Raw genomic sequence first — 72,089 nt, forward strand, 5'->3', positions numbered from 1 at the left:
AAAGGCATAATGAGCTAGTATGCATCGCGTACTAGCTCATTATGTATTACTTACCTTAGAACGAAGCCCCGACACGGACCCCCGGACATCGCTGCGGGTGCTGCCATGATCCCTCGGCGTCTCTTCCGGGTTTGGCGGCTCTGGCGCTGTGATTGGCCAGAGCCGCGATTACGTCACTCCCGCCCATGCGCACGGGAGTGATTTTCCGGCAAGCAAAACTGAAGGTCCCCACGGACCTTCAGAGCGCATGCGCCGCTCACGTGAGCGGCTGCATGCACTGCAAATATCTCCTAAACCGTGTCGGTTTAGGAGATATTAATTGTAGCTACAGGTAAGCCTTATTATAGGCTTACCTGTAGGAAAAAGTGTCAAAAAGCGGGATACTACCGCTTTAAGGGATTGGAGGACCTAAATTATGAGGAGCGATTACAAGCGCTTCATTTTTTCTCTGTCATGCCTCCAGCATAAGAAAATAATTAATGCTATTGGAACTTGTAATACCAATATTGTCCACAAGATGCCACTGTGACAATACAGTTGTTGGACAGTACTTTATGGTATTTCTTGCTCTCTATTATTGAGTATCAGTTCCACCCCTCTCTGAGAAAATCTCCATTTTAGACCTACCTCATGGACAAGCAGACAACATCTGAGGTTGCTGTGGGAAGATTCCTGAACCCTTCTTGGAAGCATCGCTGGTATGCTCAGAACTGTTAGTTATATACTCAGTGCATATATTGTTTATGTTTGTACACTGATTGTATGCTTTATCTGTTTATTTACAGTTTCATCTATTCTCAATCCTATTTGCATATCCATCTGACTTGTAACCTGTTTCATGTGACCACCATTCTTTCAATGGAATAAAGCCTTAAGTTACTAAAGGACTGGTTATTATAGGATTGAAGGTTTAGCTGTATGTTGAGCTGCACACGCCTGGGGCATACGTGTAGTGAGAACAGAACAGTGAAACAGCGGCTATCCAGCAAGTGGGATTTAGGACAGCGAATATACAGAGGCCTGCTACCCTGCCAGCGCAGTCATATGCAATACAGCAGTCTCTACACAGTCAAGCATTCCTGCAAGCAACATGTCACATAGCCAGACATCTTCACTCAAGACAAGGTCCCAAGTTTCCGGCTCCTCTAGATCTTCCTCCTCAAGCAATGCACTTGCCATAGCACGTGCGAAAGCTGAAGTCGCCAAGGCCCGAGCAGCCTTTGCTGAGCAAGAAATGCAGATTAAAAAGGAGAAAGTGAAGTTAAAGAAAGAGACTGAGGAAGCCCTCCTAAAAACGCAGAAAGAGGCATGAATTACATGAATTGCTATTTTACATGTTGTACTGTGTTTGAGGTTGTACAGTAATAAATAGTTTTTATTACCCATGTCTCCCAGCGTTCTGGTCTCCACCTCATTCAAAGTCTCATGCTTTCCTTTTTTCATGTAACCAGGGATGGGGGCACTATATTCGGTGCTCCATTTAAAGTCCCACTTTTTGCCCTCCGTTAGTTATACTGATTGTATGCTTTGTCTGTTTATTTACAGTTTCACCTATTCACAATCCTATTTGCATATCCATCTGACTTGTAACCTGTTTCATGTGACCATATTACTAAGGAGTGTAAGAAAAGGGCCACATGCAGTGTTTGCAAAGGACGCCATCCTACCCCACTATATGAAGAACGTCCAAAGAAGGATGAATTGTCAATACCTAAAGATGCTGAGGAAGAAAAGAAAGTATCAGTATTCTCTTGCAGAGTAAAGGAAGGAGAAAGCAACGGCACATCAATGGTTGTACCAGTGTGCATTTCAAATCCTAAAAGGAGGAATAAGAAGGTATATGCCTATGCACTATTGGATGCCCAAAGCGATGTTACCTTCATTGATAAAGAAATCTGCAAGAAATTACAAGTGGCTACAGAACCAGTGAAGCTCAAACTCACCACAATGACGGGGAGAGATACATTAGTGAACAGTCAAAGAGTCAAAGGATTGAGAGTTAGAGGACTTCATTCAAACCTCACATTAAATCTACCTCCAGCCTATACGAAAGACGATATACCTCTAGATCGAGATCGCATACCTACCTGTGAAACAGCCAATAAATGGGAACACCTATCTGTCATATCACATGAAATGTCCCCGCTGAAGGAGTTTGGTGTTGGACTGTTGATAGGTTACGATTGTCCCGAAGCTTTGGTAACACGAGAGGTAATCACAGGAGGAAAGGGTGAACCCTACGCTGTTTGAACTGATCTAGGATGGGGTGTTGTTGGAGGAAAACAGCAGATTGCAAACTCAAGACAGGTGACAGGATTGTGTCATCGAATATCCGTCCAAGAGTTACCAACTGTAAGTTCAGCAAAAGTAATCAAGATCCTTAAGTCTGACTTTGCAGACATAAGTTCTGAAGAAAAGAGTGTATCTCAAGAAGACATAAAGTTCGTACACACTCTAGAAGAAAGTATTCAGCAGAATCAACAAGGTTATCTTGAAATGCCCTTACCCTTCAGAGAACGACCTTGTCTGCCAAATAACAGAAATCTTGCCTTAGCAAGATTGAAATGCCTGAAGAAAAAGATGGGAAGAGATACCAAATTCAAGCAAGATTATTTTAAATTCATGGAAGGCATCCTTGAAGAAGGACATGCAGAGAAGGTGAATAACCAACCTAAAGAAGGAGAAGTGTGGTACATCCCACATCAAGGTGTTTACCACCCAAAGAAACCGGATAAAATTAGAGTAGTATTTGATTGCTCAGCAAAGTATGATGGTGTTGCATTGAACGGCTATCTACTAAAAGGACCAGATCTTACAAACACTCTGCCTGGAGTACTCTGTAGATTCATAAAGTATCCCGTAGCGGTCATGTGTGACATTGAAAAGATGTTCCACCAGTTTCATGTGAAGAATGAAGATAGAGACTTCCTGAGGTTTCTATGGTGGGAGGACGGAGATACAGATACAGAGCCAGCAGAATACAGAATGAAAGTACACTTGTTTGGAGCAGCATCGTCTCCAGGTTGCGTCAATTATGGTATGAAGTACCTGGCCAACAAAAATGAAGAGGATTGCCCATCAGCAGCAAATTTTCTAAAGAAAAACTTCTATGTAAATGATGGTCTTATAAGTCTAGAGTCCACAGAATCTGCAATCAAACTAGTGAAGGAAAGCCAAGAGTTATGCGCAAGAGGAAATCTGCGCCTTCATAAATTCATCTCAAACAACAGAGAGGTACTGGAATCCATCAGTGACTCTGAACGTGAATCAACAATGAAGGATGTAGATCTCAATTATGATCATCTTCCAGTTCAGAATGTACTTGGATTGGGATGGAATGTAGAGAATGATGAGTTCTTCTTTGAAGTATTCTTTGAAGAGAAAGTTGCAACTAGACGTACCATTCTTTCCGCAGTGGCTTCTATATATGATCCATTGGGATTCTTGGCCCCAGTGATCCTCAAAGCAAAAGAAATACTACAAGAATTATGCAGAGTGAAGTTAGGATGGGATGAACCCATACCTGAAGATTTGAGGCCAAGGTGGGAGGCTTGGATAAGTGACTTGCAGAATTTGAGAGTACAAGAAAATAGAACTTCGTCACTTTTCAGACGCCAGTAGTTATGGTTATGGTCAGTGCTCCTACATCAGAGTGATAGGAGAAGGAAAACTACACTGTGCCCTGGTTATGGGAAAGACCAGAGTCGCACCTACCAGTATTCAGACAATACCAAGACTTGAACTGACAGCAGCTGTTGTTTCAGCATCAGTAAGCAAGTTTCTGAGAGAAGAATTAGAGTTAAAAATAGATGAATACTTTTGGACAGACTCACGAGTTGTCCTAGGATACATAAATAACGAAGCTTGAAGATTCCATGTCTTTGTCGCCAACAGAGTTAAGAAAATTCGGGAAATAACAAATCCGGAACATTGGCATCACATTGATACAAAGCATAACCCAGCAGATCATGCTTCAAGAGGCCTGAATGTAACAGAATTGAGAAATTCAAATTGGTTCACCGGTCCAGAGTTCCTTTGGGAAAAGGAAATCATACCCAGTGAAGGTTACACAGAATTGTCTATGGGTGATCCAGAAGTAAAAGTTGTACAAACATTGAGCACTGCTGCCAAGTGTTAAGATGACATACTTGAAAGACTATCCAGATGTTCAAAATGGAATACAGTCATAAACGTAGTAGCTCGAATTCAACGTTTTGGCAAAGGGAATCAGAAGGAAGGAATCATTGAATGTAGAGGAAAGAATGAAAGCTGAAGAAACAGTCATAAGACTCATTCAACAGAGATTCTATAGTGAAGAGTTGAAGAGACTCACTCAAGAACCTAAAAGGCTTCCCAACAACCACCCATTGTACAAGCTTAATCTTGTTCTACAGGATGGTATACTGAAGGTGGGAGGGAGACTGGAAAATGCATCGTTACCCAGCAGAGTGAAGCATCCAGCAATTCTACCCAAAAATTCTGCCTTCACAAGATTGATCATTGATCACTACCACAACAAATCTTTGCATCAAGGAAGAAGCTTTACCCAGAACTGTTTGAGAGAAGGTGGTTACTGGATAGTGAAAGGAAGCAAAGTTATTGCAAAGTATATAAGTAAATGCATAACTTGTAGAAAGGCACGTAGACCTACCGAAGAACAAAGAATGGCAGATCTACCGACAGATGGTGTAAACCAGTCACCACCATTTCTTTATAGTGGAATGGATTGTTTCGGCCCATTCATTACCAAGCAAAACCGCAAGGAGTACACGAGATATGGACTAATATTTACATGTCTAAGCTCCACAGCAATTCATCTGGAAATGTTAGAAGATATGTCAACTGACGCATTCATCAATGCCTTGAGATGTTTCATAGCCATTAGAGGTACTGTCAGAGAGCTTAGATCTGACCAAGGATCTAATTTTGTTGGAGCAAAAAATGAATTGAAGAAAGCTCTAAAAGAGATTGACAAAGAAAAAGTAACTGAGTATTTGTCACAGAATCAATGTGACTTTCATATGAATGCTCCACATGCAAGCCACACAGGAGGAGTTTGGGAAAGACAAATCAGAACTGTAAGAAATGTATTAAGTTCAATGTTGAAAAAGAACTCCGGAAGAATGGATGATGCTTCACTTAGGACCCTATTCTATGAAGTAATGTCTATTGTTAAGTCGTCCACTTACAGTTGAAAACATCAATGATCCAACAAGTTTGGAACCTTTAACTCCCAACCATCTACTTCACCTTAAGTCTGATTACATACAACCACCACCTGGCAAGTTCACCAAAGAGGATTTATACGCTAAAAAGAGATGGCGAAGAGTTCAATATCTATCAGAACAGTTTTGGAATAGATGGAGGAAAGAGTACTTAGCCAATCTTACGCTAAGAAGTAAATGGCAAACACCCAGAAGAAATGTCCAAGTTGGTGACATAGTATTAGTGAAAGAAGAAGATTTACCTAGAAGTCAATGGAAATTGGCTAAAGTTCTAGAAGTCCAAAAGGATAAAGACAGACTAGTAAGAAGAGCGTTGTTACAAATAGGAGACTCAAAACTTGACAAAAAGGGAAAACGTCTCACTACTCCACTCACGTTGGAACGTCCTATATAGCAGTTAGTTGTTCTACTTGAAAGTGATAAAAGACACTTGGAAGTTGAGAACCTGATAGAAAATTCCCCTAATTCATGTTCAAATCCTACTATAGAGAACATAGAATTATAGGTAATTTTGGTGGGAGTGTAGCTGGCCAGCTAAAACCTGTCCTAGGTTGGTAATATGACTTACATGTATATACAGCTAGACGTGCTAATAACCTCAATACAGTGCATATGTTTATATGTGAGAGACAAAAGCAGTTATTTACTGTGATTTATGTATGGATGTCATATAACAGTTGTATATTGTGTTCCCAGAAGCAAAAGGAAAAATCTGCCTGTAAGATTCATTGTATGCCTGTAAGGTAAGCTCAGACACAGCAGAATTGAAACCAGAAAGCACAGAGTTAAACTTTATTACCCATAAGGAGTTTGTGGCCAATCACAGCCAATCTCACACTCAGCAAGAGTCTTGGCCAATCACAGCCAGCCTTACATCCATTTTTTCTCTGAAGCCTCATGCTCTCAGCCAACCTTCTCATTCCACTACAGAGAGAGCAGAATAGACACACAGATCCACAGAGCAGTTTTATGGAAGCAAAGTGGCCAAAAATAAGTAATTAACAGTTCTATACGTTCCTATTGTTAGTAATGTGATTAGAGGTGTATACTGAACTAGTTATGTGTTCACTTGTAGTTCCACCAAACTCGTCATAGCAAACTATCAAACAAATTATCAAACTCAACTATCAAACTTCAAAGGTTATATCGAATTCAAACATCGAACTTAAATCAAACAATCCATACGTCCTAGCAAACTTCAAACATTACAGCAAACAGCAATAGAGAGAGAAATATATCCACCATTTGTTATACTTTATTCAGCACATGTTTACATGGACTGTCTGCTGCGGAAGTGTCAGTGTTATGAAGAAAAGTTGAAGTTAATAAAGAAGATATCTGAAGCGTTTGGTGTGCTCTTTAACCTCCTTAGCGGTGATCCCGAGCGTGACTCGGGGTTGGTTTTTCATATCAGGAGCGGTAACCCCGAGTCACGCTCGGGGTGGATTGCAGAGAGCGCAGCGGTGTTCTCTTACCTTATCCTGGCGATCCAGCGATGATCTCTCATTGCTGAGATCGCCAGCCGAGAGTCCCGCCGCTCCTCCGTCCTCCGTCGGTCTGATCACTTCCTAGTTCTGTTCCCTGCAGCAGCAATGCTGCATGGGAGCGGAACTAGGGAGGAAAAAAAAAAAACGTTGCACAAAACACAAAAAATTTATTTATATTGTGTGTGTGTATATATATATATATAATATATAATGCATGAATTATAATCTAATCAATATAATTTTATTATATATATTATATATTAAATAATAATATAATATTATTGATTCGATTATAATTCATGCGTTTGTGTTTCAAATTTATCACATCTGGGATGTCTACTAGAGTCTTATTTTGGTCAGGTTTAAGTCAGTAATTACTAAGAATTGTAGGCCTATAATACATAACGCCAAATTTCCATGAAAAGAATTGTACCGCTTTTGGTATGTAATTCCTGACATAATCATACAGCCAGGGAGGTTAAACCTATTGCTTTCCATAGAACGGTATTAGAGGAATTTATAGAGTAACAGACAGTCTGGTTAGACTGAAGTCAGAGAGATCCAATTCTTCTAATGCCACAGCACATAAGGCACTTCATACTGCTGCGCCTGCCACAAACTACACATCCCATGAGGCATTGTAAAACTCTGACATTCACAGACATGACTAGGCATGATGGGAATTGTAGTTCCTGAACAACTGCAGGGCCACAGTTTGGGAATCCTTGGTATAGAGTATATGTATCATCTGGTATAGATCCCTTTGCTGCTCCATTCCTATGTTTGAGGCCAGCAGGAAAGTTTGTCATTAAAAGTCTCCCCTTAGCCTGACCACACCTGATGAATCACTTTGAGGTATTTATTGCTATTATTATTAATAGTAATGAATTCTTTTTTTTTTTTTTTCCATTTCATTATTTTTTTCCCTTCATGTCATGGGATAGGGCCATGCATGTCTCTACTATGTGAATATGTAGTATGTTGTATATATTGATTCTGGTTTGTTTATGTATATTAGATGTGTTGAATCAGACACAGAGAAAGAAGAACTGAAGAAGCGATCTGTACCTCGAAACATGTAGGCAAACTCCATGTGGTATACTTCTCATCACGTCTGATTATCTTCAATACATACTTGTTTTTATATCTTTGGAGGCTTTGTATATGCCCCTTTTGATAAATCTTTTATATATTTTTCTATATATGAATAAACAATTTTGGTAATTTTCTATAAATTTGCATGGTTGTGAAGTAAATTGATATACCCAGAGTCCACCGTTCAACGCCCATCTATACCCCCTATTTCCCCCTCCCTTTCTTTTTTTGTCATCTTTACTGGACACTGCTGGAGGCACTAAGATCTGTACCAGTAACTGCTGGGGGCCCAGAGATCTATACTGGTCCCTGCTGGGGACAATGAGATCTATACTGATCACTGCTGGGAACAGTAAGTGCTGTACTGGTCATTGCTGGGGACACAGATTTTTACTGGTCACCTCTGAGGGCACCAAGATCTGTACAGGTCACTGCTTGAGGCACTAAGATCTTTTCTGGTCACTGCTGAAGGATCTAAGATCTGTAGTGGTCACTGCTGGGGGCACTGAGACCTGTAGTGGTCACTGCTGGGGGCACTGAGATCTTTACTGGTCACTGATGGGGGCACTGAGGTCTGTACTGGTCATTGCTGGGGACACAGGTTTTTACTGGTCACTGCTGAAGGATCTAAGATCTGTACTGGTCACTGCATAGGGCCCAGAGATCTGTACTGTTTACTGCTGGAGGTACTGAGATCTTTACTGGCCACTGATGGGGGCACTGAGGTCTGTAGTGGTCATTGCTGGGGACACAGGTTTTTACTGGTCACTTTTGGGAAAACAGAGATCTGTACTGGTCACTGTTTGAGATACTGAGATCTGTACTGGTAAGTGCTGAGGACACTGGTATCTGTACTGGTCATTGCTGGGGGCACTGAGATATATTCTGGTCACTGCTGGGGGCACTGAGATCTATAATGGTCCCCACTGGGCATGTGATTTCCTTGGTGACCAGTCATATAACTTCCTTTGTTGTATTATATACAGTCCGGCTAAGGTGTTCATTGTCTCAACAGTTCCTCGCTATAATCAAGTTCACTGCAGGGGACACTGAGATCTGTACTGGTCACTGCTGGGGGCCCAAAGATCTATACTGGTCCTTGTTGTGGACCATGAGATCTATACTGGTCACTGCTGGGAACACTAAGTGCTGTACTGGTCATTGCTTTGTCCTTTTGTAATTGCTGGGTTGGTGCTCCCTGGGTATTGGGCTGTTTAAGCACCACCATACTGTATACAATATGACCTATATCCTGTTTTTCTAGAGCAGTACAGATCTTAGTGCCTCCAGCAGTGACCAGTACAGATCTTAGTGCCTCCAGCAGTGACCAGTACAGATCTTAGTGTCCCTAGAAGTGACCAATATAGATCTCAATGCCCTCAGAAGTTACCAGTAAAAATCTCTGTCTGCAGCAAAGACCAGTACAGCACTTAGTTTTCCCAGCAGTGATCAGTATAGATCTCATTGTTCCCAGCACGGACCAGTATAGATCTCTGGGCCCCCAGCAGTGACCAGTACAGATCTCTGGGCCCCCATCAGTGGCCAGTACAGATCTCAGTGTCCCCCGCAGTGGCCAGTACAGATCTCAGTGTCCCCCGCAGTGACTCGTACAGATCTGTATCCCCCGCAGTGACCAATACAGGTCTTAGTGTCCCCCGCAGTGACCAATACAGGTCTCCGTGTCCCCCGCAGTGACCAGTACAGGTCTCAGTGTCCCCCGCAGTGACCAATACAGGTCTCAGTGTCCCCCGCAGTGACCAGTACAGGTCTTGGTTTCCCCCGCAGTGACCAGTACAGGTCTTGGTTTCCCCCGCAGTGACCAGTACAGGTCTTGGTTTCCCCCGCAGTGACCAGTACAGGTCTCGGTGTCCCCCGCAGTGACCAGTACAGGTCTTGGTTTCCCCCGCAGTGACCAGTACAGGCCTCAGTGTCCCCTGCAGTGACCAGTACAGGTCTCGGTGTCCCCCGCAGTGACCAGTACAGGTCTCGGTGTCCCCCGCAGTGACCAGTACAGGTCTCAGTGTTGACCTGAAGGGATCATGCTCTGCTCACTTATTCTATATGCACTATTTTACTACTGCCCCAACCAATCATAATACTCAGTGTTGTCTGATTTATGGCTCTTTGCTTCAGACAAAAAAACGACTAAAACTGTTCCATTACCCTCACTGATGGATCCATAGAAGATGCCATCTTACCAGCAGTTCAGGGGGGCAGGGCCTCTGATCATGGGGCTCCTTGATTGGTTCATTCTGACCTGTTATTCAAGTAACCAATCCCATCACTCCATATTTGAGTGTTCTCCCATCTCAGATGGCTGAAATCTGCACACAGCTCATGGATTTAGATTCCGGGTTTTGCTTCCCATCATCTATGTATTCATTATGGAGATCCAGTGGGACCTGTCTATAGATCTCCCGCTTCTACCGCTGCGCTTCTCACTGGGTTTTCTCCACTTTATAAATGTTTTACACAGGGTCACAAACTCAGGAGGAGGATCTATAAAATCTGATTGATGAGGCCCAGCTAAAACTGGAGAGAACCTGCGATGTCACCCCGACTCCGGCCTCCCATTAGGAATAATAGGAAAGAATCCAGGTTTAGGGTGGAGTAAATGAAAGACCTTTGCAGGAAAACTTTATTTGCAGCAAAGAAATCACAAACTATAAACTTCAACCTTTTATAATTTTACCCCGTAAGCCGTTCTATAACCATATAATAGGTGTGAGATGCAGCTATTGCGATAGAAGAGATTTTTCAGTGGTGTTGCTCCCATCGCCCTCTGGTGGTCAGACTCTACTTAGGGCCAATCTTGCAGCAGCGGGCCGTTGTCCACTCTACATTGGCGCACTGACAGCGACAGCTATTTCCAGCCTGGACGCTCCATGAGTCACAGTGATTTGAGCAGAAACACCCCGTGGGGATGTAATCTGTATAAAAGGAGAAGAGGCAATGATGAAATATCTGATTATAACATTCTACAATCATACATATATACACAGCAATTTGCAGAAGATTGGAGCCCCCGAGGTGTACCCCAAAAATACCCTCACATAGAGGCTTTGGGTGAATGTCCAGCACTCTGCCCTGTCAATTCTTAGCCTGCCCCCACTCTGTTCTGCTGGGGGGGGGTGTAGCACCCTCCTAGATAGATGCTAGTTAGGGAGGATAGGTTTGCTCTGCCTGCTTAACAGGGGAGTAGCAGGTAAACCATAGTCTGCTCCTTCTGCCTATCAGGGGAGCCTGATCAGTAGTTAGGCCTGTCACATGTGTCCATGTGTGATTCATTTAGGCTGAAGGAGTGTCCCCACTGTTTCCAATAGGGGAGCCTGTTGGACAGTGGAGGAAACCCCGCCAGTGACACACAGGCTTTTGTAACTATCCCAGTGGGTTGGCACAACAGTGGTGCATCCTGGGATAGGTCATAAAAGCCAGGGGCACATGTGGCAGGGTGTCTTTGGGCTGGAAGCCAGGTCCTAGGAGGAGGGTGACGCCTGTCTCTCCTCCTGTCAGCAAGGAAAGTGGTTACAGGCAGCCGGCCTAGTGAGTGTGATGCTGAGCCAGGACGTCCAGGAGGCTGATGTAGGAAGCTGAAGGCAGAGCAACCCAGGGAAACACACTGTCCATGAGTACCAGGAAGCCTGCCAGGGGTCTGCCAGGAAGGGGACCACTCCAGGGGAGAGTCAGTGGACAAGGGCCAGCATGCATGGAGAGTGAGAAAGGAGGTGCCAGGTTAGGACCCTGAAGAGGAATTATTTCAGGAACATATCTGCAAATTCAGGAACATATAATCTATCTTCACTTCTGTGGCAAGGTGTAGCAGTGGCCTTGCCGCACACGCTACAGCTAGTTGTCCTCAAGATCGTGCATAGTTAATAGTTGGAGTATCCCACTCATCCCTTCTCCCATCCCAATTAAAATAAAACACCAACCAACCTTCAATGACTGATTCTTGTCTGAACTTAAATCCATAAAGTACTAAGTAATCACCACCAATTGTTAATAGAAACCCAGGGGAACCCGTTTCAGCAGCTCCTACGGGGGGCAGTGCTACACGGGTGACAACGATCCTTCTTCACCTATTTGGTCTGAGATCTCCAGGACCTCATGGGTGGTCTGGAGTGAAGGATACGTCTCTCTCACACTGACACTGAGCTCTATTCGAGGTCTTGTGGTCATTTACCTTCAGGACAGACAGCGTTTAGTCCTCGCACGCTGAGGCCGGTGCAGACAAGTTTACTGTTCGCCTGGATTTCAGAAGCTGGAAGAGAAGACAGAGATATGAGGAACCTACAAATGTAAATGAGCAGATAAATACCAAATACTACTACAGCTAGGTGGCAGCTATGCCATGATGGAATAAGACATTACTCAGAGACAGTTGACCTAACATTTCCCTCTAGTGCCAAAGACTACATAACTTCCTGTCAGAGGAGTGGAGAATGCCTGTCTTGGATAAAGCAGATGATCTTGGGACATGTAGTCCTGATGTAATTAGACAAAAGGTTACCATACCACTCCTTGAACTACACCTCTCAAATGGCTGAACTGCACAATGGACTTATGGAAGAGACTATATGTTTGACTGAAATTGGCAGGCTGGCTCTCTTGGCCTGGAGATTTCACACAGAGCGTCAGAGCTGCTGTTCTGCACTTCAGGGATGCCGTTCCAGTGCGGCCTAGCCGGTCCCAGTCCAACTTCAGAAGGATGATTCGCATTGCTGAGCGCTGTCTGTGAGAGTCGGGTGTTTGAGGCCTTGCTTCAGCTGGAGAGCCGCTCCAGAAGTGCTACGCTGATCTGTCAACAAGGCCGGCCGACTGTGCGCCCAGTTGCCATCTAAGTGCGCTTGTAAAGTCTGGAAGGACTGTCCTGTTCCTGCAGAGACTTTCTACAGGCTGGGATTGGTGAACGGGCGAATGCCCTCACACTTCCATTCTATCACTTCACTATCTAGAGACACTGCATGCAGACATCATATCTTTGCTGCCTTAAAGGGACCATCATTACAATCTCACTTACTGGATACTGCAGATCTGTGACTAGTCACCATCATTTATGGGCCCCAACATGCTAGCAAAGACACCCCCCCCCCCCACATCTGAAATCTGTTCTTATTCCTTCACTGACTGACTGACACATTTGCTTAACCACTTCCCTGCCACGCACTGTATCTTTACTGCCAGAGTGTGGGTCAGCTGTGCAGAATTACGTACATACAGTATCTCACAAAAGTAAGTACACCCCTGACATTTTTGTAAATATTTTATTCTGTCTTTTCATGTGACAACACTGAAGAAATGACACTTTGGGCCTAATTCATTGTACCTCCAACGCTGATTTTGTTCTATTTTACCTCCATTTTGACTATTTTTAGGTGCAAATGCAATTCACTATAACACCATCAGAAACGTTATGAGCAGTGTCAAATTCATTAAGATCAAATAACGTCAGGACTGGACTTAAAAACAGTCCAGCTAAAAGGTGGACTAATTTTTTCAAAATCACAAAATATGGCAGGAAAAAAAAAAAAATGTGTGGGAAAGATGTGTTATATGATTTTGAGTTAAACTGCTTTTAAACTGTGTGAAAAAGTTATGTAGAAAAAAAGATATAAATAAAAGTGTTAAATGCAAAAATAGCTCCAGAGTCAATTTCTGGCAGATAGCCCATGTGCGCATGCTCCAAACCAAAAATTAGGCTGAAAATAACATTTTTGAAAACGTTAGTGAGAGTTATAATGAATTTGCGGAAAAAATACCGCCGCAAATTCACGGTAAAACGGCGCTATTCCGGCGCTAATGAGAGAAATGCACATATCTTTTTGTTTTTTTTTGTATGTCTATATATATATATATATATATATATATATATATATATAAAATATATATACACACATATATATATATATATATATATACCCAAAAAATAATTATATGTATATATATATATATATGTTTTATTTATTGATTTGCCTATGTGTATATATATATATATATATATATATATATATATATGTATATGTGTGAACATTGTATATGTGTGAAATTAATATAAATATATATATATATACATATGCAAAAAACAATATATTATTGTTATTTCCTATATCTGACCAACCCAAATATATATTAATTTCACACATATACAATTTTTCATTTTCGGGGAGAAGCCCTATTAGTGTTGCTTGTCATATATAACAACAGACAGTTGTAGGTAGTTCAGGGATTTGAACACCCAAATACACTGTTGCAAGGCAGCTGTGCTAACCACTTAACTACCTGAGGCTAATGGAATTTTTTCAAAGCATGTGTGTGTGTATATATATATATATTCTATTTAGACCCAATTCAAGCTCGAATAATTTTTATTTATTAAAATGTTTTGATGGACTAATCAAATCAAACTATATTAATTTTTAAGGTGCCAGTGCATGTATGTTTGGTATAAAGATAACAAAAAACAAATACAAAAAAAAACCTCAGAGACCACATTTCACAAATAATTAACCTAGTTTAGTGAAACTGTATAAAATCAACAAATATTTAAAAATAATCCTGCATGCTGGAAATTATATATAGATGTTTAAACATTTATTTCTGTGAAAAAATGAGTATTTTAAATATAAATTGATAGGCTAAGAAACTATCAGTGGCATATATTATGAAATAAATGTAACAAAGTGATTATGTTTGTGTAAATTGTGTTTTGCAAAATGTTGCAAATATGTATTGAGATTGAGCTTGATTAAATAAACTGATCAAAATATCCTAGCGGTTAGCACATCTGCCATGCAGCAGTGTATTTGGGTGTTCAGATGCCTGAACTACCTACAACTGTCTGTTGTTATATATGACAAGCAACACTAATATGGCTTCTCCCCAAAAATAAAACATTGTATATGTGTGAAATTAATATATTTGTTGGTTGAGTGGGGAGCCATATTAGTGTTGCTTCTTATATAGAGCCACATTACACTGAAAAATAGCAAAGTGTTTGAGCTTGCAAATCTGAGAATTTGCAAATTGATTGAACATATGCAGTGGAACCCCAGAACTCAGAATTCAACAACCCCCCCCCCCCAAAAAAAAAGGGAGGTGTGTGTGTGTGGGGGGGGGGGCTAAATTGTAAGAAATAATTAAAGTGTAAATGTATATATTTAGCAAAAAAATATATATAAATTAAGGAATAATACAAAATTTCCATTCAGCCTCTGTGGATGAATGTAACTAAAACATTTAATAAAAAATCACTAAAAATTATTACTAAATAAAAGATTGCTACAGCGCTCACTCACCTTTTTAGTTGGCCTAGGTCAGTGATGATGAACCTTGGCAACACAGGTGTTTTGTTTCATTTCCCATGATGCTCACCTACACTGCAGAGTACATGAGTATTATGGGAAATGTAGGGCAAAAACATCTGGGGGGGGGGGGTTTAAGGGTTACCATCATTGGCCTAGGTAAAACATTTCCAATACATTTTAGTTGTCTGTGTGCGCCATTTTTAAAATAAAGCAAAATCTCTTTACAATAAATTGCAAATGGCACATTGGCGTTCGCCCTGGGCCAGAAATGACACCAAATTGGCTTGCACACATTCCAGCAAATGGTCACAATCAACTGGCTAATCATGGTGAGGGCTACTTTCAGCTGTGAAAAAATGGCATTCATATGCAAAGTAAGTGTGTGTGTGTGTGTGTGTGGGGGGGGGGGGTCTGTGCTTGTAATCAGAGCATTGATTACCAGTGCAGACCCTTGGGGATGCCACTAGAGCCACCAGGGATTGCTGACCCATGCCACCATTGATGCCAATCAGTGCTCAGGGAACCTGTTAGTGCCCTCCTCATCAGTGCTGACCATCATTACCATCTATCAGTGCTGCCCACCAATGCCAATCATTGCCCATCAGTGCCACCTATCAATGCCCATCAATGCTGCATATCAGTGCCGCCTATCAGTGTCCATCAGTGCTGCATATTAGTGTCTCATCAGTGCCTGCCAGCACAGCCTCATCAATGCTCGTCAGTGCAACCAAAAACATATTGATTTACCAAATTTTATTACATAAACAAAAACACATTTTTTTAGGGGTCAAACATTTAGGTCTTCTTTTTGCCAATAAAAAAAAACCTTGCAGTGATCAAATACCACCAAAAGAAAGCAATATTTGTGTGAAAATAATGTCATATATTTGTGTTAGGAACAGGGTTGCATGACCGCGCAAAATTCAAAACGCAACAGTATAAAAAGCTGAAAATTGGCCTGGGCAGAAAGGGGTGTAACTGCCCTGTAAGGAAGTGGTTAACTATTGAAACATGGGAATAAATATTCCAGGGGTAATCAAGCTCAGCTCAATGGTTTATTGGTTAGTGTTCTTGGCTATAAACACTGAGAGCATGAGTTCAAATCCCAAGTCTGCCATCACTACCTTTAATTTTAGACAACTGTAAATAAATACTGAATCTTGGCAAATGCATAATTGCACCCTGCACATACGCATGTTCGTTTCTTGAATATACGTGCCCATTGACATGCAATTTAAGTGATATAGCCAATGTATTACTATGTGGCCAAAAAAAATAAATGTTATCATAGTTGGGCCTTGAACTCATGACCTAGCAATCTTTGTCTATGAGCATAGACCACTACACCAAAGTGCTGAATACAATCAGACATGCCTGAAAGTTTCAGATGAATAAAGAATGAAGATTGCTAATTAGACAGCTGTGTAGTCTGCTATTAGTAAATCTAAAGGTTAAAACACATAAGATACATAACTATACCTTAAAATTAAAATAAACCATTATAGATGACATTGCTGTGTAATAGTGATTCAGAATAGACAAATTTCCTTTTATGAAAAACACAAAGGGAATTTGGTTAACTCCAAACCCGAATTCAATCTTGGTTAACTCCAACTCCGAATTCACTGAAGCACCTAGTTGAAGGTTTAACTCCAGCCACTTACCTAATTAGGATGCTAATGAGTTTAGGCTGGAGTTATTTCTGGAGAAGTGAGCAGCTCTACTCCAAACTTATAGTGAATTAGGCCTGCCCGTGTCAGATTGTCTGCCATACTATCGCAGTCACACTATAAGTCGCTGATCGCCACATTAGTATAAAAAAATAAATAAATACAAATTCCAATATACAGTACTGTATATCCCCTAGTTTGTAGATTTGATAACTTTTGCGCAAACCAAATTAATACACGCTTATTGGGATTTGTTTGTGCCAAAAATATCTAGCAGAATACACATTGTCCTACATTTTTGAAGAAATTTGTTTTTTTTACAGTTTTTATTGGCCGTGTTTTTTTAACAGAAAGTAGAAAATATTGGGGGTCAAAATTTGTTGTCTTTTTTCATTTATAGCGCAAAAAGAAAAAAAACCCAATGGTGATAAACCGCTTCAATACCGGGCACTTTCACCCCCTTCCTGCCCAGGTCAATTTTCAGCTTTCAGCGCTCTTACACTTCGAATGACAATTGCGCGGTCATGCTACACTGTACAAATATGACATTTTTATAATTTTTTCACACAAATAGAACTTTCTTTTGCAAGTATTTAATCATCACTGGGGTTTTTATTCTTTGCTAAAAAAGAAAAAAAAAAGACCTATAAAATTTTGAAAAAAAAACGTATGCGTATAAAAATGCGTAAATGCGTAAAAAATCTTTTACGTAGGCGTAAACTATGGGTGGGCCATGTTTTGGGCTCGCCTGCTCCTAAGGGCAAAGCAGACGTCCTAATCCTTGTAAACAAGCACTTCCCTTGCACGCTCATTTCCTCCCATTCAGACTCGGAAGGTAGGTTTATAGTGGTTACTTTATCCTCAGGCCATAGGGAATGGGTTCTCGCTACAACGTATGCCCCTAACTCCCCGTCCAAACAATTCTTTCAGGCTTTAGCTTCTCAGATAGCTCCACATCTCCACGCCCCTCTAATTCTAGCAGGGGACTTAAACGCTGTCATGGACTCTAGAGAGGACAGATCTCGCCCCCTGCCATCATCGTCCTCTTGCCGTTCCTCCAACCCCAACCATTTGTCTGACTTTGTTGACCACATCCAACTAACGGATGTCGGGGTCATTTTTAAGGAACCTCTGCACCACCAAATTCAGCACATGCGCCAGGCAAGGGATGTGCGTCAAACCGGCTAGGCCCAGAGCTGCTACGAGATTTCGCCCATTATCGCACACCACTAGGTCGGGCTTGAGGCTCACTGGCACCAACCACTCATCGGTCTGCTGTTCAATGCCCCTCCACAACTCCTGCGTGGTGCGTGTTTTTTCCCCCCAAACAGGCAAGTTTTAAAACTGCCTGCTGTCGTTTACCCCTGGCTGTGCTCAAGTTGGTGGTGAAGGTGTTACGCTGACCAGAGGAGGCGGTAGAGGATGAGTAAGCGGAGTAGGAGGAGTTAGCAACAGAAAGCAAACTGAAGCGCCCTGCAATCCTCGGTGGTGGAAGGACATGCAACAAACTGCTGTCCGCCTCAGGCCCAGCCGCCACTGCATTTACCTAGTGTGCTGTTAGGGAGATATAACATCCCTGACCGGGCTTACTGGTCCACGTATCCGTAGTTAGGTGGACCTTGCCACAGATGGCGTTGCGCAGTGCACAACCCACTTGGTTGTGCAGGAAAGGGATGGCTTGCCTGGAAAAGTAGTGGCGGCTGGGCACGACGTACTGTGGGACAGCCCCCACCATAAGGCTTTTAAAACTCAGCGTCTCCACCAGACGGAATGCCAGCATTTCAAATGCCAGGAATTTTGAAATGCTGGCATTCGGGGCCAGGGATCGCGGGTGGGTAGGGGGGATACTTCCTCTTCCGCTCCAGTGTTTGGGAGATAGAGAGCTGAAGACTTCCACGGGAAATTGTGGAGATGGTTGTTGATTACCCAGGTGGTGGTGTTGCTGGCTGACCCTCTGTTTGCGGGGTGGCAGGTGCCACTGTCACTACAGAGGCGGATAGAGAGGCTGAGACTGCAACAGAAGAGGAAGCAGGAGGAGCCAGAGACCTTTCTTGGTTTTTGAGGTGTCTACTCCACTGCAGCTCATGCTTTGCACTTAGATGCCTGGTCATGCAGGTTGTGCTTAGGTTGAGAACGTTTATGCCTCGCTTCAGGCTCTGATTGCACAGCGTGCAAACCACTTGTGTCATGTCATCAGCACATTGTCTGAAGAACTGCCACGCTAGACAACTCCTTGGAGCTGGCTTTGGTGTGCTCAGTCCCTTGCTGCATTGGGCAGTAGCAGGCGTACTGTCTAGGAAACGGCCGGTCTGCTTTTGCACCCTGCTCCCTCTTCTGCTGTGCTAGTGGCTCTGTGCGACCACTGCCTCTTCCTCTGAACCACACAGGTCACCTGCATGATGTTGATTCCATGTGGGGTCGAGGACCTCATCATCCTCCACATCATCTTCCACCCAGTCTTCACCCCTGCCCTCCTTGTCGGTCTGCACAATTCGGAATTCCGCAGAAGTTGGCACCTGTGTTTCGTCATCATCCGAGACGTGCTGCGATGGTCCTTCCATGTACTCATCTTCAAACATAAGTGGTTGGGCATCGGTGCACTCAATCTCTTCCACTTGTGGGGCAGGGCTAGGTGGATGGCCCTGGGAAACCATGCTAACAGAGTCATCAAAAAGCAGAAGAGACTGCTGCATGACTTGGGGCTCAGACTGCTTGGCTGATTTGCAAGGGAGTGAGGTGAAAAATTGATGACATCGGCTGCAGGTGCCAACTCTGATCTTTCAGCAGTAGACTGGGTGGGAGACAATGTGAAGGAACTGGAGGCACTGTCAGCAACCCAATCTACTATCGCCTGTACTTGTTTTGGCCTCTACATTCGTAGAGCTGCATTAGGGCCGACCAAATACTGCTGCAGGTTCTGTCGTCTACTCGCAACTGAGGAAGGTGTTTCACTTGTGCGTGTAGCTGGCACAGATCGACCACGTCCTCTCCTTGCAACAGGAGCTCCACCAGCAGCACCACGACCCAGGCCACGGCCCCTATTTGACCTTCTCCTCATATTTATCAAATTTTGGATCTTGCCCTAAATGGGTGTTTTATGAATAGCAGAATAGGACAACAGTATGTTGTGTATTTTGCCCAAAAAGGGTGTTTTTTAACTAACACAGTAGGAAAGCAGCTTGAATTCTACACATACAGATGCAGCAAGCAATGACTATAAAATTGTGGATTTTAGCCCAAAAAGAGTGTTTTTGAAAACCCAGAAAATTATAGCTATATATAACTTAACATGCGCACTCAATAATGCGACAGAGGCCCAAGAAGGAGGGTGATGCCAAAAATGGGCGTTTTTTTAAACCCTGAAAACTATTGCAGTATTTCAAGCTTGTTTTTATCACAAATGCAGCAAGCAAAGGCTGTAAAACTGTGCATTTTGCCCAAAAATTGTGTTTTTTGACTAACACAGTAGGACAGCAGCTTGAATTCTACACGTACCGATGCAGCAAGCAAGGGCTATAAAATTGTGGATTTTAGCCCAAAAAGGGTGTTTTTAAAAACCCAAGCTAAGCTTGCATAAAATCCCCCCATACCCCCCCCCCCCCCCACCACCACCTAACAAAGAGATTGATAAAAGTATTTTTTCTCTGTCACTGGGATGAGGGCAGGGTAAGATTGTGCAATGCACCCACACAACAAAATCTATGTAGATGAGTTGAAGTTCTGATTAAAGAATAATATTAATGATTCTGTCCTCCTTCTATATACTCTCCCTCTCTCCCTCAATGCAGCAGCGCCCTAGTACACAACAACATCTATGTAGATTAATTAGAATGATCAGAGATTCTGTCCTTCTCCTATGCTTTCCCTTAAAGCAGCAGCCGCAGGCAGCCTTTCCCTATACTAGATAGAGGAGAATGATGTGCAGCGCTATGTGACTCTAGCTTATATAGACGCTGGGTCACATGCTGCACCGGCCAATCACAGCCATGCCATTAGTAGGCATGGCTGTGATGGCTTCTAAGGGCACACCAGTTAAACGCTTGTGGATTGGCTGCCCTGCATCTTTTTTTACGCGCCATTAAATTGCCGGACACCGAACTGGATAACGAATATACAGTACGATGTCCGGGATCGGGTCCGGTACCCGAAAACCCTAAAGTCCGGTACGAATCCGAACGATACAGCTCAGGTTCGCTCAACCCTACTCTTGTATTAAATTGTATTGTAACTGTAAGTTCTGCCTTCATTTTGTTAAGCCCTGCACAAACTGTATAAATCCTTTATAATAATAATAATAATACATTTTAGAAGAATAAACTATTGTTAGACAGAGAGCGTTAGATGTTGTATCTTCTGTTTCATATTACCGCTATCCTGTGATTACACCTGTGAAGGGGAGAGCCGGGGGGTAAAGAGAACGGAAGGATAATAGGGATCTGATTACATCCCTAAGGGGAACAGCTTGTTAGGACGCGCTGGTAAAACCGACGTCATAAGGTTAGGTGAGCGGCCAGCGAGCACAGCTGGAGGAACACAATACCAACATTTTATCTTTATTACTTAGTTTAATATTTCAGTTAGAAAATCATATAATAACTCGCACTAGGTGAATAAATATATCAAAACATCAGTGTGCAGCTGCTGTACACCAAGTGCAAAACTCAGAAAATTACAATGACAATATTACAGCGCTTACACAAAAAATGATACATCCCATCACAACAAATGTGCCATAAATAAAAATAATAAAAAGTCTTTCAAAATATCATATAAAGTGCTCCAAACTCTAAAATACAAGGAGCAGAAGGGCTTCATATAAAACGTGAAGCAAAAAAGCAAACTGTGGACTTTATACGAGGTGTGACCAACACAGGCAATTTTATCTATTACAAGTTATTATTATGTCTCCAGGACTGCATTTAAGTTCTAATTATTTATTTGTATGCACCAGGAGAATATCGCATTACTATGGACCCTTGTCTTAGACCATGTATGTCCACTTATATTTCATTCATGTATATCCCATTACCATGGGTTACACGGTTCTACTGAGCATTTTAGTTTTACCATTATTTGGTCTATAGACTGTCAATAAACAGACGATTTTATTATTATCCTTCTGGTCTCCCCTTATTATGCATTCATGTTTATTTTGTGGCTGGTCACACCTCATATAAAGTCCCAATTTTGCTTTTTTGCTTCATTGCATCAGGGATGGAGACTCTGTCGGTCAGGAGTCTCATATAAAGTCCCAACCCCTTTTCCCTCATTCATGTAAAACGTGCCGTGAAGTGTGCCGCACACTTGTATCCCCACTCACCAGAAAGAATAAACCCGCAGCTTTTCAGTCTGGGGGTCAACCTTTGATGACGCCCTGGGGGACGGGCGAAATGCATTGACTCATTTCTGGTTTTTGTCCAACCAACAAAGTCACTTCCTGTCCTCCATGGAACGCACGCTACCAGTGGCCAACCCGGCAGAGCCTCGGATATTGCTTTATGCCTGTGTTTTCTGAGAATCTTCTAAGTGATTTTTTTTTTTTTTTTACTGTACTTCACTATGGGTAACATTTATTTCATTGAGTCCACAGGTCACTAAAGTCACCCCAAGACCAACAATTGGCAGGACCCGATTTAATTGTTTAGTGGGCTGGATTCCATCTCACCAGACACAAGCTTGGTTGACCCCCAGACTGAAAAGCTGCGGGTTTATTCTTTCTGGTGAGTGGGGATACAAGTGTGCGGCACACTTCACGGCACCTTTTACATGAAGCCCTTCTGCTCCTTGTATTTCGGAGTTTGGAGCACTTTATATGATATTTTGAAAGACTTTTTATTATTTTTATTTATGGCACATTTGTTGTTATGTGATGTATACATTGTGATTGTAATATTTCAGTTAGTTTGATAATTGTATTTTTTAATAAGGGGTTGCGCTGATGAAGATTATACACACACACTATATTACCAAAAGTATTGGGACGCCTGCCTTTACACACACATGAACTTTAATAGCATCCCAGTCTGAGTCCGTAGGGTTCAATATTGAGTTGGCCAACCCTTTGCAGCTATAACAGCTTCAACTCTTCTGGGAAGGCTGTCCACAAGGTTTAGGAGTGTCTATGGGAATGTTGGCCATCTTTCCAGAAGAGCATTTGTGAGGTCAGGCACTGATTTGGGATGAGAACGCCTGGCTAGCAGTCTCCACTCTAAATTATCCCAAAGGTGTTCTATGGGGATGAGGTCAGGACTCTGTGCAGGCCAGTCAAGTTCCTCCAGGCCAAACTTGCTTAACCATGTCTTTATGGACCTTGCTTTGTGCAAATGGTCCAAATAATTTGGTGGAGCGGGGACTCATGGTGTGGGGTTGTTTTTCAGGGGTTGTACTTGACCCTAAGTTCCAGTGAAGGGAATTTATAAGGTTTCAGCATACCAAGACATTTGTGGGAACAGTTTGGGGATGGACCGTTCCTGTTCCAACATGACTGCGCACCAGTGCACAAATCAAGGTCCAAAAAAGACATGGATGAGCGAGTTTGGGGTGAAGGAACATGACTAGTCTCAACCCGATAGAACACCTTTGGGATGAATTAGAGCACAGACTGCGAGCCAGACCTTCTCGTTCAACATCAGTGTCTGACCTCACAAATGCGCTTCTGGAAGAACGGTCAAACATTCCCATAGACACTCCTAAACCTTGTGGACATTTCTCCCAGAAGAGTTGAAGCTGTTATAGCTGCAAAGGGTGGGCCAACTCAATATTGAACCCTACAGACTAAGACTGGGATGACAATAAATTTCATGTGCGTGTAAAGGCCGGCGTCCCAATACTTTTAGTAATATAGTGTATGTGTATAATATTAATCAGTGACCCTAACAAAAGTGCCTAGTGTAGCCCAACTAGGAGGGAAACATAGAGGAAGGGTCACCCGCCTACCCATCAATCTCCCCTTACACCAATTCAATTTACCAGCACTACAATCAGCTTTCCAACCAATGGAGGTTCACCATTACTGGATCTACAGTACAAGAAACCTTATACCTCTAATTTATTGAAGAATGTATTTGCTCTTTTGTTCGGTTCTAAGTACCTTGTGGGCTCCCCTCCCCCCCAGTATTTGATAAAGCTGGGTCTGCCCTAACAAAGCGCTGTGAGAACTTTTAGTTGATGTAAATTGATTCAGAAGTTCTCAGCAAGAAGACGCATAGCAGATTAACCCCTTGCCGTCTGCTCACTAGAGCTCTACTGCGGCAAAGTGGCTGTTGTAGGTCTGATGACGTAGACCTACGTCGGCAGACACTCCCCCCACTTCAGTCACAGTGGGAGTCGGGCCAGGGGAGGAGCGGTGGCGATCGCCGCTGCTCTTCCCCGATCGTCGGGGAATCGAGTCTGGAGATCCGCCCGCTTGTGTAAACAGAGCGGCGGATCTCCTAAGTGACAGGCAGGGTCAGATTGCAGGGTTCAGCATAGCTGAACATCCGATCTGTCCCTGTGTCACTCAGTCACCTCCCCCCCCCCACACGTCAGTAAGCACCAGGCATACATTAACCCCTCCCTCTCCAATAAAATTAACCCCTTCCTTGCCAGTGTCATTTTTACAGTAACAGTGCATATGTATAGCACTGATTACTGCAGTAATGTCACTGGTACCCCCAAAAGTGTCAAAAATGTCAGTCAAGGGTCCGATCTGTCTGCCACAATGTCGCAGTCCCGCAAAAAAAATCGCAGATCGCCGCCATTACTCGTTAAAAAAAAAAAACACCAAAAACGACAGAAATCTTTCCCTTAGTTAGTAAACGCAATAACTTTTGCGCAAACCAATCAAAATACGCTTATTGTGATTTCTTTTACCAAAAATATGTAGCAGAAAACAAATTGGCCTAAAATGACAAAAAATTTAGATTTTTACATTTTTTGGGGGGAATTTCATATAAAAAAATGTGAAAAATATTGTTATTTTTTCAAAATTGTTGCTCTTTTTTTGTTTATAGCGCAAAAAGTAAAAATCGCACTGGTGATCAAATACCACCAAAAGAAAGCTCTGTTTGTGGGAAAAAAAGGACGTCAGATTCGTTTAGGTACAGCGTCGCACGACCGCGCAATTGTCAGTTAAAGTCGCACAGTGCCGAATTGCAAAAAGTAGCCCAGACGTACGACAGCAAAATCCTCCGGTGGTAAAGTGGTTAAACAATGTGTTCTTATCATGGAGAGCAGAGTGTGACCTACCCAAAGATTTTATGAAGTTGGTGAGGCCGGGTGAACTGTCCTGTGCTGTGACCGCAGACAGGAGACAGAAACAAAGCAGAAGCTTCATCTTCATCTTCAGAGTCCTGGAATACCTGAGAGAGAGGAGAATGTGTGGAGAACGGGATGATATCTCACCATAAATAACAATCCTTTATACAAATATGGGGGACAACTGCGACACCGAGTATGAGATGATAACAGAAATCCCAACACCGGTCTACACCAGGAGACAAAATCATTTCACTTTTCTTTATTGATAAATTTTCCTGGCTGGAGAAGATTCACCAGGAACCTGAAGTGTCAGTGAAGGGGAATCGTTCCTCCTCTGGCTTCCTACACTGAAAATAATCAATGTCACCAATTTTAAGATGAAGTAACCTGGATAAGCCTGGAGCAACTTTATAAATTGAGTTTTCTACCAACTAAATATATTTGGGAAGATTACAAGAATTCGTCCCCTACATTTTCTTCTGGTGGTATGTCCCATAGATCCTCCTATATAGAGCAGTAACTGTGAGGGGTGACGGTGTTCAGGCACCACCAACACCCAACAAACAATTTTTTTGCACCTGTATGACAAGTACATTGCAATTTCAATTTTGTATCTAATTGTATACAGCAGGGCTCGTTCCTGCGCCTGGGTGTTTTTTTTATAATTTTGGCGTACCAAATCCAAATCCATACCAGACCCGAAGGGACTGGGGGGGGGGGGGGGGACCTACGCCGCTTGTTTGATTATTTTTTATCTATATTGCCGGGAGCCGACAATACATTACAGCCGCGAGTGTTTACATTTTTTCCTTTAGAAATGTCGGTATTGCTGCAGCAGGCTCCATACATCGTACAGATACCCCACTTTACAGGCACATTAAGGGGACCCCCCCCCCCCCCCCAGGCATGATATTTAAAGCAATTTTTCATTTTTTATTGTTTCACTTTAAACCTTATTAAAATCCCTTCTCCTTTAAAAACGATAGTTTTAATTTTTTTTTTTCTCTTGCATTGGTACCCCAGGGGAGTACCCGTACCCCCATACACATTTTTTGGGCAATAACTTGCATTTAAGCCTTCAAAATGAGGACTTTTGATTTTTCAGGTTCGAGTCCCATAGACTTTAATGGAGTTTGCACATTCGAACTCAGTTTTCCCCCGTTCGCGGTGTTCTGGTGCAAACCAAACGGGGGGTGTTCAGCTCATCCCTAATAGATAGTAATGGGGGGTTATATAGATAGTACTGGGGGTAATATAGATAGTAATGGGGGTTATATAGATAGTACTGGGGGTAATATAGATAGTAATGGGGGATATATAGATAGTAAAGGGGATATATAGATAGTAATGGGGATTATATAGATAGTAATGGGGATTATATAGATAGTAATGGGGATATATAGATAGTAATGGGGATTTTATAGATAGTAATGGGGATTATATAGATAGTAATGGGGGTTATATAGATAGTAATGGGGATATATAGATAGTAATGGGGATTTTATAGATAGTAATGGGGATTATATAGATAGTAATGGGGGATATATAGATAGTAATGGAGGATATATAGATAGTAAAGGGGATATATAGATAGTAATGGGGGGATATATAGATAGTAATGGGGGTTATATAGATAGTAATGGGGGTTATATAGATAGTAATGGGATATATAGATAGTAATGGGGGTTATATAGATAGTAATGTTTTTTTTTTTTAGATAGTAATGGAGGATATATAGATAGTAATGGGGGATATATAGATAGTAATGGGGGGTTATATAGATAGTAAAGGGGGATATATAGATAGTAATGGGGGTTATATAGATAGTAATGGGAGTTATATAGATAGTAATGGGGGTTATATAGATAGTAATGGGGGGTTATATAGATAGTAATGGGGGGTTATATAGATAGTAATGGGGGATATATAGATAGTAATGGGATATATATAGATAGTAATGGGGATTATATAGATAGTAATGGGGGATATATAGATAGTAATGGGGGATATATAGATAGTAATGGGGGTTATATAGACAGTAATGGGGGATATATAGATAGTAATGGGGGTTATATAGATAGTAATGGGGGGTTATATAGATAGTAATGGGGGATATATAGATAGTAATGGGGGTTATATAGATAGTAATGGGGGGTTATATAGATAGTAATGGGGGATATATAGATAGTAATGGGGGTTATATAGATAGTAATGGGGGATATATAGATAGTAATGGGGGGATATATAGATAGTAATGGGGGATATATAGATAGTAATGGGGGTTATATAGATAGTAATGGGGGGTTATATAGATAGTAATGGGGGATATATAGATAGTAATGGGGGTTATATAGATAGTAATGGGGGATATATAGATAGTAATGGGGGGATATATAGATAGTAATGGGGGATATATAGATAGTAATGGGGGATATATAGATAGTAATGGGGGTTATATAGATAGTAATGGGGGATTATATAGATAGTAATGGGGGATATATAGATAGTAATGGGGGATATATAGATAGTAATGGGGGTTATATAGATAGTAATGGGGGATTATATAGATAGTAATGGGGGATATATAGATAGTAATGGGGGATATATAGATAGTAATGGGGGATATATAGATAGTAATGGGGGATTATATAGGTAGTAATGGGGGATATATAGATAGTAATGGGGGGATTATATAGATAGTAATGGGGGATTATATAGATAGTAATGGGGATTATATAGATAGTAATGGGGGATATATAGATAGTAATGGGGGGATATATAGATAGTAATGGGGGATATATAGATAGTAATGGGGGGTAATATAGATAGTAATGGGGGTTATATAGATAGTAATGGGGGATTATATAGGTAGTAATGGGGGATATATAGATAGTAATGGGGGTTATATAGATAGTAATGGGGGATATATAGATAGTAATGGGGGATTATATAGATAGTAATGGGGGAAATATAGATAGTAATGGGGGTTATATAGATAGTAATGGGGGATTATATAGGTAGTAATGGGGGATATATAGATAGTAATGGGGGTTATATAGATAGTAATGGGGGATATATAGATAGTAATGGGGGATAGGGGGATATATAGATAGTAATGGGGGATTATTTAGATAGTAATGGGGGGGTTATATAGATAGTAATGGGGGTTATATAGATAGTAATGGGGGATATATAGATAGTAATGGGGGATAGGGGGATATATAGATAGTAATGGGGGATTATTTAGATAGTAATGGGGGGGTTATATAGATAGTAATGGGGGTTATATAGATAGTAATGGGGGTTATATAGATAGTAATGGGGGATTATATAGATAGTAATGGGGGTTATATAGATAGTAATGGGGGTTATATAGATAGTAATGGGGGATATATAGATAGTAATGGGGGATTATATAGATAGTAATGGGGGATATATAGATAGTAATGGGGGGTTATATAGATAGTAATGGGGGATACATAGATAGTAATGGGGGTTATATAGATAGTAATGGGGGATATATAGATAGTAATGGGGGGTTATATAGATAGTAATGGGGGTTATATAGATAGTAATGGGGGATATATAGATAGTAATTGGGATTATATAGATAGTAATGGGGATTATATAGATAGTAAAGGGGATATATAGATAGTAATGGGGGTTATATAGATAGTAATGGGGGTTATATAGATAGTAATGGGGGATTATATAGATAGTAATGGGGATTAAATAGATAGTAATGGGGGATATATAGATAGTAATGGGGACTATATAGATAGTAATGGGGGTATAGATAGTAATGGGGGATTATATAGATAGTAATGGGGGATATATAGATATTAATGGGGGGTTATATAGATAGTAAGGGGGATATATAGATAGTAATGGGGGTTATATAGATAGTAATGGGGGTTATATAGATAGTAATGGGGGGTTATATAGATAGTAATGGGGGATATATAGATAGTAATGGGGTTATATAGATAATAATGGGGGATATATAGATAGTAATGGGGGATATATAGATAGTAATATTGATTATATAGATAGTAATGGGGATTATATAGATAGTAATGGGGATAAATAGATAGTAATGGGGGTTATATAGATAGTAATGGGGATAAATAGATAGTAATGGGGGATTACATGGATAGTAATGGGGATTATATAGATAGTAATGGGGGATATATAGATTGTTATGGGGATTATATAGATAGTAATGGGGATTATATAGATAGTAAAGGGGATATATAGATAGTAATGGGGGGTTATATAGATAGTAATGGGGGATTATATAGATAGTAATGGGGATTATATAGATAGTAATGGGGATAAATAGATAGTAATGGGGGTTATATAGATAGTAATGGGGATATATAGATAGTAATGGGGCTATATAGATAGTAATGGGGGATATAGAGATAGTAATGGGGGGATTATAAAGATGGTAATGGGGGGGGGGGTTATATAGATGGTAATGGGGGGGGTAATATAGATAGTAATGGGGGTATATAGATAGTAATGGGGGGGGGGTTATATAGATGGTAATGGGGGGGGGGGTAATATAGATAGTAATGGGGGTTATATAGATAGTAATGGGGGGTTATATAGATAGTAATGGGGGGTTAAATATATAGTAATGGGGGGGGGGGTTATATAGATAGTAATGGGGGGATTATATAGATAGTAATGGGGGTTATATAGATAGTAATGGGGGTTATATAGATAGTAATGGGGGGGTTATATAGATAGAAATGGGGGTTATATAGATAGTAATGGGGGGTTAAATATATAGTAATGGGGGGGGTTATATAGATAGTAATGGGGGGGGGTTATATAGATAGTAATGGGGGTTATATAGATAGTAATGGGGGGGGGGGTTATATAGATAGTAATGGGGGTTATATAGATAGTAATGGGGGGGTTATATAGATAGTAATGGGGGGATATATAGATAGTAATCGGGGTTATATAGATAGTAATGGGGGGTTATATAGATAGTAATGGGGGGATATATATATATATATTATTATTATTATTCAGGATTTCTATAGTGCCAGCAGTTTACGCAGCACTTTACAATGTTAGAGGGAGACAATACAGTTACAATACAATAAAATACAAGAGGATTAAGAGGGCCCTGCTCAGAAGAGCTTACAATCTAATGGGGTGGGGTAGGTGGTATAAGAGGTTGTAACAGTAGGTAATGAACTGATGGAAGATTAGTTGGTGGTGTGATAGGCTCTCCTGAAGAGATGAGTTTTCAGGGATCGCCTGAAAGCAGTTAGAGTAGGAGATAGCCGTACAGGTTGAGGTAGAGCGTTCCAGAGGATGGGCGAGGCCCTGGAGAAATCCTGGAGACAAGCATGGGAGGAGGAGACAAGGGAGCTTGAGAGTAGGAGGTCTTGAGAGGAGCGGAGAGGAAGGTTTGGGTGATATTTGGAGACAAGATTGGTGATGTAGCTCGGGGCAGAGTTGTGAATGCTTAGTATTTTGAATTTAATTTGCTGGGCAATCGGTAGGGATTGGCAGAGAGGGGAGGCAGACACTGAGCGGTTGGTAAGGTGGATAAGCCTGGCAGCAGCATTCATGATGGACTGAAGAGGGGATAGCCTATGGAGTGGTAGGCCTATGAGAAGGGACTCAAAAAAACAACTTGATAAAGCTACATTTGTAGCGAAACATGTAGTTGTGGCAATCGGGAGGCTCCACAGAAGCGAGCACATCCTTTCCTCCGCTCCCCTCGGCTTCCGGGTTTTCTCTTCGGCCCGCTTTCAACGGACTTCCGGTCCCCTGCGGTGACGTCATCTGCGTGTGCCTCCCGGTGCTCACGGCGGGCACAGTGGGAGCACAACACAGTGGCTCGCACAGGAACGCGGCCGCACACCGGACCGTGCGAGCCCTCACCGCTTAGACCAATTCCTTTTTTCATCTGAGAGCCCTATCCCCTTCCATCGGCCACCAGGCTCCCATGACACACATCAGGGATTCCTGTAGATCAGCCAGGAGACACAGAGGCTTCAAGGATCGGTAGGATTACTTATCAAATTGTTTTAACCATTTGTGGACTTACTCAATAAACTTTCATTAGATTGTTCATTTGAGCCTCCATTGGGGTTTTTTACCATAATGATGCACACTAGAGCGCCATCCTAATTTTTACTTCTCACTATGAGAAGGGAGTTGCAGTAGTCGAGGCGAGAAATAATAAGGGAGTGAATGAGTAGATTGGTGGTTTCAGTTGTTAAAAAGGGGCAAATTTTTTAGATGTTGCGGAGGTGAAGTCTACAAGCTTTTGACAGTGATTGGATTTGGGGCTGAAAGGACAGGTCAGAGTCTAGGATTACACCTAGTACCCTGGCATGAGGGGAGGGATTGATGGTTGCATAACTAGTTTTGATGGAAAAGTCATGGAGGGGGGCACGGGCGGGGGGGGGGGGAATTACCAGCTCAGTTTTAGAGAGATTTAGTTTGAGGAAATGGTGCGACATCCATGTTGATATGTCAGTGAGTAAGTTAGCAATGCGAGAGGAGACTGAAGGAGTGAGGTGAGGAGTAGACAGATAGATTTGAGTGTCATCGGCGTAGAGATGGTATTGGAAACCGTGGACGGTTATCAAGTGACCGAGGGAGGCGGTGTAGATAGAGAAGAGGAGGGGTCCAAGAACAGAGCCTTGAGGAACCCCCACAGAAAGGGGCAATGGGGAGGAGGAGGTAGAGTTGTGAGTAACACTGAAGGAGCGCTGCGATAGGTAGGAGGAGAACCAAGATAGAGCAGAATCTTGGAGGCCAAGGGAACAGAGTTTATTAAGAAGGAGCGGGTGGTCAAAAGTGTCAAAGGCCGCAGAGAGGTCAAGTAGTAAGAGTATGGAGTAGTGGCCATTGGTTTTGGCAGTTAGTAGATCATTGGTGAGTTTTGGTAAGGCAGTTTCTGTGAAGTGCTGTGAGCGAAAGCCAGACTGTAAGGGATCAAGAAGGTTATTTTCTCTGAGGTAGGAGCTGAGACGGTTGTAGACTAAGCGTTCTAGAAGTTTTGACATGAATGGGAGCAGTGAGATGGGTCTTAATTTGTTCAGGTTGGTGGGGTCCAGTGAGGGCTTTTTAAGTATGGGATTGATCTGCGCATGTTTTAGAGGGGAGGGGAAGGTGCCACTAGAGAGGGAGAGATTGAAGATGTGAGTAAGGGAGCATAGGATAGAATAAGAGGGTGTCTGTAGTAGTTGTGAGGGAGCATAGGATAGAATAAGAGGGTGTCTATAGTAGTTGTGAGGGAGTATAGGATAGAATAAGAGGGTGTCTGTAGTAGTTGTGAGGGAGTATAGGATAGAATAAGAGGGTGTCTGTAGTAGTTGTGAGGGAACAGGATCCAGGGAACAGGTGGTTAGGCGGGCATCTGAGAAAATGTTTTTAACCTCTTCAGTAGTAGCCAGTTCAAAGGAGGAGAGTGTTGACTGAACTGCTAGGCAAGGTATGTTGAGAGGGGAAGATGTATGCACAGTGGCGGTGTCCTCACGTATTGCATCAACCTTGTCTTTTAAGTGATTGGCAATCTCTTGGGCAGTGATTGAGTTAGTGAGTAGAGGGGGTGGGAGACGAAGCAGAGAGTTAAAAGTTGAGAAGAGCCGATGGGGACTGGATGACAGGGTAGTGATAAGGGAGACAAAGTAGGCTTGTTTGGCAGCATGGAGGCATGAATTGTATGTTTGGAGGGAAGATTTATATAGGGTGAAGTCCTGCAGGCATTTGGTTTTGCGCCACCGTCTTGTCAGTTTGCCAGGGTTGCAATGGTCGGGGCCTAATTCTGCGTGTAGTTAGAAGAGCAAGTGTGTCAAGTGATGATGAGAGTGAGCTGTTGTAAACAGAGGTGGCCAGGTCAGGACAGGACTGGGGAGAGATTATGTCATGTAGGTGGTCAGTAGCAGAATAGAGGAGAGAGGGGTTAAAGTAACGAAGGTTCCTACAGGTAATTGTTTGCTGCTTTGGGGGATGGGTGATTTGAGGCAAGGATACAGTGAAACTGATGAGGTTGTGATCAGAGAGAGGAAAGGGGGTGTTGGTGAGGTTGTCGGCAGAGCAGAGATGGGAGAATATAAGGTCAAGGGTATTACCATTGGAGTGGGTGGAAGTGTGTGTCCATTGGGTTAGGTCAAAAGAGGAAGTTAGGTTGAGGAGTTGAGCTGTAGCTGGGCTGTTAACATTGACAGGGATGTTGAAGTCACCAAGAATGATAGTGGGTGTTTCAGAGGAGAGAAAGTAGGGTAGCCAGGCAGCAAAGTCATCAAAAAAGCGTGATGCTGGTCCAGGGGGCCGATACATTGCTGCAATCCTTAGAGAAATCTGAGAAAACAGACGAATACAGTGCATCTCAAAAGAAGAGAGTGACAGAGAGGGAGGGTATGAAAGGACTTTGTAGGTGCTTTGCGGGGATAAAAGGAATCCATCTCCACCTCCTTTCTTTCTGTTGGGTCTGGGGGAGTGAGTCCAGTGGAGGCCACCATAGGAGAGGGCAGCAGGAGAAGCAGAGTCAAAATTTTGAAGCCAGGTTTCAGTTATGGTGAGTATGTTAAAGCTATGAGAGATAAAAAGGTCATGCACAGATGTGAGCTTGTTACAGATGGATCGACCATTCCAAAGGGCACATGAGATTGAGGGGCTGTTTTTAGGAAGCAGGGGGACAGAAATTAAACTGAGTAGATTGCGGCTGTTGTCAGAGGAGGAGGGGTGTCGGATATGTGGTTTGCAGTAAGAAAATGGAGGGCCAGGATTTGGGGAAATGTCCCCTGAGGCTAGAAGAAGACGGAGGGTGAGAAAGGCAAGATGGGAGTGGGATGTGTATGAGTGCACATGTCTAATTGCCCTGGTGTTTAGGTTAGCATGTGGGCTCAGCAACTGAAGGAGGTGATAGGTACTGTGGTAGGGAGATAGTAATGGGGGATATATAGATAGTAATGGGGTTATATAGATAGTAATGGGGGATTATATAGATAGTAATGGGAGATTATATAGATAGTAATGGGGGATTATATAGATAGTAATGGGGGTATATGGATAGTTATGCGGGTTATATAGATAGTAATGGGAGATTATATAGATAGTAATGGGGATTATATAGATAGTAATGGGGGTTATATAGATAGTAATGGGGGATATATAGATAGTAATGGGGGGATATATAGATAGTAATGGGGGATATATAGATAGTAATGGGTGATATATAGATAGTAATGGGGGGATATATAGATAGTAATGGGGGTTATATAGATAGTAATGGGGGATATATAGATAGTAATGGGGATATATAGATAGTAATGGGGGGTTATATAGATAGTAATGGGGATTATATAGATAGTAATGGGGGATATATAGATAGTAATGGGGGGATATATAGATAGTAATGGGGGATATATATATAGTAATGGGGGGATTATATAGATAGTAATGGGGGATATATAGATAGTAATGGGGGGATATATAGATAGTAATGGGGGATATATAGATAGTAATGGGGGGTTATTTAGATAGTAATGGGGGTTATATAGATAGTAATGGGGGATTATATAGATAGTAATGGGCATTTATAGATAGTAATGGGGATTATATAGATAGTAATGGGGATTATATAGATAGTAATGGGGGGGGGGGGGATTATATAGATAGTAATGGGGGTTATTGGAGGAGTGAACATGCTCCACACCTTTAGTAAATCCCCCTGACCTCTATACACAGTACAGTATTATTATTATTATTATTATTATTATTATTATTATTATTATTCAGGAATTATATTGCACCAACATTATAAAGGGAGACAGAATATCAGTAACCCAATAATTCATCATTATCTCAGTGATATAAAGATCCAGGACCCCCATACAGGACTGAGACCCACCCCACCCCTCCCCTCCGTAACACTTACCTGATGGATATGAGAGAATTTCTATATCTCCTGAAGGTAAGGAGACCCTTATATACCTGATGGGGAGCGACCTTCCACCAATCACAGCAGAAATTGAGTCATCTTCCTCAATAACCCCTCCCTTGCTGGAGGCCAGCCCCACCCCATCCCCTGCAGGGAACAGAAAAGAATTTGTGTTCTCCCAGATACAATTTTACCTTCTGTGCTCACAGAGCTGACTCTGCAAGATTTCACATAAACACAAATGTATATCTCCAGGACTGTAATGTTCTGATTTTATAAAGCGATAACATATACCATAGCGCAGTACAGAGAAAACTTACACTCTAATGTCCCCCAACAGTCACACACTATTATTATTATACATTTATATAGCTCTGACATATACCGCAGTGCTGTACAGAGAACACTGAGCCAGTCACATCAGTCTCTGTACCAGAGGAGCTTACACTCTAATGTCCCCTTCCCCACAGTCACATCAGTCTCTGTACCAGAGGAGCTTACACTCTAATGTCCCCTCCCCCACAGTCACATCAGTCTCTGCACCAGAGGAGCTTACACTCTAATGTCCCCTCCCCCACAGTCACATCAGTCTCTGCACCAGAGGAGCTTACGCTCTAATGTCCCCCCCACAGTCACTCACTATTATTATTATACATTTATATAGCTCTGACATATACCACAGTGCTTTACAGAGAACACTGAGACAGTCACATCAGTCTCTGTACCAGAGGAGCTTACACTCTAATGTCCCCTCCCCCACCGTCACATCAGTCTCTGCACCAGAGAGGTAGTTTGTGCTGTAGCTCTCTCTCTGCAGACACCAGGGGGCAGGTGTGTTACCTGGCGCCAGTGAAGATGGGAGATTCTGGGGATAAACCCAGCGAAGAGGATCATCCAACTTGCAATCCCAAAATGCTACATTCTTCACCTGAAGACCTTGGCTATAGCCCTAAAAAAGGGGAATCTATCCCCGCTTCCAGAGAGCAGGTTGCTGACCGTTTGGTGCGAATTGCAAAGGAAAAGGAAAAGCTGGTGAGCCTGAAAGCTGACTATAGAAAGAAGAAAGCTGTGCATGATAAAGAATAGAGCAGCAAGAGATGGAGTTTGAAACCAGAGTTGAAAGTTTTGGAAGATGCCATAACGTGGCAGCAGAATCTGGTAAAAGCTTTAAAAGGAAAAGAGTGGAACATTTAAGGAGATGTTTCGGAAAGATTCCAGAAAATGAGGGATGACACCAGTCTTGAAAAGGCATCGGCGGTGACAGTACAGGTTGAGAGTAGGGGGTCCTGGATGCTGCCCCTGATATCCCATTCACCTCAGAATCTGCTTCACCAGAGGAAATGGTGGCGTCTGCCTCCCTCCCCCAACAAGCTGGGGAACAGCACATGAGATAGAGGAAAATGGCGGAGGTCTGCTAAACTTTATTAATGAGATGGAGTCTCCCTAAGTGCAAGAACTTTTCATTTATCAATGGATTCTGCAGATAAGGTTGATGGTGAGGACTCTGTACCTGGTCCTGTGAAGAAGAAACTTACTGAAAAGCCATGTTTTGTTAAAACTGTCAGTATGGACAGCAGCATGGAGAGCAGAGTATAGGAGGGAAAGCCTCCAGTGTCTGCACAGAGCTCTGCAGGGAAGATGGCTGCTGTGCCTGCAGTATTAGACTCTGCTACTAATATGTCTGTGACTCTGGACTCTCCTGGGGGAAGGTGGGATCTGCCATTGTTTCTGAACAATCCCCACTGATAGCTGCAAGTACAGCAGAAAATGGTGGGAGGGGAAATGGCAGCTGCACTGTGAAAGGTGTTATTGAAACCAAGGGAATAGTAATAAGGAGTGGAGGACCTTTGCCTAAGAGGAGTATGTTGGGCGAGGATGATGTGAAGAAGGCAGCATCTGGTGTGAGTGGGTCTGCTAGGATCAGTAGTGCCAAGGATGTGAAAGATGAAATTGCTTGTAATGATGGAAAGGGGAATGTATGTGTGTTTGTGGATGGAGTGGCAGCTGCTGTTGCCTCTGATGGTATTTTGCAGAGTGGGGTTCTGAGGCTCCTGCAACCAATAGGCAGGGTGAAGCTTTGAGGTCTGGAGCTTCTGAACTTGCCAATAAAACCTATTCTGGGGCTCTGGCTGGGATGAGGGGGTCCCATCAGGTGGGCAGCTCAGGAGGGAGGTCTGCTGCAGGTTTGCCATCTGCACCCCTGTCTTTTAGGCGGCAGAATGTGGTGCAGCTCAGGTGGGAGGGTGGGGGTGTTCTCCCTATAAGGAGGTTGGTTGTGGACAAGATTTTGGTGATGGGTTTCAAGGCAGATGACATCTTTGTTTTGATTAGTCCGGTGGGCTCATATGAGTATGAACTGTCCTTTGTTCGCCCCCAGTCGCTCGATATTTTCAAGGAGAAGTATGAACATGTGTATAGGGATCTGCCGGAGTGGGAGGGGCTTGTATCAAGACTTATCTCATGCCAACCTCTTGTTAAGAATGTCCCCATCATGGTAAGGAATGAATCAATCCCTTCTGCTGACCTGTCTGTCTGGCTGAGGAGATTTGGGGAGCTTCTCACCCCATTGAAGAAGATTGTAGATGAGAGGGGCATACTGACAGATGAGGTTGCATGTGTGTGGAAATGTGATCCAGCATCTGCCCTCCTCAGCCTTCCTTGGGAAGGATACGTTTGTCATGTTTTACCATGGACAGCCCAAGCTCTGTAATAAGTGCAGCTCTCGGGGTCATTTCACCTCCTCATTACCAGAGATGAAGTGCTCTCTGTGTCGGGGCCTGGGGCATCTGGCTAAGGATTGAAGTATGATCAAATGCAATCTGTGTAATAAGTTTGGGCATATATAGAGCCGGTGCCCTGAAGGCTTGCATAACCAGTCAGCTTTGGTGGAAGAGTGTTTCATCTGGACATGGAGGAGGCAGAGGAGAGGGGGGCTGTGCCAGGGGTCCCCAATCTCTCTGTCTCTTTTGTCTCTGTGGAATCAGTGTCTGATGGTTCATTCAATGTTGTGACATCCCCTTGTGTCGTTCCCCCTGAGTCGGTGTTCGTGGATGTTGTGCCTGATCCTTCCATGTCAATCTCCCCAGAGGTAATGGGGGCTGTGGAGGGAGCTGGACCAGTGTGTATGGTTGCACCGACCCCTGCTCCCCAGCGTCTGAGGACCAGAGGGCACAAGGCACTGGGGGATGGAGTGAATGATGGTAGGGGTACTAGGGTGAAGGGTGGTTGGATTGCTGTGGTGAGTGGAGTGAGTGGGGTGGATGATGTTGTGGGTGATGGTGGAATGAAAGGGGGGGGGGGGTTTACAGTCAGGATTGTCACATGATGATATTGAGTGGTTGGAGGCAAAAAGAAAGTCTGGGAAGAAGAAGAGGAAGAAGGATGTGCCTGGGGCGGTGAGGGTTCTTCAGGTGATGAGTCTGATTTCCATGGAAGAGGAATCACAGAAGACACTGAAGTGTGCAGGGTCTCCAAGTAGGGAGGGGGGTAAGCAGGCTAAAAAACGTGTACCTCAATCATTCTGATGGCGGTTCCCACTCCTTTAAAGGTGGCAAAGTGCTCGTAATATGGCCCTATTTTTGCTCAGCAGGTTTGATGCTGATGTTTTCTTTTTGCAAGAGACCAGTGTTCTAGTTTTGGCTGATATTTATCTGGCGAAGGAGTGGAGGCACCACATGGCACACCCTGTGCGCACACCTATGACCCTCAGAATACTCCAGGCATGCCGCTTCCTACATACAGACTCATTCTTCTGGAAGCAAATTCCAGAAGTAGGAGGGGGGGGGGGTCTCAGAGATGCTGTCTGTGAGTCATCCAGCCCTCCCTGAGTCACTCACCTGACCCAGATTAACAAAAAAACACTTCTTTTCACACTTTTTCCCACACTAAACTAGACTAAACTAAACTAGACTACCTTACACATTAGCCGTGTGTGGGCAACTGTGTCAAACGCTTTTGCAAATTCCAAGTATACCACGTCCACAGCCACCCCTCTGTCCAAGTATACCATGTCCACAGCCACCCCTCTGTCCAAGTATACCACGTCCACAGCCACCCCTCTGTCCAAGTATACCATGTCCACAGCCACCCCTCTGTCCAAGTATACCACGTCCACAGCCCCCCTCTGTCCAAGTATACCACGTCCACAGCTACCCCTCTGTCCAAGTATACCACGTCCACAGCCACCTCTCTGTCCAAGTATACCCAGTGGCGTATTTAGGTTTTGTGCTGCCCTAGGCCTGACTAAACTTGTGCACCCCCTAATTTAAATGTGACCCACCCCTTCCTGTAAAGGCCACACCCCTTCCTGTTTATGACCAGCCCTGTCATCTTTAAACCACAGACCACAGCCACAGTCTATCAGTGCAGCCTCATCAGTTTCCATAAGTTCAGCCTCATCAGTGCCCATCAGTACAGCATATCAGTGCTGCCTTATCAGTGCAGCCTTATTAGTGCCCATCAGTGTAGTTTATCAGTACCCACCATTGTTGCCTCATCAGTGGCCATTAGAGCAGCATATTAGTGCCCATCAGTACAGCCTATTAGCACTCATCAGTGCTGCATATGAGTGCCCATCAGTGCCTGGGGGCAGAGGGGAGTAGGCGGAGCATTTGGCTGCAGTGCCACACTTATTAGCATTGGCGGACATCGGGCCAGTTGTGTTAAGTGTGGTCGGCGGCCTGCGGTCTGTCTGAATGTCCTGACCGGCCGGTATTATCATACTGGTAAGTAGCAGTGTGACCGCTTTATGGGGGTACCAGACTGATTTGCCTCCTGGACCCTGCCCTCCGCCCAACTCACCACATAAGACTGGCACTATACTAAAAGTGTATCGCAAGCTGGCGGGGACACTTTTCGTGACGGGAGGATGCTGTTTTTTTTTCCGGGGAGGGTGCAGCTTTTTGCTGCCCCCCCTGCAAAGTGCCGCCCTAGGCCTGGGCCTTGTTGGCCTAGGCCAAGATACAGCACTGAGTATACCACGTCCACAGCCACCCCTCTGTCCAAGTATACCAGGTCCACAATCACCCCTCTGTCCAAGTATACCACATCCACAGCCACCCCTCTGTCCAAGTATACCATGTCCACAGCTACACCTCTGTCCAAGTATACCACGTCCACATCCAACCCTCTGTCCAAGTATACCACGTCCATAGCTACACCTCTGTCCAAGTATACCACGTCCACATCCACCCCTCTGTCCAAGTATACCACGTCCACAGCTACACCTCTGTCCAAGTATACCACTTCCACAGCCACCCCTCTGTCCAAGTATACCACGTCCACTGCCACCCCTCTGTCCAAGTATACCACATCCTCAGCCACCCCTCTGTCCAAGTATACCACGTCCACAGCTACCCCTCTGTCCAAGTATACCACGTCCACAGTCACCCCTCTGTCCAAGTATACCACATCCACAGCCACCCCTCTGTCCAAGTATACCACATCCGCAGCCATCCCTCTGTCCAAGTATATCACGTCCGCAGCCACCCCTCTGTCCAAGTATACTACGTCTATAGCCACCCCTCTGTCCAAGTATACCACATCCACTGCCACCCCTCTGTCCAAGTATACTACGTCCACAGCCACCCCTCTGTCCAAGTATACCATGTCCACAGCCACCCCTCTGTCCAAGTATACCACATCCACAGCCACCCCTCTGTCCAAGTATACCACATCCGCAGCTATCCCTCTGTCCAAGTATATCACGTCCACAGCCACCCCTCTGTCCAAGTATACTACATCCACAGCCACCCCTCTGTCCAAGTATACCACGTCCACAGCCAACCCTCTGTCCAAGTATACCACGTCCACAGCCACCCCTCTGTCCAAGTATACCATGTCCACAGCCACCCCTCTGTCCAAGTATACTACGTCCACAGCCACCCCTCTGTCCAAGTATACTACGTCCACAGCCACCATTCTGTCCAAGTATACAACATCCACAGTCACCCCTCTGTCCAAGTATACCACTTCCACAGCCATCCCTCTGTCCAAGTAAACCACGTCCACTGACACCCCTCTGTCCAAGTATACCACATCCACAGCCACCCCTCTGTCCAAGTATACCACGTCCACAGCCAACCCTCTGTCCAAGTATACCACATCCACAGCCACCCCTCTGTCCAAGTATACCACGTCCACAGCCACCCCTCTGTCCAAGTATACCACGTCCACAGCCACCCCTCTGTCCAAGTTTACCACATCCACAGCCACCCCTCTGTCCAAGTATACCATGTCCACTACCACCCCTCTGTCCAAGTATACCACGTCCACAGCCACCCCTTTGTCCAAGTATACCACGTCCACAGCCACCCATCTGTCCAAGTATACTACGTCCACAGCCATCCCTCTGTCCAAGTATACCACTTCCACAGCCACCCCTCTGTCCAAGTATACCACGTCCACTGCCACCCCTCTGTCCAAGTATACCATATCCACAGCCACCCCTCTGTCCAAGTATACCACGTCCACAGCTACCCCTCTGTCCAAGTATACCACGTCCACAGTCACCCCTCTGTCCAAGTATACCACATCCACAGCCACCCCTCTGTCCAAGTATACCACATCCGCAGCCATCCCTCTGTCCAAGTATATCACGTCCGTAGCCACCCCTCTGTCCAAGTATACTACGTCTATAGCCACCCTTCTGTCCAAGTATACCACGTCCACTGCCACCCCTCTGTCCAAGTATACTACGTCCACAGCCACCCCTCTGTCCAAGTATACCATGTCCACAGCCACCCCTCTGTCCAAGTATACCACATCCACAGCCACCCCTCTGTCCAAGTATACCACGTCCACAGCCACCCATCTGTCCAAGTATACCATGTCCACAGCCACCCCTCTGTCCAAGTATACTACGTCCACAGCCACCATTCTGTCCAAGTATACAACATCCACAGTCACCCCTCTGTCCAAGTATACCACGTCCACAGCCATCCCTCTGTCCAAGTAAACCACGTCCACTGACACCCCTCTGTCCAAGTATACCACGTCCACAGCCACCCATCTGTCCAAGTATACCACGTCCACAGCCACCCCTCTGTCCAAGTATACCACGTCCACACCCACCCCTCTGTCCAAGTTTACCACATCCACAGCCACCCCTCTGTCCAAGTATACCATGTCCACAGCCACCCCTCTGTCCAAGTATACCACGTCCACAGCCACCCCTCTGTCCAAGTATACCACGTCCACAGCCACCCATCTGTCCAAGTATACCATGTCCACAGCCACCCCTCTGTCCAAGTATAGCACATCCACAGCCACCCCTCTGTCCAAGTATACCACATCCGCAGCTATCCCTCTGTCCAAGTATATCACGTCCACAGCCACCCCTCTGTCCAAGTATACTACATCCACAGCCACCCCTCTGTCCAAGTATACCACGTCCACAGCCACCCCTCTGTCCAAGTATACCATGTCCACAGCCACCCCTCTGTCCAAGTATACTACGTCCACAGCCACCCCTCTGTCCAAGTATACTACGTCCACAGCCACCATTCTGTCCAAGTATACAACATCCACAGTCACCCCTCTGTCCAAGTATACCACGTCCACAGCCATCCCTCTGTCCAAGTAAACCACGTCCACTGACACCCCTCTGTCCAAGTATACCACATCCACAGACACCCCTCTGTCCAAGTATACCACGTCCACAGCCAACCCTCTGTCCAAGTATACCACATCCACAGCCACCCCTCTGTCCAAGTATACCACGTCCACAGCCACCCCTCTGTCCAAGTATACCACGTCCACAGCCACCCCTCTGTCCAAGTTTACCACATCCACAGCCACCCCTCTGTCCAAGTATACCATGTCCACAGCCACCCCTCTGTCCAAGTATACCACGTCCACAGCCACCCCTCTGTCCAAGTATACCACGTCCACAGCCACCCCTCTGTCCAAGTATACCACGTCCACAGCCACCCATCTGTCCAAGTATACCATGTCCACAGCCACCCCTCTGTCCAAGTATTGTATGTGTGTACATCATCATGTGTGTCCCCGTGTGTGTGTGTCACAATACTTTACACTTCTCCTCCCTCTTCCTCTTCCCTATATGTAGAGCGGCTCCCTTATTTTATGAGGCGATCCTCGTGAGCAATCCAGGGTTGCACTTTAACAAATCTACACGGCAATTATAACACCTCCCTGGAAGAAACATCACTTTTTTTTTTTGAAAATATCTTTTATTGAGTTTTGAAAGCATAACAAGAAACAAGGTAAGTAGCTCGCATTAGTAATGTGGTACATAGCATTAACAAGGTAGAATGAAACTTGACACAGCAGAAAGGCAATGACAGCAATAGCAGTGGCAATAGCAATGGCAGTAGATATATCAGTTAACAGTTAGCATTTAATAGACCAAAAGTCCCAGTATTTGTTAAATTTCTGCAAGGAGAGGGAATTTACAGCCAGTGATTTCTCAAATTGATAGTTTGTCTTCAATAAAGATATGACCTCAGTCAGAGTGGGTGGGGGGGTACTGTTTTCCACTTGCGTAATATAAGTGTTCTGGTGGCTAGCAGCACATGAGTGATCCAGGGCCTATATTGTAACGGTAATGTGTCTATTCCTAGGCGCAGGAGTGCCAGTGCTGGGTTGGGAGTTACTAAGCAACCTGTGTGAGTGGCAATGTAACTGAACACTTGGTTCCACAGGCCCTTAAGGGACGGGCAGTCCCACAGTACGTGTAGTTAGAGATGTCCCGAACTATTCGTGAACAGTTCCCGGCAAACATCGCTTGTTCGCGTTCTCCTCGGTGGGCGAACATATGCGATGTTCGGTCCGCCCCCTATACATCATTGAGCAAACTTTTACACTGTACCTCACAGTCAGCAGACACATTCCAGCCAATCAGCATACCTCCCTCCAAGACCCTCCCACCTCCTATAAAAAAGCAAGGACAGCATCCATCTTAGATTCATTCTGTAGCTGAAGAGTAAAGCCTCGCACACACGCGTCAAAAATTGGCAGGGAATTTTCGTCCAACGACCGATCTGCCGATTTTCGGCTTGTTAGTATGATGCTTCCGACAACCAACTCCGACTTTTCGGCCGAAAAAAATCTGGTGTGCAGGCTATAACATTTTTGTTGGCCGTCAAAACACAGCCGATTTTCATGCAGTCAGTACAGATTTCGGAAAAATCTGATGAGCAAGTCTGGGCATGCTCAGAGAAGAAAGAACACAAAGAAAGCAAACCAACACATGACATCACTTCTGAAGTAGATTTTTGTTGGGCGAGAAAATTTGTGTGCAGTCTAGGTACATTCCAACCAACAAAAAAACACTCTGGACAAAAGTCAGACGATCGGCCGGCCGATAATCGTTGCATGTGTACGGGGCTTTAGTTAGAGCAGGGAGAGTGCTGCTGCTGCTGAATTAATAGGGAAATCATTAGCTAGGCCAGTGTTCTGTGTCCACTCCTGCTGTAAGGACAGCATCCTGACAGCACCCCAAAAAGCCCTTTTTAGGGCTGGTATATCAGTCTGCTTTTATTTATTTTTTTCTATATATATACAAACTGTACTGTGTGCACACCACTCATATTGGGTGGCACAGCACCTTGCAGATAAAAAAGTCATTTAATTTTTACCCTTTAATATAATTGCAGTTGCCTGCCAGTGTGTGTCAGGCCCACTGACTGAACTGTGCCCACTGCCAGTGCCCACCACTCATATAGGGTGGCACAGAACCTTGCAGATAAAAAATTAATTTCATTTTTCCTCTGTAATATAATTGCAGTTGCCTGTCAGTGAGTGTCAGGTCCACAGACTGTACTGTGCCCAATGCCCACCACTCATATAGGGTGGCACAGAACCTTGCAGATAAAACATTCATTTAATTTTTCCTCTGTAATATAATTGCAGTTGCCTGCCAGTGAGTGTCAGGCCCACAGACTGTACTGTGCCCACTGCCCACCACACATATAGGGGGGCACAGAACCTTGCAGATAAAACATTAATTTAATTTTATCCTCTGTCATATAATTGCAGTTGCCTGCCAGTGAGTGTCAGGTCCACAGACTGTACTGTGCCCACTGCCCACCACTCATATAGGGTGGCACAGCACCTTGCAGATAAAAAATTAATTTAATTTTTCCTATAATAAAAAATAAAATTCATCCAGAAAAAAACAGGAACTGGCTTTTTCATTTGAATTTCAGTAGCGCAGGGATGGTGATAACCTCTTACCAAATAAATAGGATGATAACATATAACAAAATATATGAATCAGATGTGATAAATATAAGCATAAAATCATAAATACATAAAAGCATGAAATCACATCAACAGGAGTCCATAAAGTCCATAGGTATAAAGTGCATAGAGCAATGAAAGTGCAAACATGAAGGATCACAGGTGAGACTTATGGGGACCACCCTTGCTTGCCACCACCACACAGTGCCGGGAGAAGTATCTGAAATTCAGACTCACCAGACGCCTATGCCTAACCACTCTCATGGACTGGGCAACAACAGCATATAGTAACATCAGGTTTCCTCCAGATCTCTGATTTGTGCTGCAAAGACTCCTCTGGAAGATTTCCTGGTAAATTTATAGTGCACTATTTATGATTTTATGCTTATATTTATCACATCTGATTCATATGTTTTGGTATATGTTATCATCCTATTTATTTGGTAAGAGGTTATCACCATCCCTGCGCTACTGAAATTCGAATGAAAAAGCCGGTTCCTGTTTTTTCTGGATTCATTTTATTTTTTTATTTTTTATTATATTTACTCATTCAAGTAGCAGAAATTTGTGTTATTTGTGTTATTATGTCAGGTTTGTGTTACCTGTATTTCCTAAAGCGCAGTGGATTACAACATCGTCTATTAATTTAGTACAAGTAGTGATATTTATATATTTAATTTTTCCTCTGTAATATAATTGCAGTTGCCTGCCAGTGAGTGTCAGGCCCACAGACTGTACTGTGCCCACTGCCCACCACTCATATAGGGTGGCACAGCACCTTGCAGATAAAAAAGTAATTTCGTTTTTTCTCTGTAATATAATTGCAGTTGCCTGCCAGTGAGTGTCAGGCCCACAGACTGTACTGTGCCCACTGCAAATGGACTGTTTGCGGTTGTTTACGGTGCGTTAAACGGGGAGTTTGGTCTGTCAGAGTTTGGTCTGTCACTGTGAAGCGGGCGTAACCCTTACACTACCTGACCGATAAAACATCATACCTGATCGTATACACACACTGGATGTTTTAAAGCACGTTATTCCAAACAATTTAGGAATGTTAGGTGATTTATGCCCTTTACGGATTAAAACCCGACTCTGCGTCAACTACGTAATTTTCCACGGGAGTTTTGCCATGGATCCCCCTCCGGCATGCCACAGTCCAGGTGTTTGTCCCCTTGAAACAACTTTTCCATCACTATTGTGGCCAGAAATAGTCCCTGTGGGTTTTAAAATTTGCCTGCCTATTGAAGTCTATGGCGGTTTGCCCGTTCGCAAACATTTGCGGAAGTTCGCGTTCGCCGTTCGCGAACATAAAATTTTATGTTCGCGACATCTCTACGTGTAGTATTGTACCTGTCTGGGAGCATTCCCTCCAGCACAATGCGGAATATGCCGGCGAGAACCCGGCTAACTGAAAGGGTGTATAGTACCATCTGTGCGTTATTTTCATCGACATCTCCCAATGGTTGACGCAGTGCGAAAACCTGTGTATGTGGACAATGCTTGTTGCCAGTGAGAGATGTTGAATGTTTCCTTAAGATCTCTTTCCCATTTGAACATAGTTGTAGTTATCATCTAATAAAATGTGGTAATAATGAGACAGTTTAATAGGGGTCTGTGTTTGGGTTGTGAACGTATTCCAGATTTTACCATCCACCTGTATTTTTTGTAGTGGGTGTTGTTTGAGAAAATTCACTATTCGCATGATATGGAAAAAAGGCCTTCGGCGGAAGACCATTTCGGAGCATAATGTCTGTAACGACGCTCAGTGTTTATCATAAAATTGGTTTAAAGTATGAATGTGCCATTTTTTGAGGAGGGAGAGCGAGATATCGGGGATGTGACTACATATTATAGAAATCGGAAGAGGATTTGATGGGAGTATATCAAGATGTTCAAGGGTACCGTGGATCTCTTCCACGCTTGCAGGGACGCCTGCATGGAAGGCGAGAGGTCCAGTAGGTCCCATGGAACCCACTTGTCACCAAGGAGAAAGGAGCGGAGATCAGAGATAGGGGTTATGTTGTATTCCAGGTCTACCCACAAAGGGGCATCCTGTGGATAGCTCCACTGGCGTGTTTGGTGAAGTATAGTCGCCCAGTAGTATGACAGGATGTCTGGTAGAGCTGCTCCACCAAAGTGCTGTTTTTTTGTCAAGACAGAGATAGCACACCAAGCTCTTTCTCCGTTCCACAGAAATTGCCACATGCTTTTAGTCAGTTTGGCAAGGTTTATTGCAGTAAATGGAACCGGGAGTGCTCTAAAAAGATAAAGCAGCTGTGGAAGTATAAACATCTTATACGCTGCTAGTCTGCCACTCCACGAGAGACGTAGTGAGCGCATTTTGGTAAGTTCCGCATTCGTTTTGCTAAGAAGCCTGTGTAAATTGGTTGTGAGTAGTTGCGAGGTATTCACAAGTAGGTCAATACCTAAATAATGTATTTTATTGGAGGACCAGGGGATGGGTATAAGGGATTGCAATCTAGACTGGAATTTGGAGCAGACTCCAAGGTTCAGAATCGTGGACTTAGAGGTGTTCAGTTTATAATAAGAGATTTTACTAAACATTTGGAGGACACTATAGGCTGCTGGAAGAGAAGTTGAGGGTTCCGTCAACATCAATATGATATCATCGGTGAACAAGTTTATTTTGTGATGAGAGTTGGGGAACTTGAAGCCCGTGATACAGGGATTGGCTCTAATGGATTCCGCTAATGGCTCTATCATCAAATTGAATATGGTCGGGGAAAGTGGGCATCCTTGCCTTGTGCCATTGGTGATAGAAAATTGCTGTGAGAGATGACCAGATGTATAGACTTGGGCTGTGGGGGATGAATAAAGTGCTTGTATGGCAGACAGGATAGGGCCGGAGAAACCAAATTTTTCCAGGGTGGCTTGCATATATCCCCAGTGAACCCTGTCAAAGGCCTTTTCCGCGTCTAATGTAAGGAGGACGGAGGGAGTTTTATCGTGTGTGGCTACATGCATTATGTCAAGTATTCGTCTTGTGGCGTCGCAAGTCTGTCTACCGGGTGTAAAACCCATTTGGTCCTTTTTAATTAAGGTAGGGAGTATCTGTTGAACGCGTTTGGAAAGGATTCTGGCAAAAAGCTTGGCATCCGTGTTCAGCAAGGATATAGGGTGAAAATTTGCCGGGGTAACTGGGTCCTTACCCGGTTTGGGGAGTGTGACAATGTGCACACTCAAAATTTCAGATGGTAAGGAAGATTTACGCATAGCCTTGTTGAACACTTCAACCAGTGTCAGGCAGATGTTGGTAGAGAATAATTTATAGAATTTGTTGGAGAGACCATCCGGGTCGGGGGATTTTCTGGTCGGGAGGGATTTGATACTGGCGGTTACTTCAGCCAAGGAGATCGGGGCATTGAGGGCTTCTAGTTGAGTGGCCGTGAGAGTAGGTAGACAGATAGAGTCCAGGAAGTGGTGTATGTCCTCCTCCGACGGTTGGTGTTCTGAGGGATCATTTTTCAGATTGTAAAGGGCGCAATAAAACTTGGCAAATTCATTGGCTATATCTTGAGGATGAGAGATTTTAGTTTTTGTAGAGCTGTCAATTAGAAAAGGAATTCTAGTTTTTGCCTGTCTGTGTTTAACTTGATTGGCAAGATGTTTCCCTGCCTTGTTCACCTGAGAATAATAGCGTTGCTTCAGGCAATTCAATTGTCTGTCAGACTGCTCCAGTAGGAGAAGCCACAAATCCTGTCTGAGCTTGATAAGGGAGAGTGACACAGAGGTGGATGGTTGTTGTTTGTTACTGGCATCTAGGGAGTGGATCTGAAATAAGAGTGCAGCTAGTCTTGCGCCCCTCTGTCTCCTGAGCCTCGACTGCTTCTGGATGCACACCCCCCTCATGAAGGCTTTGTGGGCACCCCACAGCACCCAAGAGGCAGAGACAGAAGGGGCGTTTAAGTCAAAGAACTCCTTCAACTCCTTTTGAATGCGCGAGTGACATTGCGCATCTTGCAACATCCTAGCGTCACACCACCAGACTGGTAGTTTCCTAATCGGTGTACCCTCCTCGATGATCAATTCCATCACCGCGTGGTCGGACCATGTGATGTCCTTGATCACCGTGGAGGTCGCTTTACGCAACAGAAAGAGGTCGGTCACAAACATATCCAGCCTAGAATAGGAATGATGTCTGGAGGAGAAAAAAGAATAATCCCTCTCGGTGGCGTGTTGGCACCTCCAGACATCATATAACTTCTCAGCATGCAATAAGTTACTCAACGCAGGCTGTCGGCCCCGGGGGGAGGCCGAAGAGTCCAACCCGGGATCGACAACCATGTTGAAGTCACCACACAAGAACAAATGTCCATATTTCAGACTATACTTGCTTGAGGAGTTTCCTCAGGAACCTCAGTTGGTGAGTGTTTGGGGCATAGAGAGCCACAATGGTCATCGGCAGTTCATTCACATCACAGGTCGTTATGATAAAGCAGCCTTGAGGGTCCAGTGTGGTTGAGTGTAGTTTAACCGTGAGAGAACTGTTGAACGCTAGCATGACTCCCCTTTTTTTCTCAGAGCTAGATGCCAAGAGGACATGCGGAATGTCCTTGTGTGAGCAAAGTGGGTGATGTCCATCCTGGAAATGTGTCTCCTGAACAGCAACTATGTCAGCTTTACTAGAAGTTACTTCCTTCCATAGGGAGCGTCTCTTAGCCAGGTGGTTGAGACCGTTGGCATTAATAGAGAGAAATTTGATGGTCATGGTGGTAGATATGGGTGAAGTCTGCCATGGAACTGGGGTACTTCCTTGTAGGATAGATCTTCCAGAAATTTAAGAGCCACTTTGCTGATATGTGCCATTAAAAGGTAAGTTACGAGCTTTGAAGGAGTAGAAAGAAGAGGTATAACATAACTGGGGGTAAAAAAAGGACCATCACAGCAGTCCATGAACGAGTACATCCGTTAAAGGAGAAGGAGGGCCAAAAGAGAAATAATCCTCCATGGCCAAGGACACTGAAAGTTTCTGGTGAATCAGAAGTTGGGGCCCACACTCGTGTCGGCTAGTTTTGGGGGGCACTTGCGAGACACCACCTGCCATTCAGTCTCCATCGGTCTCAGGGGGGGGGGGGGACGCAGAAAATGTAGATCCATTCGGAGGTAGAATGTTCCATCTCTGTAGTGCTTGCATCCCTTCCACTAGAGATTTAATGAGAACCGTAGTCCCGCCATGGGTAACGGATAAGGTGGCCGGATATTTCCACTTGTGTGGTACGTTGTGGTTCCTCAGGGCTTTCGTTATAGTAGCCAGGTTTCTTCTTGATTGTAGAGTATGCCAGGAAAGGTCAGGTAGCATTTGAAGGTGGCGGTATTATTCAGGTAAATGGTCAGCTCTCCTGAATTTCTGCATAACCTGCTATTTGGCGTGGTAGAAGTGCACCCTCATGAGCACATCCCTGGGGAGCTCTCCTGCCAGGAAGGTCGGCTTAGGCAATCTGTGGATTCTGTCGAATAACAGATCAGATTGGGTCAGCGTGGGGACCAGAGTGGTGAATAAGGTCTGAACATAGGCAGGAAGTTGGGAAGGTGAGATAGATTCTGGTATACCTCTAAGTTTGACATTGTTCCTTCTGGAACGGTCCTCCAAATCCACCACCTTTGTTTTTTTGCCATGTTATTTCATCCGTGTGCGTATTTAGGGACCCTATAATGCTGTTTATTGAGGATACCTGTGCATCCACAGTATGTTACACTGAGTCCACTCTAGTGCCTAGCGAGGCAATCTCAGACTTAAATTGGCGCATACAGTCACGAACATCAGCCTGCATAGACGCTCTCAAAGTGTGCAGCATGTCCTTCAGGACAGTGTCAGAGACAGGATTGCCCGTGGTTGTGAAAGAGGCAAAGGGGTCAGGAGGCTGGGGCGGTGGAGAGGCTGTTGTCGGTATAGTATAGTGGAAGTACATACCTGGAGTATATTGGTGGCGTTGTTGAGATTCCCTCTGCTGCTTGTTCTTCGCTGGACTGCGAGAGGATGGTGAGGGTGGCGATGGGGACCCTGAGGAGTTGCCACTGTCAGGATTACCCACTATTCAGTTTGCCATGGGGACGGATGGCAGTGGATGCAGCGCCAGTGATGCAGAGTCTCCAGGTCTGTGTGGCTGTGGGAGACGCGGGCCGCCGCCATTTTGGTGGAGACCAGGGCCTTGCGAGATCAGGAAGCCCGCCAGTTTATTTTGCTGTTTGGCCCCTTTTTGCGGTGGGTAATGCGCAGGGTAGTTGCGGGCGTCATGCCCGATGGTCAGCGGGTCACTGTGGTGTGCGGGGGTCCCGTGCTGCGGCTGTGTCCTGGGTGGCGGAACAGAGCTCTCTCAGTGAGCAACCATCTACCGCTGCGCTAGCCACTCCCTCAGAAACATCACTCGGATATAATGCTTTTTCATGCAAGTTTTGTTATTTTTGAAAACTAGGGCTATTATATTGGCTGTCTTTTTGATAAAAATACCCCAACCCCCCCCCCCCCCCTCCCCCGTCCCACACATTCATTTAGACCCCTCTATAGGGGCCTGTTTTTTTGGATCTTAGCGGATCAACACACTTAATGACACACTCCAATGTTTTAATATGGTTGGCTGTTTGTAATCCTCTCACATGGATAGAGGGTTTTGTAACATACTATATATATGCAGTATATATATATATATATATATATATATATACACACATACACACAGTATATGTTGTAGGGTACTAATATTATTGTATTGCATTTATAGAAGAAATATTCTCGTGCTTTGTCCTTTCCCCCGAAGAAGAAGTCATTCAAGATTTGGAAACATGTTGGGAAGTCTATGTAAACCACTATTAGTATGCTCTCACACCTAGATAACTGTATTTTTTGTAGCACAATATTCTATACTGGTACTGTGTTATCTTTACTGTTTTTGAGTGAAGTTGCTATTTTTCCCTCTTTTTTATAATTCTTTTTGAAATAAATTGTAATATTTTATGTTTTATTACTTTTCATTACTTTTCTAGAAGTGTATGCCTTGCTCAAACCCCGGTGGGATTCTTTTGTCTATTTGTTCTAATTTTTTTTTTTATTTTTTTTATAAAGCATATAAATGGGATCAAGGGTCACAGCTAAATAAGAGAAAACAACAAGAGGGACATGATAAATCACATTCCTATGCTTCTGATAATTCACCTATTTCATCTAACTCCATTCCTTCCACCTCCAAACAGACTAAACAGGTCAGACGACCCAAACAACTTTATCATGGTGAAGGGCTTCCAAATAACTCCTCAAAAATTTGTGTAAGGGAACCTGAAGCTTCCTCTTCTTTTCCTTTGGGTAATCTTGGTGAAGTGTCTGCTTCAATACGGGGTGATGTTACCAGCCCATAGAATGGGGCACCTTTAGGTGATGGGTCTATTTTCTCTTCTCATACTTCGGCTCAAAAAATTCCCACAATTTATTTAGGTAACCATCAAGGGATTCAGGCCCCTTTGAAGTTGCAAGGGACGACACAAAAATGAGACCACGCAACCCATCTAAATGTCATCAATCTTTCGTCACATGTATTATCCCTGAATGAGACTGAAGTTCTCTCCAAGGGTCTTACTTTTTGTCCAAATCACACACATGACAAATTCAAAATTAATAAAGATATTTAATTTTTTAAATTTTTTATTTATGTGGGGGGACCTCCTCCTTTGACTACTTGTGCAAGGGGGGCACGTCTGCTTTTGGGGCTTTTTTCTCAAAATGGGGCTATTTTATATAAGTGGGAGCACTTCTGACTCTGCACTTCAGCGAATGCACAAAGATAATAAACAAAAGAAGGCTGATGTAAACCTCACACAGACTAAGGTCACCTTATTTACCCCTTCATCACTTTCTCCTTCTAACATGCACTCTCTACCACTTCTTCTGACAGCCGTGTCCTCTATCCTCTCTCTCCTTCACCCCTCTTCTCCACCCCACAGCTTCTATATATCACCCTCACTTCTGTCCTCTTCTTATTACTGCACATACCATCTCCTGCTATTTTTAGATCCGCACGCACACATAACCTCAAGGACACGGCATGTCCCTTCGTATAAATCACACTCTCATTTTACCACCCTCACCTTTCTGCTTCTCCTAACCTCTGGAGACATATCCCCAAACCCTGGGTCTCCATCATTTACCCATACTTAACACGCCGATTACCCTGCACCCTCTGGCCACAGCCACAACCAGCACAATTTAGTTCCCTTCTCTCTTCTTCCCATGACCAGACTCCATTTTTCTGGCACCCTTTGGAATGCCCGCTCTGTCTGTAATAAACTCACCTCTCTCCATGACCTTTTTATCGCTAACTCATTTAAGCTACTCGCTATCACCAAAACCTGGCTTCACGAATCCGACACCACGTCTTCTGCTGCCCTATCCCAAGGTGGTCTTCTCTAGACTCACTCCCCCAGACCCAGTGGACGCAAGGGAGGGGGTGTTGGGATCCTTCTAGCCCCACATAGCACCTTTCAGGTACTTCACCCACCTCCCTCTCTGTCACTCTCCTTATTTGAGGTACACTGCATTCGTCTTTTCTCCCTTGTTTCTCTAAGGATAGCTGTGATCTACCGCCCCCCTGGACCAGTATCAACCTTTCTTGATGACTTCTCTGCCTGGCTTCCCTACTTTCTCTCTTCCGAAAACCCCACAATCATTCTCGGCGACTTCAACATCCTTATTAATACTAACACTCCTGCCGCTTCCAAACTTCTCAGTCTAACCTCCTCCTTTGACCTGAAGCAATGGATACATGCTTCTACTTACTCTGAAGGAAAAACCCTTGAACTTGTTTTTTCCCTCCTATGCACTCTGCACAACCTTTCAAACAACCCTTTCCCTCTCTCTGATCACTACCTTATTAGTTTCACTCTCTCCCTCTCCTCCACCTCCTCTCCCTCCAGCTACCTTACAATTACCCACAGAAACCTACGCCATCTCAACCCTTCTCTTCTCTACTCTGCTACCGACAAAATCGCACCAATTGTCCTGCATCAACCTATCCACTTCTGTCTACAACGCTTAACTTTTATCCTCCCTGGACACACTGCCCCCCCCCCTCACTACACATCGAATCAGGCCCTGACCCCTTCAACCATGGCAAACAGTTAACACTAGAAGTCTGAAAAAGCATAGCCGTGCTCTTGAGCGCCTATGGCGTAAGACTAGGTCTCAGAAAGATTTCTACTAATATAAATCTGCCCTCCAAAAATACAATTCCAGTCTCCACACTGCCAAGCAGACCTATTTTGTCACTCTCATTAACAGCCTGTCATCCCGCCCCCGGCAACTCTTCGCTACTTTTAATTCTCTACTCTGTCCTCCACTACCTCCTCCCACTGACTCACTCATTGCCCAGGAGATTGCCAACCACTTTAAACAGAAGATTTATACAATTCGTGAGGAAATCATTGCTGTTCAGATACCTTCCATGCTTTACGCTTCATGCCCACAGGTGCAATCACTACTTCCCTCATTCAACCCCACCACTATAAATGAGGTTGCTAAACTACTTGCTAACGTCCACTTAACCACCTGCCCTCTGGATCCTGCTCTCTCGCAAATACTACGTTCACCCTCTGGCCCTATTCTACACTCTCTACACGCATCTTCCCCAACTCTCTAAAACACGCACTAGTCAGCCCCATACTTAAAAAGCCCTCACTGGACCCAACCGATCTTAACAACCTACGCCCTAATTCCCTGCTCCCCTTTTTATCCAAACTCCTTGAACGTCTGGTATACAACCGACCACCTTGCCGAGAATAGCCTCCTTTATCCACTTCAAACTGGATTTCGGCCTCAACACTCCACTGAAACTGCTCTCCTAAAACTGACAAACGATCTACTAACTGCCAAAACCAATGGACACTATTCTGTACTCCTACTCCTAGACCTTTCTGCTGCCTTTGATATGGTTGACCATCCCCTCCTCCTCAAAAAACTCCACGCCTTTGGTCTCCGTGACTGTACTCTTCACTGGTTATCTTCCTAATTATCCAAACGCACCTTTAGCGTTACTTACAATTCTACTTCCTCCTCTCCTCTTCCCTTCTCTGTTGGGGTCCCCCAAGGCTCTGTTTTTGGACCCCTCCTATTTTCAATCTACACCTCCTCCCTGGGTCAGCTGATAGCCTCCCACGGCTTCCAATACCATCTCTGCGCTGACGATACTCAAATCTATTTATCCACCCCTCAGCTCACTCCCTCAGTCTCCTAACGTATCCCTAATCTACTATCAGATATATCAGTCTGGATGTCACACCACTTCCTCAAACTCAATCCATCCAAAACCGAGCTCATCATTTTTCCTCCACCACGTGCCCCTTCCCCTGATCTCTCTGTCAAAAATCGATGGCATTACTATCAGCCCATCCCCACATGCCAAGGTCCTAGGTGTTGTTCTGGACTCTGAACTCTCCTTCAAGCCCCACATCCAATCGCTGTCCAAATCCTACCGCCTCAACCTCCGCAACATATCCAAAATATGCCCCTTTCTAACCAAAGACACAACAAAGCTCCTAGTTCACTCCCTGGTCATCTCGCGCCTCGACTACTGCAATTCCCTTCTCGTTGGCTTACCTATACACAGGCTATCCCCCCTTCAATCCATCATGAATGCTGCTGCCAGACTCATCCAACTTACCAATCGCTCAGTGTCCGCTGCTCCTCTCTGTCAAGCCCTCCACTGGCTTCCACTCACCCAACAAATTAAATTCAAAATACTAACAACCTCTTACAAAGCCATCCACAACTTAGCCCCCAGCTACTGTACATCACTAGCCTAGTCTCAAAATACCAATCTAATCACTCTCTCTCAATACCTTCTGCTCTCTAGCTCCCTCATCACCTCCTCGCATGCTTGCCTCCAGAACTTTTACAAAGACTCTCCAATCCTATGGAACTCCTTACCCTTATCTGTCCGATTATCTCCAACTCTATTACCTTTTAGACGATCTCTGAAAACCCTCCTCTTCAGAGAAGCCTATCCTACCCACACCTAGCAACCGTACTTCCATTTTCTCCATCAGCTCATCCCCCACAGTTTCACTTGACCCCCCTTCTAGATTGTAAGCTCTAATGAGCAGAGCCCTCTAATTCCTCCTGTATTGAATTGTATTGTAACTATATTGTCCTCACTCATATTGTAAAACGCTGCACAAACTGTCAGCGCTATATAAATCCTGTATAATAATAATGTGGGGCTTTGTAGCCTCCTGTTATGGTTATTTGGCCTTTGCTTTTCCATTTCTTTAAATAGTTCTTTGAGATTTAACAGGCATTGCAATTGAGGTCAGTGCTCCTTTTCTCATAGAAGTAGCCATTATTATCATAACCATGTCCGGCATGGAAAGGCCCCCTACTGAGGGCTTATTTATACTCTGATGTAAGTCTGCGGTTATTACTCTCAGCCATCGGAGGCTTTCTGTGTCGGTGGTGTTTTGTCCTCAAATATGGTGCAGGTTAGTCTCCAGATGTTCTTGTACAAAGACACGGAGATGACGCGGCCACGCCGTCTCCCACTGCCGTAGCGCATGACGTCATTCTGACGCACAAGCGCTACATGTTGGGGATGCTGGGGACCGCAGTTGACGCCATTTTCTCCCCACACTTTGCTGGGGAGAGACACTTGGAGAGCTCTAGCTAGTTCTGTATCCAGACTCACTCAACAGCGGGAATCTTTTTCCTTACATTAGGAGATTGGTTTTCAAGGACACCTTTCAATGTAAGTATGGGCTGTTTGCTCCTTGCTTCAATACGCCTTTATTCCATTAAATTGGATTGGTATTACCAGTACCCCATCACATGAGTCTCTTATCCCCCCTTCTAGAGGAGGGTCAACTTTTTCTTGGATAAATTTCCAGCGGCCCTACATGGGGTGAATTTTGGCTCCGGGGAGATAACCGAGCACTCCTTTAGGCACACCCTGTGCGCACACCTAGAGACCCTCAGAATACTCCAGGCATGCCGCTTCCTACATACAGACTCATTCTTCTGGAAGCAAGTTCCAGAAGTGGGGGGGGGGGGGATCTCAGAGATGCTGTCTGTGAGTCATCCAGCCCTCCCTGAGTCACTCACCTGACCCAGATTAACAAAAAAACACTTTTTCCCCACTTTTTCCCACACTAAACTAAACTAAACTAGACTATCTTACACATTAGCTGTGTGTAGGCAACTTTGTCAAACGCTTTTGCAAAATCCAAGTATACCACGTCCACAGCCACCCCTCTGTCCAAGTATACCACGTCCACAGCTACCCCTCTGTCCAAGTATACCACGTCCACAGCTACCCCTCTGTCCAAGTATATCACGTCCACAGCCACCCCTCTGTCCAAGTATACCACGTCCACAGCTACCCCTCTGTCCAAGTATATCACGTCCACAGCCACCCCTCTGTCCAAGTATACCACATCCACAGCCACCCCTCTGTCCAAGTATATCACATCCACAGCCACCCCTCTGTCCAAGTATACCACATCCACAGCCACCCCTCTGTCCAAGTATATCACATCCACAGCCACCCCTCTGTCCAAGTATACCACGTCCACAGCTACCCCTCTGTCCAAGTATATCACGTCCACAGCCACCCCTCTGTCCAAGTATACCACGTCCACAGCCACCCCTCTGTCCAAGTATACCACATCCACAGCCACCCCTCTGTCCAAGTATACCACGTCCACAGCCACCCCTCTGTCCAAGTATACTACGTCTATAGCCACCCCTCTGTCCAAGAATACCACGTCCACTGCCACCCCTCTGTCCAAGTATATCACAGCCACAGCCACCCCTCTGCCTAAGTATTGTATGTTTGTATATGTGTGTGTGTGTGTTCATGTGTACATGTGTGTCCCCGTGTGTGTGTGTCACAATACTTTACACTTCTCCTCCTTCTCCCTCTTCTTCTTCCCCATATGTAGAGTGGCTCCCTTCTTTTATGAGGCGATCCTCGTGAGCAATCCAGGGGTGCACTTTAACAAATCTACACGGCAATTATAACACCTCCCTGGAAGAAACATCACTCTGATATAATGCTTTTCCATGCAAGTTTTGTTTTTTTATTTAAAACTAGAGCTAGTATATTGGTATGATAAAAATACACCAACCCCCCCCCCCCCCCAGGGACCTGTTTTTTTGGATCTTAGCGGATCGACACACTTAATGACACACTCCAATGCTGTAAGAATGGTTGGCTGTTTGTAAACCTCTCACATGGATAGAGGTTTTTGTAACATACTATATATATACACAGTATATAGATATATCTATATGTTGTAGGGTACTAATATTATTGTATTGCATTTATAGAAGAAATATTCTCATGCTTTGTCCTTTCCCCTGAAGAAGAAATCATTAAAGATTTGGAAACATGTTGGGAAGTCTATGTAAACCACTATTAGTATGCTCTCACACCTAGATAACTGTATTTTTTGTAGCACAATATTCTATACTGGTACTGTGTTATCTTTACTGTTTTTGAGTGAAGTTGCTATTTTTCACTCTTTTTTATCATTCTTTTTGAAATAAATTGTAATATTTTATCTTTTATTACTTTTCGTTACTTTTCTAGAAGTGTATGCCTTGCTCAAACCCCGGTGGGATTCTTTTGTCTATTTGTTTTAATTTTTTTTGGGGGGAGGGGGTGGCATGACAATTTTTAGCCCATATATCCACCTGTATCTTTGTATCCACCATTCTTGGGTAGCAAATACCTATTGTCCCTAATCCTTTTTAGGTTGGATATACTCAACCTCCAACAAGAGTTTGGGCAAAGAGAATCCGTCCAGTCTGAACTTTCTTTCACTTTCTCCAACCTAACCAATTTTCTGAAGAAAAAATCCTCTATTTTTTGGCACATTAAAACATTCGAGGAATATAAGCAGAGATGTATAGTAACGAAGTAGAACTACTTAAGTACTGTACTTAAGTACCGAAATGCGGTATCTGTACTTTCCTAGAGTAGAATTTTTTTCTCCTACTTCTACTTTTACTTCACTACATTTTTTCGATGATTTCGATACTTCTACTCAAGTATTTTTTTTTTGTGCTGCATAGTTACTCGTTACTTTTAAAAAATTACCACTGCCAGAACAGTAGATGGCAGGTTGCATAAAGCTCAAAAAAATGTGTATAATGTAATTTGTAAATCAGCGCATACGAAAATAAAGGCTGTGTATAATAAAAGCTGCTATACCAAATCTTTCCAATAAAAATAAAATATGAAACAAACAAATAAATTGTGCTACAGAGCTTAAAGTGCATCAAGAAACTACTAAAAAACACAACTTGGCTGTGCGAATAAAGTGCCTGTGCAATCGATATAATATCATCGTTGCCCCCAGTGCCCTGCCCACACTCCACACAGTATCAAAAATAAAGTGACATGAATGTGCTAAAGCCTAAATGCAGTGAAAATAATTATTCCCACAATGTAACAGTAAATTCAATTCATATAAAATATGACAATAAATCACAATAAAATAAGTTATGAAATAAGTTAGGTCAGGTGCGTGCAACAAGTTGAAGTGTGTAAACCTATCTATAACGAAAAGTCCATAAATGAATTCCAGTGTGCAAATCTAAATTGTCACTTCACTTGTCAGATGCTTCCACCTCCTTCAGTGCTGGAGTGACCGACCAACACACTTAATGGTGGTGGCACTGGTGGATAGCGTCTGGGTGGCACTATGGCACTGACTGCACTGGTTCAAAAAGCCATATATATTTCATTATTTCAATTCTCAATCTCATAGGTCCTCTGCTCATAAGATATTAATAACTTAAGATTAGGTGATGAACTTCTTGGCGGCCCTGGCAGGATGACGGGGACACCCGCCACTTCTGGAGCCAAGTCGCTGTGATTCCCCAACATGTGACAAAGTGACAGCCAGGAGATCTAGTGGCTAGTAGTGCTCAACAATACCGCTTTTATATATAAAAATGAAATAAAATATACTGACTCACAATTTAGTAGTAGGTAGCGTGTAGCAGTAGGCAGCACAACTCAATTAAATCAATCCCACAGCCTCTCTCACGCCGCGGCCCGCGGAATCACTGTCATGATCATCAAGTTAAGACCGCACTGGAGGAGCCGTGCTGCCGTCTTCCCGCTCGAGGTCTCCGCCTCTAAACGTGTTGTGTGTCACTCAGACTCCACCCCTTAGGGCCCTTCAACTTCAAGTGATCTGCCTGGCTGTGAGAGTGAGGAAGCTCAGGAAGGAGACCACCCCTGGCTTTAAAAGGTGGATGCTTTAAAAGGGGAAGGGAGGGACATACTTTATCTGTTTTTTGTTTACAAAAAGTTACAGCCTAAGGAATTGTGATTGTCCTTTCGGTTAATCATTTGAATAAATCATTTGAAATAATAAAAAACAATATGATGTTCAAACTTTTGACTTCTTTCTTTAATAACTACATAACACAGTACTTCTACTTCTACTTTCAGTATTTGAGTAGAATTTTTTTTTCAAAACTACTGGTACTTTTTACTTTTAGTACTTAAGTAGCAATTTTTTTGAAAAAACTACTTGCAATACTTAAGTAAAAAAAATGTTGAATACTTTAGTACTTCTACTTAAGTAACTTTTTCTGCGAGCACTTCCACTTCTACTTAAGTCACTTTTTGATCGAGCACTTGTACTTTTACTCAAGTAGAAATTTCGAGTACTTTATACAAGTCTGAATATAAGAGAGATGATTTGAATCCTTTGGGTCTCCGGATTCAAATCTTTCCTTCTTTTGAAGAGATTAACCCAACCTTTAAGAAGGCTTGGGAAAATAACCTTTAATTCTATTCAAACAATATGATGACCTCCTCCTCACAGAGGAATATCAGAAACAACATTCTCAACAAGATAAAAACATTGATAGGATTTACCAGGAATTAGCTCAACTTAAATCTCACCCATTGTACTCAGAGCTAAATCAATAATGAAAAATACATTTGGAACAATTCAACAGAGGGATACCTAAAAAAGAAGGAACACAAATTCCTATGTGACAGACAAGCATTCTTGGAGGGTAAAGCATATAAATGGGATCAAGGGTCACAGCTAAATAAGAGAAAACAACAAGAGGGACATGATAAATCACATTCCTATGCTTCTGATAATTCACCTATTTCATCTAACTCCATTCCTTCCACCTCCAAACAGACTAAACAGGTCAGACGACCCAAACAACTTCATCATGGTGAAGGGCTTCCAAATAACTCCTCAATAATTTGTGTCACGGAACCTGAAGCCTCCTCTTCTTTTCCTTTGGGTAATCTTGGTGAAGTCTGCTTCAATACGGGGTGATGTTACCAGCCCATAGAATGGGGCACCTTTAGGTGATGGGTCTATTTTCTCTTCTCATACTTCGACTCAAACAATTCCCACAATTTATTTAGGTAAACATCAAGGGATTCAGGCCCCTTTGAAGTTGCAAGGGACAACACAAAAATGAGACCACGCAACCCGTCTAAATGTCATTAATCTATCGTCACTAGTGTTGAGCGAACACGGACTGTATTATTCGGGTTCGTACCGGATAATTGGATTTTTGCTACCCGGACACGGACCCGAAAACTTTACTGTATGTTTGGGTTTAAAATCCGTGTTCGGTAATTTTATTTCCTGTTTTGTATGTAATGGCGCGCTTTTAATGGCGGGCTTTCAACAGCCAATCAACAAGCATTTAACTGGTGTGCCTTAAGCCATCCCAGCCATGCCTACAAATGTATTAGTAGCTGTGATTGGCCATCTGAAGCATGTGACCATGTCTTTATAAGCTCGAGAGACACAGCACGGTGCGTCAGTCTGCTGTAGTGTAGGGAGAGAGCACACATCATACGTGCTGGCTGATGCTGATTAGGGACAGACAGGGAAAAACAACATTGTGCCCGAAAAGAATGCAGGGACAGGTCGGAGTGTAGGCAGGGAAAGATATTTGAGCATTTTAGGGACAGGCTGAAGAGATTAGGCAGGGACAGATAGGAGACACAGGACAGAACAATCGTCCGTTAGCGATCTACATCGATTTTGCTGTGTGGGGTGTGGTGCAGTGAACGATCTTTTTGCACTCACTTGAGCCCACTGAGGAGGAGGAGGGAGAAAAAAATATATTTTTATCAGTCTGTTGTGTGCAGCGTTCAGCTATATTTTACTACAGATTGCTGTTCTAATCTGCTATTTAAAAATGACAAAGTTAAAGGGGATTTTTTTTTTTTCCCTTCATAGCCTGCTGCTGACCGTGACATAAAACATAAGACACTGCTGTGTTCACATGTGCTATTGAAAAATCACCAATTTTATATACTTTTTTCTATTCTGCTATTCAATCTACACCCTTTTGGGGTAAAAAAAATTAAATTGCGGCATAGTCTGTATCGGTACGTGTGAGATACACCTTTCAATTTTTTTTAGGCGCATCTTACACCGCCGAGGATTGCAGGGTGCTTCAGTTTGCCTCCTGTTCCCGAACTCCTCCTACTCCTCTTCCTCATCCTCATCCTGCCTTTAGGGTACAAAAAATTGTAATCGGGGCCTAGTCTGGGTCTGTACGTGTGAGATACATACACCTTTTTATATCATATTTTCTATTCCGCTATTCAATCTACACCCTTTTGGGGTAAAAAAAATTAAATTGCGGCATAGTCTGTATCGGTACGTGTGAGATACACCTTCCAAATTTTTGGGGCGCATCTTCCACCGCCGAGGATTGCAGGGTGCTTCAGTTTGCCTCCTGTTCCGAACTCCTCCTACTCCTCATCCAGCCTTTAGGGTACAACAAATTGTAATCGGGGCCTAGTCTGTGTTTGTACGTGTGAGATACACCTTTTTATATCATATTTTCTACTCCGCTATTCAATCTACACCCTTTTGGGGTAAAAAAAATTAAATTGCGGCATAGTCTGTATCGGTACGTGTGAGATACACCTTCCAAATTTTTGGGGCGCATCTTCCACCGCCGAGGATTGCAGGGTGCTTCAGTTTGCCTCCTGTTCCGAACTCCTGCTACTCCTCATCCTGCCTTTAGGGTACAAAAAATTGTAATCGGGGCCTAGTCTGGGTTTGTACGTGTGAGATACAACTTTTTATATCATATTTTCTATTCTGCTATTCAATCTACACCCTTTTGGGGTAAAAAAAATTAGATTGCGGCATAGTCTGTATCGGTACGTGTGAGATACACCTTTTAAATTTGTTTGGCGCATCTCCTTCCACCGCCGAGGATTGCAGGGCGCTTCAGTTTGCCTCCTGTTCTGAACTCCTCCTACTCCTTTTCCTCATCCTCATCCTGCCTTTAGGGTACAAAACATTGTAATCGGGGCCTAGTCTGTGTTTGTACGTGTGAGATACACCGTTGACACGAACCGGCAGGACTGGTAGTGGATCCTCTGGACCAGAGAGGCGATGGCACGGGTTGTACTAGAGGACCGGTTCTAAGCAGTTACTGGTCTTCACCAGAGCCCGCCGCAAAGCTGGATGGATTTGCTGCGGTGGTAACTACCAGGTCGTGTCCCCTAGTAACAACTCGACCTCTCTGGCAGCTGATATGGCGTGGTACACAGGGAGTAGGCAAGAGCGTAGTCGGACGTAGCAGAGGTCAGGGCAGGCGGCAAAGGTTCAATGGCGAGTAGTCGGCAGCAACGGGTTCGGCAACAGGCAAGGCAAACTAACACAGTAGGGAATGCTTTCTCAGAGGCACAAGGCACAAAGATCCGGCAGGAAGCTGTGGGAGGAGAAGTTATTTATGGGCAGTGCACACTGCACAGGTGAAGCCTAATTAAGTCAGCACTGCCTCTCACAATAATATACCAAAAACTATCAGCGCAAACCAAGTATAAGATGTGAAATTCAACACAAATTCACTGTGCGTAAAAAAGTGCATAAAAATAAAACATCAAATGTGTAAAATAAATTATCCGGCAGCATACACCAATCGTGTTCACAAATCACAATAACCAAATAATCATAGGGGGGGCAGAGCGTGCGTGGCCGACGCAGACCTTCTCTCCGGTGCACTGTCTACAAACTTGTCAGCAAAGCAGGCACGGCTGAGTGCCCTGCAAATGTGAGTGAATATTTTTCTGTTAATAAAGCTGATTATAATTACCAAACAGAGAGCACTAGATCTTGCCACATTTCTATCCCCACATATGTCCCGGAATTCCCGGAGGTGAGAAACAGAGAGGCCCTTTCCTGGAGTCCTATATCCTTGATATATGCGATTGCTGGCCCATTTGGGTCTGGCAGGAAGGTGAGAGGCTAATCCACTTGGTGGAGGGATTCACGTATTGGTGTTCACAATATATGTTATTAATCATCACTGGATTACACCTAAAGTTGAACACTGGGACACTTTGATTATTTTGATTATTATTGGATTGGAGCACGAGCACTCACGTGTGCCTTATGAACTTTATAATTACACAATCGTTTATCCATTTATCACTTTTATGAACTGCCTCTCACAGACCTTAACCCTTAATAACCACTTTGGGCCAGGCACCAATCACTGGTGCACTGGCCCTTTGAATCTAAGAGTCCCGGCGCGCGCGCCCTAGAGAGCGGGGGCGCACACACCGAGCCGCTGGAGTGCTGCCTGGGGGCATACGCTGTGAGCGATCCGAGGCCAGCGGAAAGCCCGGAGCGCTCAGCGTAACAACTGTTTTAAAACATTTTTTCTATTCCGCTATTCAATATACACCCTTTTGGGGTAAAACAAATTAAATTGCGGCATAGTCTGTGTTTGTACGTCTGAGATACACCTTTTTATATACTTTTTTCTATTCCGCTATTCAATATACACCCTTTTGGGGTGAAAAAAATTAAATTATGGCATAGTCTGTATCAGTACGTGTGAGATACACCTTTCAAATTTTTGGGGCGCATCTTCCACCGCCGAGGATTGCAGAGCGCTTCAGTTTGCCTCCTGTTCCGAACTCCTCCTACTCCTCTCCCTCATCCTCATCCTCATCCTACCTTTAGGGTACAAAAAATTGTAATTGGGGCCTAGTCTGTGTACGTGTGAGATACACCGTTTTATATCCTTTTTTCTATTCCGCTATTCAATATACACCCTTTTTGGGGTGAAAAAAATGAAATTGCGGCATACTTTGCATATTTGACTGTGAGATACACCCGTTGTATTTGTATACTGTTTTTCTATTCCGCTTTTAATAAACACCCTTTTGGAGTAAAAAAAATTAAATTGCGGCATACTTTGCATATTTGACTGTGAGATACACCCATGAGATACTGTTGTTGTTTTGTTTCGCTATTCAATAAACACCTTTCTATGGCAAGAACATAAATTACAGAAATATGAGGAGACCGTCAAATAGGGGCCGTGGCCTGGGTCGTGGTGCTGCTGGTAGAGCTCCTGTTGCAAGGAGAGGACATGGTAGATCTGTGCCAACTACACACACAAGTGAAACACCTTCCTCAAGTGTGAGTAGGCGACAGAACCTGCAGCAGTATTTGGTAGGGCATCATGCGCCTCTACAAGTGTTGAGGCAAGAACAGGCGGTAGTAGATTGGGTTGCTGACAGTGCCTCCAGTTCCTTCACATTGTCTCCCACCCAGTCTACTGCAGAAAGGTCAGAGTTGGCACCTGCAGCCGATGTCCAACCGTCTTTCACCTCACCCCCTTGCAAATCAGGCAAGCAGTCTGAGCCCCAAGTCATGCAGCAGTCTCTTCTTCTTTTTGATGACTCTGTCAGCAGGGTTTCCCAGGGCCATCCACCTAGCCCTGCCCCAGAAGTGGAAGAGATTGAGTGTAGCGATGCCCAACCACTTATTTCTCAAGATGAGTACATAGAAGGACCATCGCAGCATGTCTCCGATGATGACGAAACGCAGGTGCCAACTGCTGCGGCATTCAGAATTGTGGAGACCGACAAGGAGGGCAGGGGTGAAGACTGGGTGGAAGATGATGTGGAGGACGATGAGGTCCTCGACCCCACATGGAATGAAGGTCATGCAGGTGACCTGAGTAGTTTGGAGGAAGAGGCGGTGGTCGCACAGAGCCACCAGCACACCAGAAGGGGGAGCAGGGTGCAGAAGCGGAGCGGCCGTGCCCTAGACACTATGCCTGCTACTGCCCAACGCAGCAAGGGACCGAGCGCACCAAAGCCAGCTCAAAGGAGTTCTCTAGCGTGGAAGTTCTTCAGACAATGTGCTGATGACAGGACACGAGTGTGCAATCAGAGCCTGAAGCGAGGCATAAACCTTCTTAACCTGAGCACAACCTGCATGATCAGGCATCTAAGTGCAAAGCACAAACTGCAGTGGAGTAGACACCTTCAAAACCAAGAAAGGTCTCTGGCTCCTCCTGCTTTCTCTTCTGCTGCAGTCTCGGCCTCTTCATCCACCTCTGTAGTGATACCGGCACCTGCCACCCCGCAAACAGATGATCTGTCAGCAACACCACCACCTGGGTCACCAACCATCTCCACAATGTCCCGTGGAAGAGTTCAGCTTTTCATCTCCCAAACACTTCAGAGGAAGAGGAAGTACCCCCCTACCCACCCGCGATCCCTGGCCCTGAATGCCAGCATTTCAAAATTCTTGGCCTTTGAAATGCTGTCATTCCGTCTGGTGGAGACGCACAGTTTTAAAAGCCTTATGTTGGTGGCTGTCTTACAGTACATCGTGCCCAGCCACCACTACTTTTCCAGGCAAGCCATCCCTTCCCTCCACAACCAAGTGGGGGAAAAAATCAGGTGTGCACTGCGCAATGCCATCTGTGGCAAGGTCCACCTAACTACCGATACGTGGACCAGTAAGCACGGTCAGGGGCGTTATATCTCCCTAACGGCACTAAATGCAGTGGCGGATGGGCCTGAGGCGGATAGCAATTTGGCGCATGTCCTTTCACCACCGAGGATTGCAGGGCGCTTCAGTTTGCCTCCTGTTCCTAACTCCTCCTACTCCGCTTCCTCATCCTCTACCGCCTCCTCATCCGGTCAGCGTAACACCTTTACCACCAACTTCAGCACAGCCAGGGGTAAACGACAGCAGGCAGTTTTAAAACTTGCCTGTTTGGGGGAAAAACCACACACCGCGCAGGAGTTGTGGAGGAGCATGGAACAGCAGACCGATGAGTGGTTGCTGCCAGCGAGTCTCAAGCCCGGCCTGGTGGTGTGCGATAACGGGCGAAATCTCATAGCAGCTCTAGGCCTAGCCGGTTTGACGCACATCCCTTGCCTGGCGCATGTGCTGAATTTGGTGGTGCAGATGTTCCTTAAAAATTACCCCGATATGTCAGCTGCCGCAGAAAGTGCGGGCCGTCTGTGCGCACTTTCGGCGTTCTCACCCTGCTGCTGCTCGCCTGTCAGCGCTGCAGCGTAACTTCGGCCTTCCCGCTCACCGCCTCATATGTGACGTGCCCACAAGGTGGAACTCCACCTTGCACATGCTGGAAAGACTGTGCGAGCAGCAGCAGGCCATAGTGGAGTTTCAGCTGCAACACGCACGTGTGAGTGGCTCTGCGGAACAGCACCACTTCACCACCAATAACTGGGCCTCCATGCGAGACCTGTGTGCCTTGTTGCGCTGTTTTGAGTACTCCACCAACATGGCCAGTGCCGATTACGCCGTTGTCAGCTTAACTATCCCACTTCTATGCCTCCTTGAAAAAACGATTTGGGCGATGATGGAAGAGGATGTGGCACAGGAGGAGGAAGAGGGTTCATTTCCAAGGCTTTCAGGGCAGTCATTCACAAGTGGCTCCGAGGGTGGGTTCCTGCACCCACAAACGCCAGTTACACAATTGTCCAGCAGGGGCACAGTTCTGGAGGATGAGGAGGATGAGGAGGAGGAGATGGAGGAGGAGATGGAACCATGTTCACAGCAGGGTGGCACCCAGGCCAGCTCATGGCCATCACTGGTGCGTGGCTGGGGGGAGATACAGAGGACACAGACGATACACCTCACACAGAGGACAGCCTTTCGTTGCCTCTGGGCAGCCTGGCACACATGAGCGATTACATGCCGCAGTGTCTCCACAACGACTGCCGAGTTGCCCACATTCTAACTTGTGCTGATTACTGGGTGGCCACGCTGCTGGATCCCCGTTACAAGGACAACGTACCGTCCTTAATTCACTCACTGGAGCGTGATCGCAAGATGCGCGAGTACAAGCGCACGCTGGTAGACGCGATGCTGCTGGCATTCCCACCTGACAGCTGGGCCACAGTGGAAGCACAAGGCCAAGGCAGAGGAGGAGGAGGTCGCCAACACAACCAGGGCACCGCCAGCACCTCAGAAGGCAGGGTTAGCATGGCCGAAATGTGGAAAAGCTTTGTCAGCACGCCACAACAAACAGCAGCACCAGCAGCTCATATGGAACGTCTTAGCAGGAGGCAGCATTTCACCAACATGGTGGAGCAGTATGTGTGCACACGCCTACATGTAGTGAATGACGGGTCTGCCCCCTTCAACTTCTGGGTCTCCAAATTGGGCACATGGCCTGAGCTTGCCCTTTACGCCTTGGAGGTGCTGGCCTGCCCTGCAGCCAGTGTATTATCTGAAAGTGTATTTAGCACGGCTGGGGGCGTTATCACAGACAAGCGCAGCCACCTGTCCAGAGACAATGTGGACAAGCTCACGTTCATTAAAATGAACCAGGCATGGATCCCACAGGACTTTTCCGTACCTTGTGCAGAATAGAGATGGATACCGACCTTACCCAGCCATTGTTATATTTTTGATCTTTCTCACTTTTTTGGGGTGTACCCTAATTTAAAATGACTAAAAAAAAGCAGTGTTGGCTACCTCGTCCCCCTCCAGCGCCGCTTCCACCTACAACGCCACATCCACCGCCACCTCAACCTCCCTCCTACTCCATATGGGCCTCGTCCTTCACAGATGAAGAAAATTGTTTTATTTTTTTGTTTTTTGTTTTAAGTTATTTCCCTATCCACATTTGTTTGCAGAGCACTTGCCATGCTCTTAACAACATTTTGCTGCCATTTGCAGCACTCTAGCCCTTTCCATTGTTTTTTTAGAGCCATTTTAGAGCCTGAAAGTTCGGGTCCCCATTGACTTCAATGGGGTTCGGTGTCCGGGTAAAGTTCGGAAAAAGTCCGGGACACGGACCCGGACTTTTTTTTCAAGTTCGGCCGAACCCGCCTAACACGGACATCCAGGTGTCCGCTCAACTCTAATCGTCACATGTATTATCCCTGGATGAGACTGAATCACACACATGACAAATTCAAAATTAATAAAGGTATTTAATTTTTTTTTATTATTTATGTTACATAGTTACATAGTAGGTGAGGTTGAATAAAGACAATAGTCCATCCAGTTCAACCTGTGTAGGTGTGTGTGGCTGTAATCATCTCACATACCCCTGAATGTTCTGATCCTTGAGATGTACGTCTAATAATCTTTTGAAAGCCACCATACTACCCGCAGAAACCACCTCTTGTGGTAGAGAATTCCACAATCTTGTAGCCCTAACAGTAAATAACCCCCCACGTTGCCTGAGGTTAAAACGCTTCTCCTCTAATCGCATTGTATGCCCTCGAGTCCTCATGCAATTCCTTCTACTGAACAGTTTTTTTTCAAAGCTGAGATCCCCATTGAGATATTTAAAAATTGCTATCATGTCCCCCCTCAGGCGTCTCTTCTCCAGGGAGAATAAATCAAGCGATTGCGGACGTTCTTCATAATTAAGGTCCTCCAATCCCCTAATTAGTTTAGTTGCCCTTCTCTGGACTCTCTCCAGCTCCAACACATCCCTCCTGAGGATTGGCGACCAGAACTGAACAGAATACTCCATATGAGGTCGGACCAGAGTTTTATAAATGATATTTTGAATATCGGAATCACGTTTGCTTTCCTCCACTCCCCTGGTAAAACTCCTGTCCTAATACTGTCAGCAAAGATCAGGAACAGTGGTCTGGATATAACCTTACTGAGTTCCTTGAGTACTCTCGGATGTACGCCATCCGGGCCTGGTGATTTGTTTGTGTTAAGTTTATCCAGCCTTTCCCTGATTTCACCCTCTGTTAGCCATAGTGGCAAGTCCTGTGTATTACTACTAACCATACATTCATGGTCAGTGTACCCCTCCGTTTCCTGTGTAAATACTGACGAGAAAAAAGCATTCAGCACGGTTGCTTTTTCAGTGTCCTCTGTAACCATCCTCCCATCATCGTTAATTATGTGTGCAATATGCTCTGCCCTAGTTTTTTTGCTGTTGATATATTTAAAGAATTTCTTTGGTTTTTTTTTTTTTTACTATCCTCCGCTATTTGTCTCTCAAAGTTTATTTTAGCCATCTTGATTTCGTGTTTACTTTTCTTATTTGCCTCCTTGTATTGGTCAAAAGCCGATACTGAGCCCTCTGATTTATATTTCCTGAAGGCCAATTTTTTTCCCCTAATAAGTTTTTTAACGCTGCGGTTTAGCCAGCCAGGTTTGGCTTTGTCTCTTCTAAATTTATTTCCCATAGGAATGCACTGAAAGATGCATTTGCTTAATATGTTCCTAAAGCATTCCCATTTTTCCTCTGTGGTCAGGGATCCCAGGGTTTGGTCCCAGTTTACCCTTTCAATTTTGGAAAGTTTGCCCTTCTGAAGTTAAGGGTTCTTATGTTCCCCACTTGCCTTGCTATATTGTTATTTACGCTAAATGTGATCATCCTGTGACCACTAGAGCCCAGGTTGTCCTAGACTCCTACCTCCGAGATTATGTCTGGGTCATTAGTAATCAATACATCCAGGATTGCGTTTTCTCTAGTAGGAGAATCCACCAACTGTGACAAGTAATTATCCTGTAAGGTTTCCGTGAAAAGACGGGCCTTATGTGAGTGTGTAGTCCCCTCTCCCCAGTCAATGTCGGGATAATTGAAGTCCCCCAATATGATGACTGATCCTAGCTTTGCCACTTTACCCAAAAGTGCTAAAAATTCCAGCTCTACCTCCTCCCCTTGTTTAGGTGGCCTATAGAAAACCCCCACAATTACTTTTCCCTTTTCTCCTTCCCTATGGAGTTCTATCCATACGGATTCTAACTCCATACTCATCCCTTCCGTAATGTCACTCCTCTCAATCACCCTTACATTGTTCTTGACGTAGAGACATACCCCTCCCCCTCTTTTTCCTACCCTATCCTTCCGGTACACAGAATACCCTTGGATATTTGCCAGCCAGTCATGTGAGGGGTCGAACCAAGTCTCCGCTATTCCCACAAGCAGTGGCGGCTGGTGCACAAAATTTTTTGGGGGGGGCGCAAACAGAAAAATTTAATAGGCATTGCTTTGCGGCAAAAGAGATGTCAGCATGCCCCCTTTCAATGCAAAGATGCCCTCGTGCCCCCTTTCAATGCAGAGATACCATTGTGCCCCCTTACAATGCAGAGATGCCAGCATGCCCCCTTTCAATGCAGAGTGACCAGCGTAAGCATGTCCCCCCCACGCGAGACCTCAGCAGTAGCATGCTAGGCATCATCCCTAAGCTCCTTCAGATCCCTCCACATTAAGGTGACAGAGCATCATCCCCAAGCCCCATTCAAAACCTTCAGATGTCCAGATGACAGATCAGTATTCTAAGCAGGATCCCCAAGCCCCCTCAGATCCCTCTACCGCCAGGTTACAAAGCAGTAAGCTAAGCATCATCAGTCTAGTGAAAGTTCAAATATTAGCCCTGCTCTTCACAGCCACTGACTTCTATCTAAGAGGCACTAAAAGAAAAAACAAATAAGGGTTCCTAAAGACAGTTTCTTCCTTGACGGTAGAATGGATGAGGACTCCAGACCTACATGCATGCCTGTAGCAAAGACAAGTCTCTAGCCCTCTTCTGATAGGAAAGGGTGTGAATTATTGGCAGGGTAGCTTTGCATCATCATCAGCATTGTTGCTTTTTTTTTTTCCAGTATACACAACTGCTTTGCCTTGGGAGCTCTCTGCTCTCTTGCTTCTGCATTAGGCACAT

The 72,089-nt window shown here is 44.3% G+C and overlaps 1 protein-coding gene across 1 annotated transcript; it reads right to left on the reverse strand.

The window, feature by feature from the left end:
- Positions 1-10,425: 10,425 nt before the first annotated feature.
- On the reverse strand, positions 10,426-25,143 carry LOC309566595 (resistin-like gamma). The gene is made up of 3 exons (XM_082271793.1): positions 25,008-25,143; positions 11,991-12,068; positions 10,426-10,737 (listed from the first exon to the last, which is right to left on the reverse strand). Exons 1-3 carry the CDS (start codon positions 25,099-25,101, stop codon positions 10,604-10,606), a joined length of 306 nt encoding a protein of 101 aa, XP_082127919.1. The 5' UTR covers positions 25,102-25,143; the 3' UTR covers positions 10,426-10,603.
- Between the last annotated feature and the right edge of the window lie 46,946 nt (positions 25,144-72,089).

This window comes from Pelophylax lessonae, assembly GCF_965119305.1.
Source record: "Pelophylax lessonae genome assembly, chromosome: 1".
In the NCBI taxonomy this organism is placed as follows: Eukaryota; Metazoa; Chordata; class Amphibia; order Anura; family Ranidae; genus Pelophylax; species Pelophylax lessonae.

What these genes read in the sequence shown, in the direction of transcription:
- LOC309566595 (XM_082271793.1), bottom strand. Translation starts at nt 25,101, where the DNA reads ATGAAGATGAAGCTTCTGCTTTGTTTCTGTCTCCTGTCTGCGGTCACA. An exon ending in CAACTTCATAAAATCTTTGG is followed by an intron (nt 12,069 to 25,007) that starts GTAGGTCACACT and finishes CTTCTCTTCCAG; the next exon opens with CTTCTGAAATCCAGGCGAAC. An exon ending in AAACGCTGTCTGTCCTGAAG is followed by an intron (nt 10,738 to 11,990) that starts GTAAATGACCAC and finishes CCTTTTATACAG; the next exon opens with ATTACATCCCCACGGGGTGT.